We start from the raw sequence: 72,089 nt of genomic DNA, 5'->3' as shown, positions 1-72,089 counted from the left end.
TGTGTCCCACCATGCATAAGGTATATGCCTTGTACTTAATGTGTGGCATCCACATCTAATGGGAGGCATCTATTACCCCATGTTCTCACTTCCACCAGCTTGGGATGGCACTACCTCCTTGTGGGCAGACATCCTGTCAATCAATTTCCACAGGTAGTCATGCCTACCATCTTGGATGGCTTGACTGATCTTTGGACCTTTCCAGTCCATGATGGACATGCGGTATCATACTCCTGTTGCCTAAACTAGGACTTCCCAGAATGTCATAAGCACACCAACCTCCCCGTGCCCCTTTCCTGTGTTCTTTTGCTTAATGTCCACACTGGTGGCCAAGAACTGAGGGTAGGTGGGGCACAGGTCAAACAGACAGCCTCTCCATTGTAGGAATGCATCCATTAAAATGAACTAAGTTCAAGAGAAGTCATGGGTGAAAGCTGGGTTGAATTTTCTAAAGAGAATTATCTATCACTCACATTTGCCTGCACTCTTCAGGTGAGACTTACACATGTGATCATTAGTAGCAAAGCCCAATGACAGCTTGGAGAGTCCTTGAAGTTGATGCTCAGGGCAGCAGTGGCAGAGACTTCAGGAGGGAAAGTGTAGATGGTTGTAGGGCAGGATGGTTGATGTGGTCTCAATGCATACAGGCGCTGAGAAGCCATGACTTCATGTGGCACCTCAACTTTCCTCACAGTGGGAAACATAAGCATCTGTGGGGAACGCAGAGAAATGCATGTTGGACCCCAGCAGGGAGCCATGACTCCTGGTCACTCTGAACACCCTCATAAGCACTGATTAGACAAAAACAAACATGGAAGTTATTATAAATCTTCATCAATAAATTATATGTTCCATGTAGATTCGATGGTACAGTTTTAGTCAAATATGTCTCTGGGGCCTCATTCCCAGCATGGAGTTAAGGGAACTTTATCTGATTTCCTTGCTGCCCTCTGTGAGCTGGTTCTAGCACCATCTTCATTTCCTGTGGAATCTGAGATTCTTGCAAATAAACTAACTCCACTAAGGCCACACATCTGAGGACTTCACTATTCTCTGAGTGATCACTGTCACCTTCCCTGGCCCTCCATTCTGTTCCATTCCAGAAGACACTCTTCTCCAGCTCCTGAAACCCATCCTGGAGAAGTGACTAAATGGTCAAACTTCTTCATGGGCGTCTTTATGGCTTTTGGGTGATCCTGAAATCTTCTCTTGATCAAGATTGTCTTCTCCCTTTTGTATATGTGTGCTGTGTGGATTAGGGTGGGGGAGTCCTGGGGCTTTGGGGTATTGTCTGTCCCTGAGCTTGTGTGTGTGTGCGCGTGCGTGCGTGCGTGTGTGTGTGTGTGTAGCACGGGGGTGCCAGTCCTGAGTCTTTGAGGCTTGTCCCTGAATATTTTTTGCCCAAGGCTAGCATTCTACTATTTGAACCAAAGTTCTAGTTTTGGCTTTTTAGTAGCTTATTAGTGATAAAGATCCCACCGACTTTCTAGCATAGGCTGGCTTCACACTGCAATCCTCAGATCTCAGCCTTCTAAGTAGCTAGGATTCCAGGTGCAAGCGAAAGCAGCTTGGCTATTCCCAGTTAACTGTGCATGCCAAAGGTTCCTGCTGAGGAATTTCCTCCAGTCTAGGTCAGCCAGGACAGGTCACCTGGGCTGGAAAAGAGTGCACCTCAAGGGATGGAGAACACCAGAGGGGGAAATAGCTGGGGCTATAGTAGCAGGACAGAGTCCAGTATGGAGAAAGGAGCTAGATACTGGGAAGAAGGGTGGGTATTTACTAAGGGCCTCCACAGCCCAGACACTGGTTCACAGGAACACTGCAGAAAGTGGGTGTGGGGGCCTCCACCTGGCACAGAGGACCCTCAGGCCTATGGTACAATGTGAGTGGCAGAGCCAGGCCTAAGTTCATCGTGTCATTGCTCTCCAGGACTTGAGGAGATTAGGGGTAGGTGTGACACAGAAATGTGGGACTGCCAAGGGAGAGGATGAGCTGGGACAGAGAAAGCCCAGTCAGTGGATGCTGTGGCTGGGTGTGCCCAGCAGCCTAGTTTGAGCCCATCAGTAATTGTTGAGCACCAGCTCCATGTCCAGTACAAGAACGCAGTCAGAGAGCGTTAAGATAAGACACTGTCACTCAAGCCAGGATGGATCCTCAGCATCCTCATTGATAAAATGGTGCTAGTGGGACCCAGGGGGGCTTTGTGAAAACTGTTCCTTAAGAGATGTCAAATGCATAATAGATGCTCACCAGATATTAGTTTCTTGCATTTCATTTTAATATCACCTATTTCCCCATGGCCCCTGGATGTCTGAGCTCTCTGCTTCCCATGTTGAACGAGTGCTTTAGGGTGAGCTGTCCCTCACTCTGAAGGTGCTCAGCAAGGCTGTGCTGGGGGCACAGGCGGGAGGCAGGGGCAGCCCAAGCTCCGCGGCCCACACAGGCTGGGTCTGCGCTCTGCTCTGCTCAAAGCAGAGAAAGTAGAGAGGTGTCCGCATTTGAAATATATATATATAGTTTTTTTTTTTACTGCTATTTCAGTCAGTCCGCCTATAGAATAAAATTTGCATAGCCATGTGGAAGAGAGCTGAACTGTTTGTGATTTAGTGATGCAAAATGCTTTTTTAATTTGGGTTCTACCAACAGTTCAGGGTTCTGTCTAAGCAGGCTTAGACATACAGTTCAGTATGGTGAATTACTCTTCCCTTCCATCTGCAGGGCATGGGTCAAAGCCCCACAACTCCGTAAGGTCTGTAATTCCCTCTGGCCAGAGTGCCAAAATCAATTTTCATTTAGCAAATATGCTCAGGATTTATGATTACCTTTTAGACTTTCTTCAACTTTAAGTTTCCCCCTTTTATAAAGTCTTTCTGCTTTCAGACATGCCCTGGGGCCATCCCAAGTCTGCCCATGCCTCCTGGAGGAACGGGGGGGGGGGGGGGAGGTGGTGGTGGTGGTGAGGCCCAGATAAGAACAACCATCACTGGATCCAACCATCACTGGATCTCTATTACCATCTCTCTGTTCAGCACTGTGTGTGGGGAAAACCTGTGCATAAGCATTGCATGTGTCTAAGTATTGGGTGCCTGTTTATATTATGTGTGTGCACCTGCATATATGTGTTTTAAATCTCTATACACAAGTAAGTAGTAAACAAATATCTATATACATTTACAAAATATGCTATATATTACATACATACAAACAAACAGATTTATAAACATGTATATATGTACATAACCATAATTTATGTGTATGTGCCCTGTAAGTTAGTAAGTAGAAGTAGATGTGATTGCCCATTTGACAGATAGGGAAATCGAGATTCACAGACACTAAGGTAATTCTTGGGTGTAGTGGTACAGGATATCAAAGCCAGGGCCTCCCCTGTGCTTAATTAAGCACATGCTCTGTCACTGAGCTATATAGCTTTGCCCCTAGTCTTTGTTTTGACCTGCCCAAGTGACCAAGCCAATATTAAGTATAAAAAATTCTTCTGAGTCAAATATGACTAAATGCCAGTGGCTCCCAGTGGTAATTCAAGCTACTCAGGAGAATGAGATCTGAGAATTGCAGTTCCAAGCCAGCCAGACCAAGAAACTCCAAGAGACTCTTAAGTCAAATGAACTAGCAGAAAGCCATTAGTAGAGGTATGGCTAAAGAGGTAGGGCACCAGCCTGGAGCAAAAAGGCCAAGTGAGAGCTTGTGGCTTTGATTTCAAACCCAGTACCAGCACAAAAGTAAAAGTCAAATAGAGTGCTTTTGACCACCATCCTCCTTACTGAGCCTTGCTGACATCTGTCCTTGTGGTAGCCCCACGGCGACCCTTCTAGGATATACATGCCTGCCCCATACATTCCCCTGGAATGCCTCAGAGGCCCATCACAGAGCCCCCACTGCCAGGCACCCCATGGGTGCTGGTCCAGGGGAGCAGAAAACTGGGAACAGCTTGGAAGGCATTCAGAACCCCCTGATCATCCACCCTCTTAAAACCAGGCAGTGTAAGCTGGGCACCAGTGGCTCATGCTTGTAATCTTAGCTACTCAGGAGGCTGAGATCTGAGGATGGCAGTTCAAAACCAGATCTGGCAGGGAAATCCATGATATTCTTAACTCCAATTAAATACCAAAAAGTTAGAAGTGGTTCAAGTGGTAGAGTGCTAGCCTTGAGCAAAAGAAAAAGCTTAGGAGCAAGTGTCCAGGCCCTGAGTTCAAGCCCTAGAAACAGCACCAAACAACAACCACAAAACAAATCCAAGCAGTGTATGGAAGCACAACCTTCCTTCCTGAGCCCTCTGTAGCGACCTGCCTTCCCATTAGGTTCCATAAATAGACTAGTCAATAACCCATCTTAGAGTTTTCCCCAAGAATGACTGTTAGGGTCAATGGTCTTGGGCTTCCAGTTTGGAAACAGACTTTGTTTTACTTACAGTGGGTTGAACCTCAGGTCTACATGGTTCTCTGATCACCCATTCAGAGCCTCTGATTGGCCAACAGTAAGTTCTTTCAGGTCCTGTAGGTGAGCTCTTTTTAGCCTTCAAAGACAATCTGGGATGATGTTACTGACAATCACCCCATTGACACCCCACAGTAGCATGTCCTGTGATGAAGGTCCATAGTCCCCCTCAAGAACTTGGGGTTATGAAGTGAGGTCTTCCTTGGCTTCTTTTGTCTCCTTCTGTCCCCCACCTCAGCCTCCCAGTTTCTACCATGAGCTGATACAGCACAAGATCCTCACCAGACGTAGGAACTCAATCTTGGATTTTCAGCCTCTAGCTACTGGTAGTCAAAACACTCCTCTTTTCTTTATAATATTCTGGTCCTAAGCATTCTGTTACAGCAATAAAAAAATGCAGTGACTCTCATGGGTAAGCGGGGGGAATACTCAGAAGAAAGTGGGTGGTCTGTATTTTCCTTCCTCTCTACCAACAGTTCAGATCAATTCAACTCACCCAGAGACATGGGTCACTCATGTGAGTGGGTGACTTACATGAGGCTTCCAAAGGTATCCATGTGAAGTCACCAGCCCCGGGAGGAACTTGTCTGTAAACATGTGGCCACCCTTAGGGATAGGCCACCCCTCCTCTCATGCCAGGTGCCTGCTAAGGAGGCATGTCATCCTGCTTGGGCAGCTGGGAGAACAGCTGGCTGAAATGTTAGTTAAACTCAGCCATGACATTGACAGACTCTAGTGATACACTTAATAACAACTCACCAATACTTTCTTTTCTCTTATGTAGTAGTTGATCTTTTTAAGTGTTTTGTTTCTGGGTCACTTTTGGGAATTTGCTAGGAAATTACCCTTTTCTTCCAGAACTTAAAATGACTGCTAAAAGTTGCATGTGAGTATTTTAATTTCCTTTGTATCTATGGCTCTGACTGCTTTCAAATCTCTATCTCTGAGAGTGAATAGTAAAATAGGGCACCTCTTTGTAATCAAGAGCAGTGTGCATGCACAAAAGCTTCTCTGAGGGGAAAGTGTGGGCTTCTCATTTCCACAGTAGGGGAAGAGAGGGGAAGGGTAGCTGCTGTTAGACCCTTATTAGCATCCTGAGAGGTAAATTGGAATGCTCTATGCCAGCGCACAGAGCAAAACCAAAAGGAGCTGAAAATCATGAAGAAAAATGTAAGAGCTAGAAGACAGCCACGAGTGTGGTGTAAATACTGTGGTTTTGGAAAGGGGGAAAAAGACATGGCAAAAAGATAATAAACAGTTGGGTGCTAATGACTCAACCTACAATCTTAGCTATTTGGGAGATTAAAATCTGAGGGTCCCAGTTCAAAAGTGGCCCAAGCCAAAAGGTCTATGAGACTCATCTCCAATTAATCAAATGTGGGCGGGGGAGAGGAAAAGGGGGAGGAGGGAGGGGCAATGAGGGGGGAGGTAACAAACAGTACAAGAAATGTATCCAATGCCTAACATATGAAACTGTAACCTCTCTGTACATCACTTTGACAATAAATAAGAAAAAAAAAAGAACTAAAGGAAAAAAAAAGCCAATTTTGCACACTGATAAAGATGCTTTGCACTTACAAAGTGGTTCATTGAGTGGAAACCTCTTTGTACAAATACTTAAAGCTAATGCAGTCACTATCTTCAATTTACACTATGTAAAACATGAACTATGCAACTTGAAGGGTAGAGACTGAAGGGAGAAAATTGAGAAGGAAAGGGTGACATTGTCAAGAAGATTGTATTCATAACCTGACTTATAGAATTGTAACCCTTTATACAACTACTTAATAATATAATTAAAAAATTAAATTTTATTAAATTACTAAATATTTTTATATTTAAATACAATAATTTTTAAATTGTTTAATATAATGATTTTTTTAAACTTGCTGTTAGCCTAACACTTGCTGAACTATGGAGGATTTTAGCCAAGAAAGAAAAGTCCTCAAGACTCCATATCCAATTAAACATTAAAAAAAAAAAAAAAAAAAAAAAACAGAGCTAGAGGCTCTGCCTAACTGGTAAGCACCAACTGTGAGAACTCAAAGCCCTGAGCTCAAGCTGTAGCAAAAAGAGAAAGAATACCTTTGTGTTCTGAAGAAATACTCTCACTCTAGAACATATGTTTGTGTTGGATCTATAAAAAGAAATCTAAATGAGGTTATTAATACCTAAAACTATAAGATGAGTGCACTGGTCATACATTTTTGGAAGAAGAAAATTAAAATTGTGACAGTTTAAAATCTTTTTCTAATTCATTGAGAATGTAAATAAATATTTTTTTTCTTATGGAACAATGATTGGAAGTCATTTTTCCATTGTAGCTAGCAGTTGCCTTGAGGAAGATACAATTTTGTTTTATTAAGAATCTGCTTTCAAGTAATACTCACTAGACACTGTGTTGGAAATTAACTTTACAACTTGGGGAAGGGGCCTGATAGGGGGAAAACTGAGAGAAAATGAGGGAGAGGGTAACATTGCTCAAAAAGAAATGTACTCATTACTTGACTTATGTAATTGTAACTCCATCACCTTTTGAATAAAATTTAAATAAAAATAAAAGAATCTGCTTTCAGTGCAGTTGTTAAGGGTGGGCTGTGTCTGTCAGTCTTTCCTACAGAGTGCTGATTTCTTGCATACATGCCCACAGTTTGCTGAATTTCTGTGTTTCTGTAGCAGTGGTCTAAAAATACTAAAATTCTCTTAATGATGGTGCTTTCTCTTTGTTCTGAATGATTTTGTTATTAAAAAACATATATTAAGAAGAACCTAGTTTTCAAAATATGGGGAAATTTTTAATAACTTCAGAATATTTTACATCTAACAGACAAATAAAATTCAGTATGAACATATACAAATATTTAAAAAATCAATCATGACTTCATATATACATATGTATGATCTGTAATTATTTTACATATAGACTATACTTGTTTTATTTCCATGAGTCATATAAAACATTGATTGTGTTCTTTCCCTCTAAAGGAAGTGTTCTGTTTTGTAAACTAGAGATTTTATAGATATGAAACAGAAGCCATAGTCTCTGATCATAAAATTAGAAGTAAGGAAAACATGGCCAAAATGTTAGAAATGTTAGAAATTAAGACTTAAAACTTCAGAAAATCCTTGGATGGAGGAAGAAATATGTGTAAGTATGTGTGTGGGTGTGTATGCACATGTAGGCATGCACATATGTTTTTGCATGCACGTACGAATGTGTATACAATGTATACAAATACACACACACACATAACACCCCAGTTACCCAGAGAAATGCCAAGGCCCAGGCTGAGGGGTTTTGTCTCAGTAGACATTTGAGGAGACAAGAGGGAAGCAAGACAGAGATTGCTCTCAAAATGGGTGTACAACAGCCACGTGCCTGCAAAGTTCTAAAGAGGTGGTTATATAAAATTAAATTTAAATAAATATTCTAAAATAAAGCTGTGTAGGGACAGCTGAGAGAGAGATGGCTTTCAGACTGGCTGAACAACCTTAGGGTTGGAACTTTGCTCTTGCCTGGCTCTCTCCACCCCCAGGGGATTATGTTGATGGACCTTGGACATGAAGGAAAGAAGGTGGGATTACTAGCCCATCTATGATAGAAGTGGAATCCAAACAAACCAGAAGACTTAGTCCAATGCTGTGACGTGAATGCTAGTCACAGTTCACAGTTCAGCACCCACACTTTCACATTGCCCACAGTTTCCCCTCCTGTCGATTTAGTCACCCATAGTCGGCCTTGACACCAAACTATTAAGTAGAATATTTTAGTAATAATACATGATTTTCCAATTTTGTGCAAGAAGGAATCTCAAGATGTGAATCATCTTTTTGTACAGTTTCCACACTTTTAGGTTACCTGCCCATTAGTCACCCACTGGCTATCTGGGCCAGAAGATAGCCTATCATCATATCACAGCACCTGTGTTCAGGTAATTATTGTTTTGCTTTATAATGGCCACAAACACAAGAGGCACCAGGATATAAAACATCATGAAAAAAGTAGCTTGTGCACTAGTCAACTGGTTAATACAGATTATCAAGGCCCAGCCCAGAGCTGGCGGCTCACATCTGTAATCGTAGCTACTCAGAAGGCAGAGATCTGAGGATCATGGGTTGAAGCCAACCAAGGTTGAAAAGTACATGAGACTCATACCTCCAATTAACTAGCAAAAATCTAGAAGTGGAGCTGTGGCTCAAGGGGGTAGAACACTGACCTTAAGCAAAAAAGCTCAAGGACAATGCCCTGGTCCTGGGTTCCAAACCCCAGGACCAGCACCATAAAAAGAAAAAAGAACTATAAATACCCAATATGATTAACCAAGACATTCTTACCACTTGGAAAATTCTTAAGAATTTAGACACCACCTCTCAGAAGCTAAGGACAAAAGCCAGTCAAATTCTTTATTGATAAGAACATTTTAAAGTTTTCTTCAGATTTCTCAACAGGTCTATGACCACCTTCCTCCCCAAAATAAACAAAAGTCATAGAACAAAAAAGATCATGAAAGAAGAGAGTAACTCTATGTATAGATTACTACGGCATGTTTATATAATGTGTATAAAAACATACATGCATGTGGTTTGGCCTATCTGCAATTTCAGTCATCCAATGGGGTCTGGAAATATAATACCCTCAGAATCAGGGACCAGTGTAACTATGAAACCCTGCCTTGAGGTTTGTAAACACCATTTACTTGAATCCTTTGTATGAAAATTCTGAAAGGTCATTGACCTTGCCTTACATATCTCTAATCCCTACTTCCCACTGGCTGTCACAGTGCCTGCTCCACAGTTGGCTGTTCACAGCCCAGATAGAACTTGGAGGGTTGAGAAAATTTGAGGACATGACATCCAAAAGCAGCCTTACAAAGGGAACAAAGGACAGAGGTGAGGTATGTCACAACACCAGAGGAAGTATGCAAGGGAGCTTTGGCTTCTAAGAACTATGGGAAACTGGTGATATTCCATTCATGTTACAGGTGAGAAATGGAGAGTCCCCAGACCCAAAACATTATGAAGAGCTTCAATTCAGATCCTAGGTTTGCCTGACCCCAAAACTTGCCCCAAGAAACTGATAGAAAAACAAATTTTCACATTTAATTTTAAAGTATTGACACTCAGAGATGGGAAAACTGGAGGGCTGAAAGTTGGTATACTGATCCAAGCTTAAGTTTGGATGTAGCCTGGTTCTTGTCACTGCCACCTACCACAGAGCAGTCTTGCTTTGTTCCTTTTGGCTTCATGCATCATAAGATTTTTTGTGTTTTATTTTTTGTAGTGTTCTAATTGAATAAAGAATTACATGACTAACAGGAAATATCTTAAAACCAATGCTATCCTCCATTCGGTCTCAATGTCCATTGTATGAATCAGGACTCCTAGAAGTGAATGAATTGCACTGATTCACACCGTTGCCAGCTGAGGCTGGTTCCAAGCCATTTGGGTTTCTCCACTAGCCTCAGGGCCCCAGCAAGGAAAAGTTCTGGGAGAGCTCCCATAGAGCCAGTGTGTGTGGGATGGCTATTCCTTTAAGACCTGGGGTGGCTCTAGCCACTCCCACCCCCTTCCGGTTTCTAAAGGTGGGGAGCACATGTGTCAGGATGGCGCTGGCTGAGCCAGAGGCGGAGCCAAGAGGTCTCCGCCTCTGCGGGAAGTTCAGTGACATCACTGTGATGGACATGCTGGTTAGCCTATTGTTGGCTCCTAGCCAGTCTCTCTCCTTTGAGTGTCATTACTGGTATAAGACTGTTAGCCCCTCCCTTACTAAAACTCAGAACACCCCTTGAGGTTTCTCCAGGACCCCATACAACCATGTCTTCCTTGGGATGGGGAAGGGGGCAGGGCGTCCCTCGACCACACACTAACCGAGGCTGCACGTGGCCTTCGCTCCTGCAGTTAATCCCTGCTGGCCAGGGGTTGCATTGAGGGCGATAGAGGACCACACAGAAGAGGCAGAGAAGCCCAGGACCTCCACGCAGATGGAGGTAGAGCAAAGCCTGGCACCAGTGCCTCTCCCCTTCTTGGCCCAGGCTTTCCAAAGCTCTCCCTTAAGCCTACACCCCTGCTTGTGCTTGCTGAACACTCAAGGAGGCCCAGAAACTTGAAGAAAGCTCCTGGGGCCTGCCAATCTTTTGTAAGTGCATTTGTTTTTCCAGAGTAGAGCACTACCCCTTAAATGCTTAAAAGCCCATTTGGGGCCCCCTGCAGGGTGCCAGAAGCTGCCCCTCATTAGGAAGCCAGTGAGTTGCTTGCTTGGCTGGTTTTTGCCTATGCTTTCTTGACTCAGAGATGCTGTTCCCTACTTTCCCTCCCAACAGGGAGCCAACTTGAGGACTGGGACAGGGAGAGGAACAGGTCTCTTCCTCTCAGGCTGCTCTAACTCAACAAGTGCACTGCTTCCTACCCTGCTGGAGCTGGGCAGGTGGATATGGGACACCCAGTTGGGGAGTTTTGGCAAAGGTGGGCAAAAGCAGGAAGGGCAAATAGGAAATTAGAGAAGGCGAGGTGGAACAGCACTAGATTGGTTTGCCCACTAGATGAGCCATGCTGTAGCCCTGGCTGGGGATGGGGATCCTATTAAAGGGACAGCCTGAAGGATCCGTGGCTGAATATTACATGAGAGTGAGCCTCATCATGGACAGGAGCTGGAAGAAAGATTGAGAGCTTGAGATTCAATTGTCTTGGAGTGATGAAAGGAGGGAAAAAGCAAATAGAGAAGAAAATACTCTTTGTGGCATAAGGGACAGTACTCAGAAATGGTCCTGCAGTCACAGAAAGGGAGAGTCTGTGGTAACCTGAGCTGTTGGAAAACTCTAGAATTCGAAATGACTGGAGAAAGACAAGCAAGATTTCTCATATCCTATTTTAGTTTAGTTTAATTCATTCTGTTTTTATTTTATTTATTTTTTGTTTATTTACTTATGTACTTTTGTGGAGCTGAGGGTAACCCTGTGTCTCATATACTCCAGGCAATTGTTCTGCCACTGAGCCACATCCTAGCCCCATTATCTAATTTTAGTTAGGAATTTACCTGTGGAACATTCCGTCGTAATGGAAGTGCTCTGCTTAATACAGTAGCTACTGGTTGCTTAAGGTTCTAAGCACTTGAGACCAAACTTGTTACTTTATTTTCATTAACTTAAATGTAGTTGATGGCTTATCATTTGGAGTAACACAGAAATAAATGGATTTGTTTCACAGATATAAAGTAATTTCATCTCTTCTATTGAAATCAAGTGCCCAAGTAAAAACTTGTACATGATTGTTCATAGCAACAATATTTATAACAGCCAAAAGGTGGGAACAAGCAGAGGTTAGGAGGATTATGGTTTGATGCCAGCCCAGGCAAAAAAGTTAGTAAGACTCCATCTCAATCAACAAGTTGATTGTATCTGTGTTCTCAGCTATATGAGAAACAGCAAGTACATCATAGACTGAGGCCAGCCTCAGTGAATATAGAATAACCTTCCAAAAAACTAATTAGATAAAAAAGAGCTGGTGGCATGGTTCAAGTGGTATAATATCTGTTAAACAAGCTCCACACCACTAGTTTAAACCCATGTCATATAAAAAAAAATTAACAAATGGAAAGAAAAGTGGAAATAACCCATCACTCTTCAAAGACTGAATCTGAAGGAATAAACAAACTATAGTATTCACACAGTAAAATGAAAGAGAACAAATACTGAAACAGTACAACGTGCATGGCCCCAGACAAAACTGGATGATCCCATTAATATGAAACACTCCAGGCTAGGTAAATCCACAGAGACAGAGTGGTTTCATGGTTGCCAGAGGTAGGCAGGGAGGATTAATGGAGACTGATAGTTCTTGATTATGGTGTCTCTTTTAGGGGACATTAAGAATGTCTTGGGGGGCTGGGGATATAGCCTAGTGGCAAGAGTGCCTGCCTCGGATACACGAGGCCCTAGGTTCGATTCCCCAGCACCACATATGCAGAAAACGGCCAGAAGCGGTGCTGTGGCTCAAGTGGCAGAGTGCTAGCCTTGAGCGGGAAGAAGCCAGGGACAGTGCTCAGGCCCTGAGTCCAAGGCCCAGGACTGGCCAAAAAAAAAAAAAGAATGTCTTGGGACTCTGTGTAGAAAATGAACTGGACATCTTATGGGAGACTCAGGTGGGAAGGAAAGATTGGGAGATAGCAACAGAAAGGGGAAAATGGTTCAAAAAGAATTATACTGATGGTACTGAATTATACTGATTCTTTTAACTGTAACCCCTCTGTATGTTAACTTCACAAAAACAATTTAAAAAATAAAAATAAAATGTCTTGGGAGCTAGGCACAAGCTAGTGATCCAAGAATCCCAGCCCAAGCAAGAAAGTCCATGAGACTCTTACATACAATTACCTATCCAAAAAGCCAGAAGTAGAGTTGTGGCTCAGTGATAGAGTACCAGCTTTGAGCAAAAATGTTCAAGCAAGGACATGAGGCCCCAAGTTCAAGCCTCAGTACTAGTACAAATAAATAAACAAATAAATCTTGAAGCAAAACAAAGTTTGCCACTGCATAACACTATAAAAGTTCTAAATGTCACTAATAGTACATTTTATGTAGTGTCTACTGAGCGCAATAAAACTGACCACACGGGGCTGGGAATATGGCCTAGTGGCAAGAGTGCTTGCCTCTTATACATGAAGCCCTGGGTTTGATTCCTCAGCACCACATATATAGAAAAGGCCAGAGGTGGCGCTATGGCTCAGGTGGCAGAGTGCTAGCCTTGAGCAAAAAGAAGCCAGGGGCAGTGCTCAGGCCCAGGCCCTGAGTCCAAGCCCCAGGACTGGACAAAAAAAAAAAAAAAAAAAGAACACAAAGGACAATAGAAGCAAAGTGCTTGCCTCTGATTCCCTTGGGAAAGGGAACAAAGACCTGTGGTTCATTGGAATTTTATCCCGTGTCCTGCTTAGCCCCATGCACTTCCTCTTCCACCTGCAGAGTAGAGGACTCAGCGTGGCTGCTCAGCTGCTGCCCACAGAAAGAGCCATATGGTGGTAGGGCTGGAACAAGCCCCCTGTGGCGCCTTCCTGATACTTCCGGGGGCTGGAGGACATTATGAGCAGAGGATCAATGCTTGGCCCTAGCTGAGAGTTGGGGACACAGCATGGGGGTCTACCATGGAAAGCAGGGATCATGGGTCCTCCTGTCTCCAATGCTGGGCACAGGAACCTGTTGGTCAATAGCTCTCAGCAGGCCCCATGGGAGGCAAAATGTGGCCCATTAATCAATAGCAAGTGCCTTTGCTCATATGGCCCTTCCCAGGGAGCCCAGCCAGCTTGATCCAGGATGCTGTGTGCAGCTCTAACCTTTTCCTGGCAGTCTGCAGGGAGCCCCACCTCCTTCATGCTCAGCCTGCCAGCCAAAGGACAAGGCACCATCCTTCAGTGGGGATGCCACTCGAGTTGAAGTCATTACACATGAGACCACTTTCCTGGCTCCCCAAATTGACATTCGATGTTCTGGAGGCTAGGGGGCCACCCCAGAAGATACCCCTTCCCGCCTGTCAGATGCAGCTATGACACCATCCGTTCAAAGGACAAAACTGATGCCTAGGCTAGCACATGTTGGAAGCAGGAAGATGGTGTTTGAGGGAATCTCAGAGCTGAGGCTTCCTAAACTACATCCTCTATGAAACCACACCTGTGTCCCCAGGCTGACAATAATCTCAAGCTACTACTGCTGTGTCTGGTGAGCCTGTCCATCGCCCTCAGTAGCTTATAAGAGGAAGGACTTTCATCACGCATCCACAAATTTAATAACACTTAGAGAGCAAGCTACCCAACGATGGCTTTCATGAGGAGACATCTCATCCTGGTTGTCTTTGCTGCAACCTTTCCTGAGATTCCTAAATTAGACTTCTGCTAATATTTGGCCCTTGTGTTTTCAACCTCCTTGGTAAGTTTGTTTCTACTGGATTGGAGTCCATCAAGCTATAAATAACCATAAAAAAAAGTAGCCTTGTATCAACTGTCCTCTGGAGTTTTACCATGGTCTATCCGAACAGTTCACAAACCATGCCCCATCTGCCTAACAGACTCTTCCCTGGAGGATCCCAGACTGCTGTATCCCACTCTGCCCTCTCTCATCAGGAAGCAGCCTGGGGGAGTCATCACCTCTGTTTCCATCGCAGTTAGGGTTTCCTTGCAAGAGGCAGGAATGAAGGAAAGAAAGGGAAATTGTTAAGTAGATACAAATAAAAAAATGGCAAACATGATACATGGCAGATAACATGTGGCCTATCATGGTGCTTCTTGTTCCCAGAGAGTCTCAAGGTCCCACTCACATGCTTCTTCCCATGATGCCCTGGTACGAGTCCAATGAAAAAAGCAGGGGGGGGGGGTGCATGGACAAGCCATCAAGCAATCAACACAAAGCCTAGAGGAGGAGGCATGAGAGGATCCCTAAATTATAAAAAGTGCCCTTTAAGAGGACTCAACTGGTATCTTTTTGATTGCATGGACTGTCTCCTTACTTTTCCTTCCATGCTTTTCTTTCACTTTCAAATAAACTTAATCTGTTTACCTTTAGAAACAACAAGACCAGGAAGGACTTTCAAAGCAGACAAATCTGAGATCAAATTTCAGTTCTGCCACCTGCCAGCTGTGTAACCTGGGATACATTGCTTAGTCTTGCTAGTTTGTTTGTACATCTGTAAAATGAGAAGAACTCTACTTGACAGAATTGCCATGGGTATCATATGATGTGACGGCCTATGAAACCATCAGCACACTGACCCGTGGTGAAAAATGCCCAGTGGATTGTAGCTCTGATGATGATTGTGGTAAGAAGGCAGTTTCCAAATATGTGGCCTGCTCACCAGGGCCAAGTGAGTGGGGCCTAGCACTGCCACTGGCGGAGAGGGGGCATTGCCACTGTGTTAACCCTGTCTCCCATCTGGTATCGATAAAAAAAAAAAGTTCCAGGCTGCTTGTGAAACCCATCACCAGAAGCACAGAAAGGTCCTCCCTTGGGGTCTCCAGGGGAACTTGAGAATTGTCCACAAGGTGGTCCCTCCTTCCCAGGTGCCCTAGCTGACCTTGTCTTCCAGTACTCTGTCCATTTGGACCCTGAAACTCTGTTCTCTACCCTGGATCAGCTGGTCAACTCTGGATGGACTTCTATGGGTTTGGCCTGGCTCAGCCCCCTTAGTCTAATGGGACTCACCCCCTGACCCTATCAGCTCAATTAAAGACAGAAAATATGCTTCTGTCCATGCATCATCCTGAAGGGCCAACCTAGGGAGAGCCAGCCTCCCAGCTTGCCACTTGCCATGGTTTGAATGTTTGTATCCTAAATCTATGTTGGTATTTAATCCTTGCATTAAATGCAGGATCTTAGGAGGTGTAGGCCATAAGAGCTCCCCCATCCATGAATAGGGGCTGAGAGAGACTAGCTATGTGGAACTTCCATCCCTTCCACCATGTGAGGACACAAATTTCCCTTCCCAAAGATGCAGCAATGGGCACCATCTTGAAGCAAAAACTGGACCCTGAACAGACACCAAGCTTGCTGGTACCTTGATCTTGGACTTCCTCCACAACTATGAGAAATGCATTACTACCCTTTATATAAAGTATCCAGCCTCTGATAATCTATTACAGCAGCAGGCATGAACTAAGAAGCCCACCTGACCTCAGTTTCCCCAGACCCATGAAGTAAAAGATATTGAGTTGGGTGCTGTTGAGGTCTCCTTTGCTTTCGTATTTCCTATCTACCAACCAACTTTTTCGGCATATTTGTGGGTGAAGAGGAATTCTTGTTGTGCTTTTGTAAAGTGAAACCTATAAAAGAAACAGGTGGCTCTATAAGAATGAGCCACACAGGGAACCCACACTCTCGATTAATGAATTCTTCTCTATCCCACCTCCATTCACTTTTGGGTCTGTTCGTTGGAAAGAAGCTGAGGCAGGCTGGCTCCATCCTGGGCATCTACCTTCTGCTCCTCTGAAGTGGATACAGGAGTGCAGGACTGTTCATGGCAGTGCCAGGGAACTGTCTAGGGCTACCTCCAAGGAATGGAGAGTGTGACACCTCCACAGAGCCCTTCTCTCAAGCACCATGAGGCTACCTGGACCACAAATGTCAATTGGAGCATCTTAGGCATGTTCTATAACATCAAGATCTCTCTACCTGTGCTGGCACTATAGTAGGCACTAGCCATGATGGCAATTCAAATTTCAGTGATTAAAATCAAAATAGATCATACATTCAGTAAACTTTACCACCTTCCACATTGCCAGCAGCCATGAATAGCTATTGGTGATCATGTTGGGGGACATCAATAGAAAATGCTTCCACTGTAGTGCTGGAATGTGCCCTGCTTTGTGCAGAACATTCCAAAAGTGCCAGGAATGGAGGTCAACAGTCATCCCAATGTCCTAGCAGATCTGGACCCAACTGCAGGTCCAGATCCTGGACGTGCCCTGTGGAGCCTGACCTAGGCCAGCAGAGCTCAGCTACCCACAAAAGGGATGGAGGACAGCTTATCTACAGAGCCTGGTTCCTCTCTTTGGACCCTGGGGATCAGAGACTTCTGGGGGTGCCTTTGGAGCAAGTTGTACATAACGTCTGTTTCAGAAGCCTAGCATGGTGTTGGAAGCCCCAGAATCTTTGTCTCTTGTGGACTTCTCTGAAGGACAGGATTGAGGATGGCTGAGGGATGGTAACGTGCATTTATTAGGTCTTTGCTGCACATCAATGGTTTTGTTAGACTTCTTTGTGTGTTTATTTAATCTTTACAACCAAGCTCTGAGATCAGGTAAGTTGCCACCCTCCATAATCGCTCCTCGAAGCCTGATTGCTGAGTTAATATTTGCCAAGTTCTTGGAGCAGGGTTTAAACACAGTAAGTGGTGTTCAGGGGATTGCTGGAAACCAGTCTCATCAGGTTCTGTACTTTAAGCAAATGACGTGCAGAAGGGAGTGTGGATTCTAGTCTCCATGTTCTCTCCAGGGCTCTTTCTGAGACATCTGTGGCAGTGAGCCTGATACAAAGGTCATGATCGTTTCCCGGGCATCCGTCCCTTTCTCTCATCCCACTGACTTCAACTTTTCTCTGGATAATCTACTATTCCTTTTTGTGGGTGAGCTGAGAACTGATGATCAGCCCTGCTTTGCTCAATAGATGAGTATTAAGCCAATGGGTCTCCCCAATTTCAAATCAACCCCCAGATCAAAAATCCAGCAATGGAAATACCTTTCTCTCAGCCTCAGTGTCTTGAAGAGTCATTCGGTTTCTGCAGCCTAGCTCCTAGAACTGTCTAGTTCTCCATTCTCTGGCTTTACTACTTTCAGTCTAAGTTTATGCCTAATAGCTCTACCTTGGGCTCCCTTCTGAATGAAACAAGCCTGGATTGTTTTCTGTAGGTTTCAATCAAAGACACTTGATCAGCTTCTTCAAATGAACACAGTGTCACAGCCCTGAGGAAAAAAATGGCTGAGAGAAAGAAAGTCAGATGGAAACAAAACTTGAGTAGAAAGGAGGTGTATCCCACTACCACCATTTTTCTGTCTCTGGATGATCCCCAGTGATTCCTTTTTGGAAAGGTAGAAAATGTTCGAGGGTATGAAATTAGTGTAAGAGACTTGTCCTAATTCTTTACCCTGCCTGTGTCCACACTTTTTGTCATGTGATTTTACAGTTCATGCCAATAGACATGAAATATGTTCCCACTCCTTGAATTTGCACTTTATCGTGTGACTTGCTTCCCAAGAAGTTGGAGACTGTGATATGGACAGTGTGAAATACCCTGGCATAGGGGCTGGGAATATGGACTAGTGGTAAAGTGTTCCCCTCATATACATGAAGCCCTGGGTTCGATTCCTCAGTACACATATATAGAAAAAGCCGGAAGTGGCACTGTAGCTCAAGTGATAGAATGCTAGCCTTGAGCAAAAAAGAAGCCAGGGACAGTGCTCAAGCCCTGAGTTCAAGCCCCAGAACTGGCAAAAAACAAAACAAATAAATACTCTGGCATATATGGGTCCCCTATTGTGTAATTACAGCCATGTTGGGAATAACATGCCCTACATCTTAGGTAAAATCTGGCCCCAGCTTTCTTTTGACATTGGAGCCCAGCAGAGCTCAGCCACCCCACAGAAGAGAGGGGGAACAGATAGTTATTGTCTTAAAGCACTGGTTATGGGTAGTTGACTTATAGTATTGATACTGCAATTGTTAACAGACACAAATAGACCATAAATCAGAGTGTTAGCATGCTTGGATGGACAGGGGCATACTTTTGACATAACAACATCATCTTTATTGAACCTCGAATTCAATCTGCATGCGCTGTCTCACTTAACCACCAAGGACCCAGAACCCAAGTTCTGTTCTCTTCATTTCATAGATGAGAATACTAAGACTCAGGCTGGATGAGGGATTCACAGTTATAGGTGGCAGTTCAAAAGCCTCAGAGCCAGTCTGTGTGTCTGAAATATTGCCACCCTCCCCTCCCCAAATTCTACTGCTTCCCAGGGCTCTGGGTTAGGTGACATGATCCACAACACCAAGTACTATGAATGATAGAATTCAAGGCCTAGAGATTTTATTCCAGGAACCAGTGGAAGAACATGGGTGTTTAGAAGAAATGTGCTTTTTTTTCTCATAGAGAATTTGCAGCCAATCAGTTAATAGCTATGGATTTCCTTTCCTTCATTCTGTGTATATTCATGTTTACAACATGACCCTTCTCTCTCCCATTGCCATCCCCCATGGCAGTCTATTGAAAAGAGCTGCTGAGTCCCATCCTTCTTTGTTGGCCTGTGAGCTTCTGACCCTTTACCATCACCTCTTTCCCATGCAGTTGTTCTTCCTAGGCCTCCCTATACCAGTCTAGTCCTCTCTAATCCATCCTCCCCTCTGCAGCCAGAGTCATCTTTCCCATCTGACTAGCTCCCCGCTCTGTTTGCATCACTTTAACCAAATCTCATTGCTTTTAAAATAATGACAAATGATCTGCATGTGACCTGAAAGCCCTGTGTGACTTCCCCTCCACACACACACCCCTCATCTCAACCTCTCCAGCATCTTCTCTCACCATGCTCTCTCTCTCCTGCTATTCCAAATAGTCACCGTGTTCTATTCTTCCTTAAATGTCTAGGGCGCCATCCTTTGACCACAGGACCTTAGTACATGTTCTTCTCTTGTCAGGACACTCTTTCCCTTTTACATGGTTAACTCTTATTAGTCCTTCTGATTGGCAATCCTGTTGATTGGCACTTCCTATAACCAGCATCTTCCTTCCCAGGTTAGGCTATATTAGCTATCATATACCTCCCCAACTCATATTCCTTTCCTGGGTAGATGTGGGTGTAGAGGGGTGTGTGTGTGTGTGTGTGTATGTGTGTGTGTGTGTGTGTGTGTGTGTGTGTGTGTTGTGTGCATTAAGGCTGTGAGATGGTAGCTGTCACTCCCAGCTGCCTCCAGTCCCAGCACACAAGTGCTGAGCTGATAAATAAATGAACAATCAGACCTCTACTATTCCTTTTGTAGCCTTCACACCAGCCAAGGGTACCTTCACTTCTCTGATTCTCAGATAGCCCCTCCATCCTGAAATCACTCTGAACGCTTTCTTTCCAGAAGATTCTATCAGGTCTACCTTTACCTTAAGTCTGGAATCTACATGTTCTTCACACACACACTCACAACCACCCTGGCCCAAGGTGTCACTATCCACCACTTGGACTACTGCAGCAGCCTATAGCCCTTGGCCCTATACAGTCTCTTCTTTCTCTTCTTTCTTTGTTTTCTTTATTGTTGCTCATGGAGCTTCAACTCATGGTCTGGGTGCTGTCTCTCAGCTTCTTTTGCTTGAGGCTAGTACTCTGCCACTCTGAGCCACAGTTCTTCTGGATTTCTGGTGATTCATTGGAGGCAAGAGTCTCATGAACTTTCCTGCCCTGGCTGGCTTTGAACCATAATCTTCAAATCTCAGTCTACTAAGTAGCTAGAATTACAGGCGTGAGCCATCAGCACCCAGCCTACTCTCTTCTTAACACAGCATACAGTTGTACCCTGCTAAAATATTAGTCATTCCTCTCCAGCCCTCCCAGAGTCCTAGCTCAGAATAAAAGCCGGGCCCTGCTTTGCTCTCATCTCCTGTTGCTCTTCCCTCAAACCTGTGCTAGCATTATGAGATGGTGTCAGCAGGCCCATGACAAGGTCAAGGAGAATGGCCCAGCCAAGGCTTACTTGGGGAGTGGAAAAGCTGGTTTAAAACAAACCCCTTTTCTCCTACAACTTCCAAGCTCAGCCCATGCACTTGTGATCCTGGATCTGCAGGAGACAGCTGACCTGGTGACTTATGAGGACAAGAGGCAGGACATAGGGCTCAAGTGGAGTTCCATCTTTCTCTGTCCCTAAGTTGGAGGACCTTTGCCATTCTCTGTTCCATACAGCACTCCAATTCCTGACCAAAGTCAGAGCAAACACAGTCCCGCTCTTGGACTGTTCTGTTTGTTCACAGAATGTGGAGGAAGCAGGAAGGCTGAGCTGGGAAAGGGCAATCAGGGCAGAAAAAGGTACAGAATCTTGGGCTCAAGAAACTGGTTCCTGCTGCTTTGGAAGAATCTCTTCTAAGGGAGAGAGGCAGAAGCACAGCTCTCATAAGGAGGCGCTGAACATACATGGGAACTCCGGGGACCACTTGGTGGGTTAACCAGCAGAAAAGCCCTGCACCCTTATTATTTTTGCAGAACAGGCTGAGGTGAGCTTGGGTCAGTTTGTTTGAGGACTGGGATCCCCAAGGCCCCTGTCACAGGGAAGGCAGGCCAGGAAGCTTTCTGGGAAAGGAGGACAGGCTCCTACCTGGAAACAGGTCAGGTTCCTGGGGTGATGGCCATCTTTCCCCAGGGTAAATTACTTCCCACTTACTCAGTCTCTTACATCTTTAAGTATTTATAAACTGGAATCCTATAGGACTATGGGAGCTCATAGACATTTTATGTGACTTGTGAAGCACTTTTAAAATATGGTCATTTCCCCTACAAATTTGGATTTGTGTTTGTTTATTAAAATCAGAAGTCTGAGTGGCAGGGGTTCTCATCATTCCTGGCAGTGCTTGGCTGCCAAGTGCTGGCATTGCTTGGTTGGTGACGTCACCTGCCATGAAGGATGCCCTGCTATTCCCCACTGCACCTAGACAACGGTTTTCTCACCTGGCCCCTGCAGCTCCCAGCTTCACAGGCTTAGCTTCCAGGCTGCCAGATCCTAATGAGCTCTGTGACCTTGGCAAGGTCTGCATTCAGACTCCTCATTTGTAAAAGAGAAGCCACCGTTTAGTAGTATTGTGAGGGTGACTGAGTTCATACACATGAACTACTAAGAAGAGACTGTATGTGTCCAATGCCCTATCGGCTTTGCTATGCTATCCTGTGCCTCCTCATCTCCTGCAGTCCCAGCCTCAAGCCTGCAATGCTCATGATTTACTACAGAACCTGGCTCAACCCTATCCACCTTCCTCCAAACATGGGCAGGGCATGGTAGCATTGTACTTTGGGATTTATGTGTGCACATGTGCACTCTTTATTTCTTTTTAATATCTTTAAGTAGTTGTACCAAGGTGTTTTAATTAGGCATGCCAGTTTATGAGTACAATGCATCTTAATCAACATCACCCTTTTCATCATTCTTCCCCATCTTTCCCAACACTACCCATCCCCTCAAGTTCACATATGTACCTTGAATATTATGACTGCTTTTGCCACCCTTCCTCTGTCATTTATCTGTTCCCATCCCCTTGACCTCTCCCCTCTTGACAACACACATATGCATTCTTCCTTACGTGTACAGGCGTAGATACATGTATGTGCATACAGTGACACACAGGCACAGACTCATGAACACCAGAAGATCCAAGCCTGTTCCTAGGATTAATCGGCAGGGACTGGCATTTCTGCCTCACAGGACAAATGAAGTTTTCAAGGCAGATGATTCAGTTCCAAACAGGAAAGATGTGGCCCCTGTCTAGGACACCTCCATGTCCTTAATGCATGTGGGGCTTCTCAGCTGACCCAAGCTGCCAGCAGCCTAGGCAGCCCTGCAAGAGTGCTTAAAGGAGAACCTGTTTCTCCTTCTCCAAGATGGGCCAGCATGGAAAGAAAAGACAGGGAAAGCCCAGGATGGAGTCCTGGGACTCAAATAAAACTCACCTATTTTTTTCAACTCTAATTTTCAGACCTATAGCTATTGAAGAAGTGATATTGTATGTAAATATGTGTATGCTGGGTACTAGCTACATTAACAAGATGCTTATATGCACATAATGCTTCTGAATGTACATATGCCAGTGCATGTCTTTATGTATATGTATCAAGAAGATCCTACCAGGTGCCCTTGTGAGAGTAAGTGCTGGAGATTCATCTGCATTTGTCCCTTCTTCCTTGTTCCAGAAGCCTGAGGCTTGGACTTAGTTAAGTCTAGAAGCCCAGCTCAGAGACACAGACCTAAGCATCTAGGACCAGCTTATATAACTGAGTCAGGATTTCCTTACCACACTAAAGTAAATACAGAGTACTGAAAATCAAAACCATCCCAACAGGAGAGGCCAGGGCTAAATCAAGAGTGACAGTGGACCATGTCGCCCAGCAAGTTAGTGGCATACCCTGTGAATGAGGCACAAACCCACAGAAGGCACCTACCCAAGTCCCAGAGAGATGTGGACAGTGAAGCTTAAAAATGAGGCTTGTGGTGGTGTTCTTGGGAGGAGGGGGGAGTTGAGCCTTAAAAGTAATTTAGACACCTTACAATTAGGTTTGCCAGTTTGCATTTTATCCTTGTTGCTAGATGGTACCCTTGCCAGAGGAAGGGATCTTGTGTCCCCATTTCCTCACAACCGGAATAACCTAGGACTCAAAGGCACAGACTGCGCTGGAATGCGAATGCCTGCTCAGTGTGCTCATCTGAATAATCTTTGTGCATTTGGATCTCACATTTTCTTTCAAATTGGAGATGCAAGTTAGTCTCCCAGCTAACAAAACACTTTCTTCATCCTGCACCGAATCCCTCAGCAAATCCCCAAATATCTTTGCAAATCTCAAAGATATTAAGGCATTTAACTTTTTTTTTCATTTAGACCTTTGAAGTATGGTGTGACTAGAATAATTTCAGAGTTAAAAACCTGTCAACTGCATGGAAAATTAAGGGAAATGCTTGTCACCTCCGTAGCCAGGCTGATAACTAATTACTTATAGATTTTAAGTCAAAATTGAGAAAGATAAATATGTAAATAAAACATATAATCATTTAGAAAAACCACTAAGTGTTTTGTAATTGTTGTGTTGGGAGAAATCATTGCTCTGGGTGGTGTTTCTGTCATCTGTAATGGGATGGGAAAGAGATGCCATGAGGAGATGGGGTGATCCGTGTATTTCCCTATGTATGTGTGTATGTCCATGCACATGTATGTGTACACACGTGTGTGTGTGTAAGAGAGAGAGAGAGAGAGAGAGCTCTGATTGGAAGGTCCAAATTTATCACAGCAGCTTTAGCTCTCGTCCACCACAAGTTCTACTGGGCTGTAGGCTGCTCCTCACAGCCACAAGTGGGGGCTCAGCAAGACTAGAGTTGAGAAAGGGGGAAGCTTGCAGGTGATTCTTTCCATTCAGCCTGTTGGGAAAGGCCCCACTTTTCTTTCCCAGCCTTTCTCTTGACTTTCTGCATCTCTTCCTCCCACTGCCCTCCCATTACTTGCCCTTTTTACTTTTAATGTTTTAAAAATCCTTCACCTAGATTCATTCTCTGTCTCTCTGAACCATCTGAAATTAAGTTGCAGACACCATGACAGTTCATCCTCCCGCGTGCACCTGGTGATGCGAGGGGAATAAAAATATTCAGCCGCAGAGTGCTCACATCTGAGAGAGCCAGTGCAATAGTGTCTCCATTTCCTCAGCTCTTCCCAAGACATCTTATGTGGCTTTTTGACCCCTTTCCATCGATCCAGGATCCAGATCATGCTGGCCCATGAACTAGTAGTTAGGTCCCTTTGGAGTCTTTCATTGTGCCTCTGTGTGTGTGTGTGTGTGTGTGTGTGTGTGTGTGTGTGTGTGTGTGTTTCATGACAGCGATATCTGTAAAGGTTTGAGGCCAGCTGTCCTGTAAATTTTCCCATACTCTGAATTTGTCTAATTGTGTCCTCATAACTAGTTTTTGCTGAAGCATTTTCACCAGGTATATTACAAAGTTATTGCCCATGTTTCTTATTCCTTGCCACCTGGAGACCCATCAGCTCAGGTTCCATCATAAATGATGTCTCATTATGTAGTTAGGGTCAGACTTCTAAAGTTCCAGTTATTTATGATCAGCTGTGGTCTAAAAATATGAAGTGAGAAATTCCACAAATAAACAACTGCAGACCCTCCTAAATGTTGTGGGGCAGTCTTTACTATCTGGCTCCTTTCTCTCTGGGATGTAACTTGTTCCACTATGCTATGTATCCACACTTTATATGCTAGCTGCTTGTTACATGCAATGACCATCGCAATTGTCAGATCACCTATTGAGCTATCACAGCACTCATGCCCAGGCAAGCCAGGGCTGACTTGGTAATGGCACCAAAGATCCAAGAGTGGTAATGACAAAAATTTGGATATGCCAAAGAGAAACTGGAAAATATCTCACATAACTTTTTTATTGTAATATATTGGGGTGGGGTGCCAGTACTGGAACTTGAACACAAAGCCAGACATTGCCCGCTAGGTTTTCCTGTTCAAGGCTGGCACTCTACCACCTAAGCCAGAGCTTAGGTGTGTGGGGTTAATTGGAGATAGGAGTTGCACAAAATTTCCTGCCCAGGCTTGCTTAGAAGTTTTGATGATCAGGCTTCAGCCTCCTGAGAGCTAGGATTACAGGTGTGAGCCACTAGTGCCCAGTTTGAAGTATATAGTTTAATCAGTCTATGACTTATTGTTTACTGTACCTACTGCTGTTCTCTAATGGCCTTTTACAAAATTCCTTGATTATTCTTGCTTAAATCAATTATTACATTATTGGTTACAACATGGTGATATTGTCACTGCTCATGTTATTTATTTATAGACAGTTTCTCTGGCTATGTAACCCCTACTGGCCTTGAACTGGTAAACCTCATGTCTCAGCCTCCCAACTGCTGAGATTATAGGCATGCACTAGAGGCCCACTCCTTTTTCAATTTTTATTCGGTGGCATATTTTCAAAAATACTAAACTTTTATCCTTTCATTCTCTCCTCTCCTGTTCCCTCTGCCCCTGCTCATCACTACAACTCATTAATTTTTTTCCATTACTAATATTATTCTTTTGATGCTCAAATTGTCTCATGTTTGTTCACTGAAGCCTCCTCCAGCTGGGTCCTGTGTCCTTTACAAGTTGTTGGGCACAAGTGACCCAATTAATCTTCAGTCTCTCACTTGTTTTTCTGACAAAATGGGATGTTCTGGGCAGCCCCTGAGCTTTCTGGCCACATTCCCATGTTACCTTTGGAGAGGAATGATGGGTGGAAATCACAATGCTGCTGCATCTCCAGATGGGAGACCATGGAGGGAAGAAGCCGGAAGTGACCAACCCTTGTCCACCTTTGTAATGACTGCAGAATGATCTTGAACTTGAGGAAATGTTGCCACCTGCTCCTGGTTCACAATTGGAGGAGCTTGTAACCCGTGTGCTTGAACTTGGCTTTAACCTCTCCACACCTCCTTCTCTATCTGGAAGGGAGAGCTTGCGATGGCATCTTTGAAGCAGCCTATGCAGGATGAAGATGCTGGCTCAGTGTTATGCACACAGGCATAACACGGGCTCAAGCCACAGTCACTCTATAGTGCCATTATCAGGTGTTATTTTTTTACCTGGAGTGTTATGTAATATGGCAGTAGGCCTAATTTGCAAGTATACACAATGAGCTCCAGATGTGGAGTAGATCATTGGACTTCATGTGGACAGTCACTTGATATGTGTTCTCTTGGGTTGGACTTCATGTGGACAGTCACTTAATATGTGTTCTCTTGGGTTGGACTTTGTGTGGACAGTCACGTGTCATGTGTTCTTTTGTGTTGGACTTCCTTGGCTCAGCACTGGGTCTGTACTGGTGTCCTTGCCATCACAATGCATTTCCTGCACTCTGATCCCAAGCTGGACTGTCCAGGCACTTTCAAAGACAGGAATCCAGAATCTCCACCTTGGTCCACGTACTGAATCTACCTTGTTCATGTCCCTTCAAGCCACCTCAAAGCAGTTTTTGTAGGCATCCATCTACTTACAACCACTAATGCATCTTTTGTACCAAAATATTATATCTTCCATGGATGGAACCAGGAGAGCCATGATGAAACAATTAGTGAGACACTCCAGAAGGACATAATTAAGGCCTCAACTGCTAGGTCCCAGGAGCCCTGAGCTGGGAGGGAAGGGAGCATGGTGGAGCATCAAGGAGCAGCTGGCCAGAGCAAGAGACGCTGACAGATGATGTGACTTAGGTGGGTAAAGGAGGCCACCAAGGGGCTGGGTGGCATGGCAGAGGAAGACAAGAATTAATGAGAAATAGGAAATAATTTAGCAGGACAGCAAGCCCCAAGAGGCAAACTTCTCCAAACGTCTCATTTGTCCAAAGGAGATGAGGAAGGTGCACAGCAGAAAGGCCGGCCTCAAGAATTTTATTTCCCTGATGGTATTCAGATTCCCGACACGATCGATGAAAGTACAATTAGTGCACCAGATCGCATCAGATGTTTTTAACCTTTAGGTGGTGGCTGCATGCATATTAAGACTGCTTCTGCCAAGCTGTCTCACACAGGCAGGGTAAGTTGTTGCCACATTTGACATTTGATGTTATAATTTTAACATACCTTAAAAATTCAGATAAAGATTATTTCCTTTTTTTTCAAGCTGGGAGCCAGATGTAATTGCTTTGCTCTGGACTTCAGATCTAAATCATTCTGCCAACTCATCCTGTGGTTATTAAGGACTTTATCATTGGGATGTGTACTGCATACATCATCGTTTGGAATGCCCCATTGGATTAGAAGTAAACTTTTCAATTCTTCTAAGGTGTGAAGGTTTAGTTTAGCAAGTTGTTCAATCAACTAGTGAGCTCATAAGGAAACTTCTGTATATCCAGAGCATTTTTTAGTCACCCAAATAAAAAAGACAAGAAACAGGCATAGAACTTGGATGGAGGGTATACAGTGGTATTCAATAAATGCTTGTGGGATAAACATAGAGTCAAAAATACAATGTTACTAGGATTGAGCAGGGTCTGTGCTGCTCATGGTTTGGTCCTGAGTCAACTTCCCTCAGCTCCCCTCTGATCTTAGCAGAAGTGGGGTCCTGTCCTGGGAAATCCCATGCTGACAACATGCCACCTCCAGCAGCTTCTGTCCCTACCTCCCAGCCTGCTCTGAAGGGGTGTCCAGACCCAGAGGTGCTGGGCACTAATGTTTCAGAGGTGGAAAAATGCACCAGGTTCTATTCTTAGAAAGCTCTGGAAAGCTTTTTGGATAGGCTTTTTGTTTGTTTTGGTTTCTTTCTTTCTTTCTTTCCTTTTTTGTTTCGTGTGTGTGTGTGTGTGTGTGTGTGTGTGTGTGTGTGTGTGTGTGCTGATACTGGGGTTTGAACTCAGGGCTTGGGTACTCTTTCGCTCACCACTGGTGCCTTACTACTTGAGCTACAGCTCCACTTTCAGCTTTTTGGTGGTCAATTGAAGATAAGAGTCTCATGTACATTCCTGCTTGGACTGGCTTTAATCACAATCATATTTCATCCTTTTGAGTAGCTAGGATTATGGGTTCCTAGCACCTGGCTCTTTGGAAGTTGTAAGACCCCAACTGACTGAGACTCTGTTGCCTTAATTGTTCCCCTTCATGTAAACTTTTTCTTTATCCTACCCTACTCTCCAACTTTCTGACTTGTGTTTCCAGGGGGACCACCTCTCCAATCAGCTTCCTGCCCTCAAGTTCTGCCTTGGCTGTTGTGCCAGGGCAATCACGATACTGGATGAAGTCAGTTCCCAGCAGCCACGCAGGCCACTCTCAGTCACCACAGCGCCCAGGGTGGCAGGACCGAGGGAGTCTGCACAGTTCACGTGATGGGGTGGGCTCATGCAGGGAGGAGGAAGCAGGGAAGAGGAAGGAGATTCCTTCAGGTGGGAGGATAGGGACAGAAGGTACAGAAGTAGGAATGAGAGACTGTCACAGGCCAGTGAGGAGAGGTCAGGGCTACCCAGAGTGAGAAGGGAGCTTAGATGGAGGCGTGAGACCTGGTATGGTTGGAGGGGGGCTTGCTGTGGACTCCACGTCCCCATGAGCCCCAGACCTATCACCATGAACACACATACGTGAACACACACAAACATACATATTCATTACACACTTATGTGGGTTGTATACATTGCATGTGGATGTACAGACAAGGACCAAAAAGAATTTTCTGGGTTATAGAAAGGTGATTGTAGACTCATAGAGCAATAAGGAATCGTGGCCAACAAATGGCACTCATATGATCACAAGCCACCCGGCACCTGAAAACCTCTTCCCGATGTGCTGAGTCCACACATGGCTGCTACATGTTCCACATGTTAGATGATCACAGCCAGGTGACTTCTCAGGTCAATGTCACCTCCACCCAGCACAGCAGACCCAGTGATGAGGAGCTCCCTCTCCAAAGCAGCTTGTGCTGCTGGTAACTCCCACCGCACAAAGCTCCTAAGCCACTGGACAGTGGTTCTTCCATATGAAGCCCCATAAGGCCTCATTCCCACCCCAAAACAAAGCACCTCCTCTCCAGCATAAAGTCTTAGGGCAAGCACTCTTGCCACTAGGGCATATTCCCAGTCCATCAGGATAAAGCCTTGGTTCTTTCTAACTGCCCCTAAACCTAAGGACAATCCTTCAGATGGTTACTCAGTGGTCAGGGTCTGGGTGACCCCAGACAGTCCAGACCTGCTCTTACTAGGGAGCTTGGTAAACTGTGACCACAGACACAGAGAGCCTTTATACATGAGTGCTGATTGCTTACAATGGCTGGATAAGTGTCCTTCAAAGGCGAATGTGTCAAGGGCTTGGTGCCCTTGATAAAATGTGATTTTTAAAAATACCACATCCCCCTACATCAACTTAGTTCATCTACAAAATAGTTTCCTGAACATCACACAAGGGCACTTTTGGGGGTGGTATAAAGTAGGGATCTGGAGGAACATGAGAGGTGGTAGACCCTCCAAGAAGTAGGGCCCTGTACATATCCCAAAGAGGATTGTGGAATACCAATCCTTTCCTTCCTTCCTTCCTTCCTTCCTTCCTTCCTTCCTTCCTTCCTTCCTTCCTTCCTTCGTTCTTTCCTTCCTCCCTTTCTTTCTCTCTCTGTCTATTCTCCCCACCCCTCCCAACTTCCTTGTTCATGATGTAAAATGGTTAGCTCTGACAAATACTCCCAAGGATATGCTGTGTAAAGCAATGGGATCAGATCATCATGAACTAAAATAAATGTTTTAACCATTTTTGCAAGGGATAAATAAAAAAGGTCATGCAAAACAAGTACAGTGTCCATACATAGAAGGTAATGACCAATGACGTCACCTTTAAAATTATGGCTCTTACTTGCTCTGTCTTTGGGGGCCTAAAGTGGCATGTTTCCTAAATAAACCAACCAATGAGCAAATAAAGACAACCCAAAAGCAATCTGTTTTGTGACAAAGATTAAAAAAAAAAAAAAGAAAACAAGGTGGGAGGTGGGGGGGGGGGGCTAATCTATCTTTAGCCAGACATAGCTGAGAGGATGAAGGAACATTCCAGGGGTCCATTATGACTACAGATTGAGCCTCTCAGGAATGGTACTTATGCTAGTGGAGATAACATTTTAACTTCAATCCAGGGATGATGATGGTGATGAAAAATAATTAAAGCGTTTGTGTTCAGGAGAAAAAAAAAACTCGCTTTTTAATCTGCCTTTTGGAAAACGAAATCTATATAAAGAAATCAAACTTTGAGCGCAACAGCTTCATTTGTAAGTTTTGTGTGGCTGTTGAAGGTCACTCATACCTGGGACTTCATCCCACTTCGCAAACAGAAGACAAATCTGCAGTCCCTTTGCTGGAGCAGGTTAGACAAGGAAACAATAAATGTGAGCGCAGCGCACTCCTTAAGAGGCCTAAATTGAATTGCATTGACTTTTTACAAAGCCACAAATTGCTCATCTTATTCAAGTGCCTGAGTGTTTGCTTTTTGATGAGCTTCACAGAAGATACCTGCAGCTGACAGTCGTGCGAGTTGCCCAATTTGAGCTGTCACTGGAAGGGCTGAGACAATGTCGTAGGGACAGGTTTGTGGAGACTCCCAGCTTCCAAGCTCTCACCAAGGTCAATTTATTCTGAGATGAGACTGCTTGTGGAAGTGGGACCCCTCCCCAAAGACACAGCCACACCTCAGCTCCCTTCTGCAGTCAAACAAGGCAGTAAATGGAACATACAGGCATCTAGATTTGGGGAAGTGAAGAAAGAGGAAAGAAATAGAGAGAGGAACAGTAATTTCAGCCCAACCAGGTGTGTGGTTGAACCCCTGCTCAGTGTAGTGCTGTGTGTGTTGACACCACATATGCATGAAGATGATCAAATCTGGGGATGGGCATGGTCATACCAGTGACAGGCCTCAACAACGTCATTTCTGATCAATCAAAAGACAACCAGAGAGGTTTAGGTTATAGTTGAGTGGTAAGTACTTCCCTAGCATGCACAGCAAGAGAGAAAAAGAAAACTCAAAGAAGCAGAACTAGAGAAACAACTTCTGAGCAAGAAGTATACTCTTAACTTGAACTTGAGGGAGTCAGGTCAGGTGAGGGAGTTCAGATGTCCTCTGGTACCAGGGCTGGATTGTCCAGGATCCTGAGATTTGCATTGGCCAGAGGTGAAGACCAAATTGCTGGGTCCATTTCCAGATGCTTCTCCAAGAAATTAGTGTATATATATACATACCTCCTCTCATTCAAGACACACCTCTACCTGGTTTATTCAGGCTCATTGGCCTATAGTTAATCTTCTGCCCTCCCCTCTGAAGGATCAAGTTAAATTTCTTCTTAGAATTCTTTTAGAATCCAAAGTGGGGAATGGCTTGTGAAGAACCCAGCAAGTGAAGACACTCACAGAAGTAGAACATATCTCTATGTTTTGGCTGACATTGCTGCTTCTTCCTCTTTAAATCTCTTTAAACAACATCAACAGCTTAACTCACCAAAGCAAAGTTATTTTGCAGGATGAATGGAGTCATACTATTTTTTAGAGTTAAATATGCTTCTTTTAAAATTTTTACCCTATTATTATTATAAAGGTGGTATACAGGGGAATTGCAATTACATGGGTCAAGTAATGAGTACATTTTCTTTCATACAGTGTCTTTCATTCCCTCACTCTCTCCCAGTCATTCTTATCAGACCTTTTGTTTTTCTTCCTTCGTTCCTTCATTTCTTGTTTTCTTTTTGTGCTGATATTGGAGCTAGAACTCAGGACCTGGGCATTGTTCCTTAGCTTTTTTATTCAAGGCTGGTGCTCAACCACTTGCTAGCCACACCTCTGCTTCCAGCTTCATACTGGTCAACTGTATGTAAGAGTTTCATGAACCTCTCTGCCCAGGCAACTGTGATCCTCAGATCTCAGCTTCTTAGTAGCTAGGATTGCAAACATGAGCCACCAGGGCCTGGCATGACCTTGCTCTTTTAGCTGTCAGCAACTTTTCCTTCTGTCCTCTCCTCCTTTTCTACACACACACACACACACACACACACACACACACACACACACACACACACACGCACATGCACATTTTGGCTTATAAAATCCAAGGCACAGCCCACCAACAGGAAGTTTGCATCTATTGCATCTAACAGACAAATATTTTTAAGAGTTATGCCTGAATTGCAGGGCATTCCATGCTCTTTTAATTCCCTGAAATAAACATAGATTTACTCCAAGTAGGAGTAGTAGAAATGAGCTACAGCAGAACTCCAGAGGCCTCTGACACATGCTGGAATGTTCTTGTGCTGCTTTTGGCTCACATCAATCACATCTACATGGCAAAAATGAAACAATCACCAATGTTAGTGCATTGTTCTATAGTTTCGAGGTACCTCAGAATCATCTGATCCTACAAATACACCATTGGTTCCTTTTTACAGGAAAGGCAAGTGAGCCCTAGAGAAGCTTTATAGCTTGCCCAAATCACACAGCTGCTAAATAGGTCAGATTTTATGCAAGTCCAGACCTGCACAGCCTAATAGATCAGTAAGGTCTGAACACTAAGTGGCATCTGCTAAGTGCAAGCAAGCCTGGCACAAGGGTACACACTAGATGTGTCAATGACTTTTCTCCTGCTCAAAAGTTTCAAAAGCATTCATCCATTCCAAGGCATTTTATTAAGTCCAAATATGTGTCTCACTATGATAGATGGACAAGATGAATGGGTCTTGCCTTGACCTCCTTGGAGCTTAGAGTCAGCAGAAAGCTGGCTCCAGGGTCAGAGACATAGCCACATCCCTAACAAATGTTCAGGAATGGGTGCATTTGTCAGCTTTCTACTACTGCAAGGAAAACTTGAGATAATCAGCCTGAAAAAGGAGGAACGGTTTTCTACCTAGTGGCCCCATAGCTTTTTTGGCCTTATGTCTAGCTAGGCAGAACATCATAGTGATAGAACAAGCTGCTCAACTCTTGTGACCAAGAAGCAGACTAGTCACTATTAAGGCCACAACCCCAATGATATAAAACCTCCCAATAGGCCCCACCTCTTAAAGGTCCCACCATTTCCCAATAACAGCAAGTTGAGGACCAACCCTTTAAAACATAGCCTTTGGGGGGACATTCCTTTGAAAAGTCAGGCACTATGTGAGTCAGGAAAACTTGGGAGAGTGCTTTGCAATATTATATTAAGGCTTCTAGAGATGGATGGGTGGATGGGTAGATGGATGGAGAGTAAAAGGAAATACTTGGATGAGTAACAAAGAAGCCAGGCAAATCCATGAAGAGAGAATAAGACAAGTAGATAATAATGGTCAGAGGCTAACTGTATAATGCTCTAGCTAGGCCAACCTTCCTGCATTTTCTTCAACTCACCTGGGCACTTGCATAGGCTTCTGCCTTAAGTTGATGTCTCTTCTTCTCCAGCCTAAGGCCCTACTCCTGACCTTGGCAGGCTGGGCTATCCTCACCCTTGTGAATCCCAGAGGCCTTTTGTTACCCGGCCTTTTGTGACCTTGCCTTGGTGGGTAAGAGGAGACCCCACTGTAGCAAAGCTGTGCACATGCCTCTGTTTCAGCCCTCAGTGCTGGAAATCACTGTGGACTTGTCAACTAGGCTGAGGGTCAGACTGAATTTCCAGTGCTTGGCATAGCCAGTGTTCATGAAGTGAGCTCATTCCATAGTGTGTGTGCCGTTCAGGATACATATGGGGAAATAGTAGGGTAGGCTTCTGATGGTGGTGAGGGTCCTCTGGGTTTTCCTCCAGGGTGCTCCTACCAAACTTCCTCTCTGTAGCCATGCCCTGAGCTCTGCTGAGCTGACTTAAAGTGCCAGGTGAGAATCTGTGGAGTGTCTTGCAAGGTAATTGTGGAGAGCCTGAGTGATTGCCTAGCAGGCCCCAGGTGCCATGCCTGCAGGGAGGCAGGAAGGGGGCACAATGAAATCTCCACACCCATCTCCTGTTAGTGCTAACAAAGACAAATTGGAGGCCTCTGCTGGAGTGCTTTGCCTGTTAAGTGTAAAGGAGCAGACTGATTGCTCCAGAGTTGACAAGTGACAAGGAATGAGGCAGCAGGTGCTTCCAACTGCCCTCCCGGGGGCAGCAAGAACAGGGCTCCCACTGGGCAGGAGGCCTCTCTGACTGAGGGGCCTCCCAGCTCAGAAGAGGGAAGAGTACTGTTCTGCTCAGGGCTGGCCCTTCGTTCAGTTCCTCTTTTACCTTGAACACCTTCTTAAAACTGAGGTTCCTCGGATCTTTGAACCATGTCCATGCATTACCCCAAACCCCAGGTCTCACCACCCCCTCCCCCAAGACTGCCACAAAAGAAGGCCTTGGGTGGAGACAATTAAGACTTTGTTAGGAGGTTGACAGTGAAATGCTCTTGGAACTCATTTAGCTCCAATCCCTCCTGGGGACCACGTCCCCTGTATGAGTTTTGCTTTGAAATTCCATGCACACCTGCCAGAGTCCTACAGCCCTACACTGCCTCGTCACCTCCACCCACCAATTACTTCATTCTTTAACAACAGGGCAGGTCTGGATGAAATCTTAGCCCAAGTCTACTATAAGAGACAGCTACCAGTGAAGCCGGTCTGCTTGAAAGCAGGAAAGAGGGGCTTTTCTCCTACCCCTGCCTGACTCCCCACAACAACCCCAGGTCTCTGCAGAGGCCCAGGGCTCCCAGCACACAACCAAGGAAACCTAGGCTCATACTTTGTGCTCAGCATCCGATCACATTCGCCTGCTATCCTGATCTGTGTCTACTGCTCAGTTGGTTCATCTGCCAGGCTACTGCCATCACATCCAGGTTATGGTCTAAGACTTCATGAGATTTTTATGAGCGAAGTGCCAGGTCACCTCAGGTCACCTGATTGATGGAGAGTTCTGGACTCAGACATGCACAGCTTTCCCTAGGCCAACACCAGATGGGCAACAGCCATTCTGTACCACCCAGCACTCTTTCTCCTGTAAATTCAAACAAATGGATGCTGCCTGACAGGCCAATATACTGACCAATTTATATCAATGAGCAAAACGAGGGCTAAGGAAGTATGTGTTTCTGGGCTTTCTCTAGCATCACAGGCCAATTTCATTCTGTGCATCTACAGGTATGCATGGGTCAGCACTACTGGCTACTGCCTTGGGCAACTATAGGGGGCTAAGGGTGAATTGCGATGGTTGGGAAATAGCTTGGTCGTGCTCTCTAGAGGTTCATGCACTGGAACTTTGGCCCCAGTGTAATGATGCTAACATGGTGGGACCTCTAAGAGATGGGTAGAGTCTAGAGGAAGGTGGTTAGGTCACTGGAGGCCCTACTCTCTGAAGTGACTAATGTAGTTCTCACAGGACTCTCCACAGTTCTCAGAGAAGGCTATTATAAAAAGAGCACAAATGAATCCCTCTGGCTTTCTGTCCCATCATGTGGCTGCCTTCTCCCTCTTGTACTTGCCCCACCATGGCATCATGCCCTATGCTATGAGACAGCCAGAGGCGCTCACCAGAGGCTGAATGAATGACATACCTGATCTTGGACTTTTAGCCTCCAAAACTGAAAGCTAAATAAAACCTATTCTTTCTATAGTTCCCAGCATCAGGTATTTTGTTATAGCAGCAATACAATAAACAAAAATATTCTTATGCCCTTCCTGAAATTGTAATAAGAGCATACATGTGTTTATCAATAGGAAAAATGCTAGTACTCATCTAATATCAGTAATAACTTGTTACTGTTAACATTATATCTTCCATGATTGTCCTTCCATCCAAAACCTCCATTACTCCTCCTTTAACACTTACTTCTCCAGGAAGCCCTCCTGGCTATTTCCACATTCTTTGACTGTGATTTAGCACTGCTCCTCTAAACTGGATTGGGAATGCAGGCCTTACTTCCTGGGCTGGGCAGAGGATATCTGAGGTTGCATAGCAAGTGGAAAATCTTGAGTTTAAACTCCCACTCCCACCTTTAAAAAGTAAAGGGAAAGAAAAAAGAAATATATCAGTGTAGTTTTTGATCTTTGGGTCTTTGAGCCACCTCAGCTTACTTTTTGTGTATGGTGTAGTAAGAGGCCTGGAGCTTTTTAACTCTATTGTTTTATACTTGGCATTCTCTCTCACCCCAGATTTATTTATCCCAAAGACTTTCCTTCCATTCCTTTGGTTATCTTGGTGCTTTTATTGAAAATCAAGGGACCATATATCTGTGGGTCTGATTCTGGACACTCATTTCTGTGTCACTGATTTTAGAATATGTTAATGCAATACTATTTTGTCTTGATAATGCAGTTATAGCATGTCTTAAGATAAATTAGTGAAGTCCTCCAACTCTGTTCCTTTTGTGTTTTGTCACTCCTTTTTGGTTATATAAATTTTTTGCATTTCCTTTTACATTTTGAACCTACTTACCAGTTTCTACAAGAAAACTTGCTGGGAATTTATTTGGATAGCTTTCAATCTACTCAAAACTTGGCGTCTTAACAATATTGATTCTTCTGATGCATGACCACAGTATAACTTTTTGTTTATCTCTCACAGGATTTTGTAGCTTTTATTTTATAGATTTGCATATATTTTGTTACTTATTCCAAATCCTTCATCTCTTTTATGTTATTATAAATCATGTTTTTTCCAATGTTCAGTCTCTTAGACATAGGTAAGAAGACTTTTGTATTTTTTCCACATTTTTATTAGCATTAATTAGCTGTACAAGGGAGTTGCATTTTGGCAGTCCCATATGTGTACAATGAGCACTGTCTAGAGTGATGGGCCGTCCCTTTGTTGTCACTCCTCATCCCTCATACTCTCTTCACAAACCAGGTGCAGCAAGATTTGTTGCTCCATTTCACAGGTGTACAGGAAATACTTTAACTATATTTCTCTCCCTTGCTCTCTCTATTCTTCTTTTCTCTCACTACTACCTTGACTTAAGCTCAGACCTGTTTTATGTTCTCATCATTTATTATTTTTCATGTTTATTAATTGTTTAAAGAACTTTCACTGTAGTGTTTCATATACCATATACAGTATTTTAAGTAAATAGAGCCCTAAACTTCACTTTCCTTGTTTCTATTACCTCCTATCAGCAAATTTCAGCGAGGTTTATTTTGCCATCTTCATACAGATTCAATGTATTTCTGTATTTTTCATTCTCTAACATTTCCTTTTCCTCTCCTATCCCCTCATAATTACAAACATCATAGAAAGGAAGAGGGGGTGAGAGAGAAAGAAAATTATTCTATATGTATTAACATGTTGTTATTTTAAATCTAACATTTACATATAAGAAAATATTCAATGTTTGTCTTGCTGAATCTGGCTTAATTCATTTAACATGATGATCCCCTGTTTAATACTTGTTTATTTTTTTCTTTTAGTTTTTTAAATAATTTTCCTCTACATATAACACATTTTTCTATGAATGATATGTGTGTGTGTGCATGCCCATTCTGGTGTTTAAACTCAGAGGCTAGACACTGGCCCTGAGGTTTGAGTTTTTTTGTTATTTTTATTTCTCTCAAGGCTATCGCTCTACCACTTGAGCCATCGCTCTACTTCTGGCTTTTTGATAGTTAATTGGAGATAAGTCTTATGGACTTTCCTGCCCAGGCTGGCTTTGAACCGGAATTCTTAGATCCTAGCCTCCTGAGTAGCTAGAATAATAATTGTGAACCACTGGCACCCCAGCAAGCTGTCTTTTTTCTGTCTTGGCTTAAGCTAATTTTTCATTCATTTTCTTCAAGATCACTGCCCCTGCTTTATTGCAGTAACTGATCCTTAAGTATTTTATTCTAGATATTATACCTCATAGTTATAAACTTACCTCTGGGGTCTCTAATTTTTTTATTGTTGATAATTTCAATCCATTTGCTTACTGTGTCCATATTTACCTAAGTACTCTGTGTGTGGTGGGGGTGGGGGGTGGTGATACCAGGGTTTAAGCACTGAAAAGGCCTAAGTGACTCCATCTTAAAAATCTAAGCTTGCTCTCCCCTAAATCAGGAGGTTACACAGAAAGCATGCACAAAACATTTTTTGAGAAAAACTGCTGAATGTCTCAAATGGAGGATGTATGTGTTAGATATAAACAGAGATTGAAGTTTAACTTTAGGAATGCGGTTTAGCCCTCTGCTAACAAAGTTCTACTATAGCCCTCTGCTAACAGAGTTAACTATGACCCTCTGCTAACAAAGTTAACTATAGATAAGATTAGCCTATTTCCCTCTGCTTGCTTAGTGTGATGTATTGTTAAACAAACATATGCCTGACTGTGTGGAAGTTTCCCCAGATTGCTTGAGAGTTGTTTGTTTCATGATATAAAAAGACTGCTAGATTGTGACTCAGGACCTCTGAGTATCATCAGCGGAGGTCCGAGCTAGCTTGCAATAAACGCCTCTTTGCTGTTTACATCGGTCTTGTTCTCTGGTGGTCTTTTCGGGGGTCCTGAACGCGAGCATAACAGATGATGGCCAATGAGGAGCCTGAGCAGCCGGTGTACCTCTATATCATAGCTTGGGCCTGACCAGGCCCTGAAGCTTCCTGGAATAACTGCAGAACATGTCAGTATGAAGCCTGAATAAAATGCAGTCTAAAATAATCAAGGTAGCCAGAGAGACTTCATTTGACCAGAGGTCAGTTAAAGTTAGGATGCTTTAGCCATTGTTTGTAAAACACTTCACTGCCTTGTTTGATAATTGTGCTGTGCACTGGAATATCAGCAGATAAATACTTGAAGTGCCAGGTGCTCCACCAGGCAATCAAGTCCCTGACAAGTTAGTGCTCCAATAAGTAACTAATGTATACATAGCAGGAGGGGACTGACACCAAAAGTCCCTTGCAGCACCACCCACTAACAGTCCCGAGGTTGATAATAGGTGAAGGCTGACCCCAGATGTCTTTCACAAACTTTGACTGTCTTGCTCTTAAGCGACAATGCCCCAGCTAATCAGGAATAGATGACACACTAAAGGTTAACCAATTACATGTCTTTTTAACTGAGAAGCCCCTAGACTTGTTTACTATAAAAACCCAGTGTAATCTGTGCTTGGGGCCTTCATCCATCTTGGCTGTGTCCTTGTGGGCATAGGTCTGAGCTCGAACTTGCTAATAAATGACTCTTTGCTTTTGCATCGGAATCAGCTTCTCAGTGGTCTTTAGGGGGGTCTTGAATTTGGGGCATTTCACCAATGCCACCAAAATAGTTGCTTTAAATATTTCATAATATTTTATGCTTACTGATTGTGGGAGAGTACATCCAAACCTACCTGATCCCATAGAGAGAATATTTCTCAAAGTAGAAATCTGGGAGATGAGTTCTGAAAACAAAGAGGACATGCAGAAGAGCAGGGCTGCAGTTGGAATGTTGCTGAAGACTTTAGATTAGAAGGGAAGACGCTTCCACACATGCTTGCAATATAGAAGCATCCTCTGGGCAAAGCAATTGACAAGATGCCTATTCCTGTGGATGTTGTTTAGTGTCAGATTACAGGTGGAAAAAAAAACCTGGCATTTACTTAGAACTCCTGGGCCTAGAACACTTTTGCATTTTGCAACCCAGACAACAAAAGGTGTTGACAGCCTCAAGGGAAAAACCATTTGATCATTGTCTTTGCCCAAAAACATAGTCTATGAAAGAATTCCATGGTGCCTTGGTTTCTTAGTGATGGAGTCATTGTTATTTATCAGTTAGGTATGTAGAACACAAATCACATTTCCAAGTTGGAAATACTCTGGAGAAAGAATCCCCAAGGAAAGAACTATAAGAGAGACTCTGAGGCCGAGGGCAGAACTGAAAACAGGCTTGGAAGCCTGAGCCCTCATCTCACTCAGAACAGGGTTGTTGCTTGTGTTCTGGCAGACTTTTCAATTGCCTGAAGAACAAGGCTAGAGGAAGGAGCTATGGCATACAACTCCAATGCAATGCTGCCCAGGATCCCAGGGCACAGACAAGAAACTAGGCCCTCAGGTATTTCCATGGGTGAGGCCTTTCTGATACCACATTTTAACTTCCCAAGTCTGTGGCAGAAAAAAAAATTGTCCTCACTGCTGAACACAATATTATGCCATAATTTGCCTTCATTATAGAAAGAACACAGCCCTTAGAGACTGAATAAATGGGTTCCTTGTTCTGCCTCTTACTAGCTTCGTGATTCTGCATACATCATTTAACCTCTCCCAGCCCTAGCTTTTTATCTACAAAGTTGGGGATTAATAATGCTTTCTTTTCAGTGTGTTTATAGATTGCACAAGACACTGTGCAAAAGCACTTGGCACTGTGTCAAGCACATACAAATATCCTATGAGTGCTTCCTGATCCTGGACAATGCCAGAATTGCTTGCAGCTAGTTGGAAAAGAAAGGGGGACTGGATGGCACCATGCATACTACTCACCTCATGAGCCACAGGTCAAATGTCAGATACAGAGGCACTGAAGCTCCACACTTCCTTCTCTGTAGAGCAGGGCTGCTGCCTATGGCAAGCAATCAACTGACCAAATGTGTCTGCAAATTTCAGCTTACTAGCTTCCTGCCATTTCTACAAAAGGACAATTCTTTTCATTTTCCAAGCATGAACAAGACTCAGAGGTCAGTGGCAGATGGCAGTTCTTTTCAGGAAGGCAGGACTAGGGGGGAGGGGATGTGGGCGTGGCTTATTGGAAAAAGAGCATGGTTGCCTGTAGAAAGGACTCAGGGTTTCATTGAACTGGTATGATTTTAGTTTCACGGTTTTATAGTAGATTAACTAGATTCCCACCTTTTCTCTCCCTGACCTTCCTGGACCTCAAGATCTGTGAAAGGGATAGAGCAAGGGCTCAGGGCCATTTAGAGAGATGAGCTGTCAGCCCACTGACTCATAGCACTTGAAACATCTTTGTCACTTGTTTCTGTCTGTACCCTAGTCTCCCTTTCTCTCCCCACCTCTCTATACAACATCCCATATCCATTCCCAGCTTTTAATCGTCTCTTCCATTACTCATAACATTTGCCCTTTCCTCTCTTCCTCTGATCCATCGCCTACTTCCTTCTTCCTTCCACTGTCTATGCTCGCTGTCTCCAAGCTTGTCCCTCCCTCCTCATTCTCTCCCCGCTCCCCCTTTCATTTTCCCCTTTGTCCTGTCCTTTCTCTGGAACACTGCACTCTCCTCCCCCATTCTTCTCTCCCAACTTTTTTTTTGCCAGTCTTAGGGCTTGGACTCAAGGCCTGAGCACTGTCCCTGGCTTCTTTTTGCTCAAGGCTAGCACTCTTCCATTCTACCACAGTGCCCACTTCCATATTTTCTGTGTATGTGGTACTGAGGAATCAAACCCAGGGCTTCATGCACGGTAGACAAGCACTCTACCACTAAACCACATTCCCAGCCCTCTCCTAACTTTTTGATTCCCTTTCTTCTCTTCCATTTTATCTATCTTCTTTTATTCTTCCACCCCCAATTATGCAGAATGAGGCAAAAATGGAGTATTAGGAGGGAATCTCAGTGGGACAGGAAGAGAAGATCTAGACCAGACACACAGAGGTAGAGTGCCACCTGGCTGGGGTCTTGCCTCCAAGCCCCTGTCAAAGTAGGGAGCAGTGCTGGAGAGTGAGTTGTAAAGCAGAGAAGAAGACTATCCTACCAGCCCCACTGCCCTACCCCAGAACCTGGTCATCCTGAAGGACTGACTCAACATGATCTATCTAGCCACAGAGAGAAGGTAAAGGCCTTTAATATGCATAAAATTTCCAGCACAGAAATCCTGACCATCAGCTACTATGACTTTTTATATTCTGAAAGATTAACTTCAATAAAATATATTGCATTTTTATTAGTATGTGTAAAATATACTAAGAATTTCATTGTATTTCCACACGTTTGCAATGTATCCTAATCAAATTCACTCCTCTCTGTCACTCCCTCTCATCCCCTTCTCTCTTCTTCAAGAATCCCAATAAATTTCATTATTCTGTTTTCATACAAATGTTACCAGGGATTTTTGACTCCTTGGCACTGTCCCTGGTGCTAATGGACTAAGACTCAGAAAGCTTGGTTTGTGGAAATAGAGGCAAACTCAGTATCTCACTGGACCAAGGATCACTCTGAGTACACCAGCTATTTCATGTCACCTTTCCTTATTACCTGGAAGGGAATCATTGTTATCTCCATTGTATAGACACAAGAATTATTAGAGCAGGAAATTAGAGTTTAAACCTAATTCTTGCTGCTTCCAGAGCTGTGCTCTTTCTAAACAAGGTGCCACCCTTAGTAGCCTCATCCTACCTCTGACAACCTAACTAACTCCTCCATGGTAGTATTGTCTTCATAATGATCTGCTTACCCCAACCAACAAGGAAGGCAAGCCAGAAAAGAACCCCCACCCCCACCCCGCTTTTGGTGTTTACTGCTCCTATGGCCCTCCATCATGTTATCAGGTATTTCATTGTGTTGTGTTTGGATACATGTGAATTCCTCTCTTTACTGAAACTTTGTGCTCCTTTGGTAGCAGGAGTTGGCTGTAATTTATGCAAATTATGTAACAGATGCTCATTAAGTGCATGCTGAATGGAATTTAATTTCTCTTCTCCTTTTAATAACATTCTAAAGCTAGAATCTTGCCTAGCCTTGCTTTTACTTGATTTCCACAGGTGTTTCCTTCCCCCTACTAGGTCCCTGTTATCCAAGCACTCTAGCTGGAGTACTGACTCTTTTAACTGATTTTGTTGGTCTGTAAATTTTTTCAGTAAATTTTGTTGGTCTATATATTTTGTATGTAAACAGCCATTCTCTTCTTTTATTTTGGTCAGCCATGGAACTCAGGATTTGGGCGCTGTCTCTGAGCTTTCTTGCTCAAGGCTAGTACTCTACCACTTTGAGCCACAGTACTTCCTGGAGATTAGAGTCTCACATACTTTTCTTTCCAGACTGGCTTCAAATCACCATCCTCATATCTCAGCCTCCTGATTAGCTAGGATTACAGGTATAAGACACCAGTTCCTGGCAACTAGTGACTGATTTTGCCAACTCTTTGAGTTTCCCATAGGTCTTGTATATCAGTTAGCTTCCTATAACTTTTAAAAAAAGTATAAATGCAACAGTCTTATTTCACAATTTTGAAATTTCAATCTATAATTGACTGAGTCCATTGCTTTTGGTCCTGTGGCAAAGTAACACATAATAATAGGAATATAAAGCAGGGAAAATTTACTCACCTCATGACCAATAGGCAAAGAGAGAGAAGAAGAGGAAGAGTGGGGGTCCCACAATGCCCCTCAAGGACATACTTCCAATAACCTGAAGACCTCCCACTAGGCTCCACCTTGTAAAGGTTACACCACTTCCTAATAATACCACCGGAGGACAAAATCTTTAAAACTCATGGGCCTTAAGGAGTCACTCAAGAGTTAAACTATAGCACTTAGCTTTATACTAAGGATCAGATCCAGAGAGACTTTCATGGTCCCTTACTGAATATAGGCAGAGTCTGATGTGAAGACATGATTAGCATATATGATACAGATAATGAGTAAGTGATACTAAACTCTATTGGGGAAAGAAAATATAACTTTGAAGAATAAACAGGTTTTGAAGAAAGTGGTGGTGATGAAAATATTCCAAGTAGAACATTGATGTTCTCTCTGCCCCAAGTTATAGGTGATTGTGTCTGAACATACACATACTGGTAATTATATCTGAATACACACATATGTACACATGTGTTCCTGTACATGTGTTTTGTTGAAGATAGACTGTATGAAAGAAATGAGAGAAATGACAGTCTGAGTCATAAAAACATTTTTTAAGTAGGTAGGGCTAAGGCTTTAGGGAGAGAAAGAGAGAGAGAAAAAGATGGTGGAGGGTTTGGGATACAAACAGAATGGCTCCAATTTGATGTGGTAGGGAGGAGAGAACTATGAAGCTGCTCTGAACTGGAGAATGATGAGATCAGCCATAGAAAGCCAGGGAGGGAAAAGTCATGAAAGTCAAAAGGTAGGTGTTAAGAATCAGAGAAGAGGGGCTGGGGATATAGTCTAGTGGCAAGAGTGCCTGCCTCTGATACACGAGGCCCTAGGTTCGATTCCCCAGCACCACATATACAGAAAACGGCCAGAAGCGGCGCTGTGGCTCAAGAGGCAGAGTGCTAGCCTTGAGCGGGAAGAAGCCAGGGATAGTGCTCAGGCCCTGAGTCCAAGGCCCAGGACTGGCCAAAAAAAAAAAAAAAAAAAAAAAAAATCAGAGAAGGCAGAGTCTTAGATTCAGAAGCAGCTTTGGATAAGATGAGAAATATCCACAGTGAGCAAGCAAGCACATGCAATAGTTCAGGCAAATTGGACCACATTGGGAATAAAAAAAAAAAGCTGCCAGAAACCTCCTGTATTTTTTCTCACCTCATTTCTCCTGCAGTAATCATGGTGTCCAGACTGGCATCATGGCCCCTAGGACATGAAATGTTAGGGGCCTGAAAGGTGAAGACACAGCAAGAGTTTACCTTTTCTACCTGCACAGTAACAGGGCTCACCTGTCATCCACATGTTCCTCTCTGGCTCACACACAGTGCTGAAGAACTGTGTCATCCCAAGGGAAGTGATCAATAGAGGTACAGCATAAAGCCAACTCCACTGGAAACCACACTCTGCTAAAGGCCTCTGTGAGGAGGGGAGGGGGATGATGATATGGACAGCATTAGGGCAAAGTCAAAGCTTGGAACAAAACCCTAAACCATCCAGAACAGCATGTGGTGCTGTTGGCTAAGGCATTGCTGACATATCTGCCTGTCATGTGGATGCCTTCTGTCCCAATACAGCCTCCACATGTGACATCCCTTCAGACCTGTATGCAATTTGTCACAGCTTCCCATTGTCCTGTGTGACACTCATTACACTCTTCTGAAGGAGAAAGTGAAGACCTCGTTACCTCCAGCCCTCTGATTGGCACTTTCCTTATCATTACATGGATCATACTCTCATATTTACTAGGTTACTTGTCTTCATTCACTGTGATCCATTGAGCTCCATGAGAGCAAGAATCAGCCTGCCTGTTCATTACTATTTCTCTAGAACCAGTACAATAATTGACATTCAACAGATAACTTGTATGAAGAAATGAATGAATTGCCTAAAGGCATACAGAAAGTTCCTGCCAAAACTGGAACTGGGGCTTATTTCACTCTCCTCCATGACCCTGATTCCCTAAGTGTATTAAAAGAAAAGGTGCAATTAGAGGTCAACTAAGCATATTTCCTTCCCTGAGATGCCCTCTTTCACATGGACCATGTCTTCCCAAAGTCTCATCCTTTCCACACAGCCAGAAAAGAACGTTTGACTAACCTGGAATTACTTGGAAACCTTCAAAAAAAAACACTAATGTTTATGTTGTTTCCAACCCTAGAATTTCTGACTTACCTGGTGTGAAGTCTGGCCTGGGCAGTGATACACAAGTACATAGCCAAGGTTGATGACACAATCCAGAGCACCAGTGCTCAAGGTGTGGTCCCATGGCCAGGAGCAGGGGCAGCACCAGGCTCTTGTTAGAAATGTTCTCAAAGGTTCTCACACAAACAAAATCACAACTATGTGAGGTGATGATGGCTATGTCAATTAGACTCTGATAATTATTTCACAATGTATATGTACATCAGAACATTATGTTGTATGCCTGAAATACTTTTGTTTGTCAAATATACAATCATGCATTGTCTAATGATGGGATAAAGCCTGATAAGTGCATCCTTACGCAATCTCTGTGCAACATCATAGACTGAATCTGCACAAACCTAACTGGTACAAACAGTCAGTACTCAGCTACAAACGTGCATAGCAGGCCATTGTATTGAATATTGCAATGATGACACAGTGATGATCATGATGTATTGAAACAAAGAAAATATACAATAAGCAAACAAGGTGGGTAGTAGGAATATTGTAATTGCTTTATAATCTTGTCGAACCAATATCATCTATGTCATTCATCATTGACTGAAAATAACATTTGGCTCTGCATAACTGTACTCCAATGAAGCTCGAAACAGAATTTTTCAAAATGCAGAGTCTCGGGTACCTATTCAGACCTGCTGAATTAGATTTTGCATTTTAATAAGGTCCCCAAAAGATTCAGACGACCACAGTATAGCGATGACTTCCAGGCCTGGCTACCAGTAGAATCACTCCACATTTTCTTTCTTTCTTTTTTTTCTTAGGATGGAAACCTTTGACAAACTTATTTATTTGAAAATACAAATATAAAATTATACTTTCCACATCTGTGATGTGAGAGACTACCATCCACATTGTATTTTTTTTTTTACAACAGGGCTGTAAGTAAGCCACACAGAAAGACCTGAAAGTTGCTTTACATATATTTACATATATATGCATATATACACATATATATTTACACACACATACACACACACACACACACATATATATATACTCACTACCGAAGTTCTCATCAGTTTCATACTAAAGTATAAAAGTAAGGGTGAGGTCAGCCACAGTGCTAGGGAAAGTTTTATTTAGATACATTGATGTCCACATGAAACGCTTAGACTTGCATCTTATTACATATGGAATTCTGAGTTCACAACATACCATGAATGGCAGATTGGCTAGCCCACACTACTCAGAGCACGCTCACAGACTCTACACAGGGTGCTACAGTATGTACAGGATACAGTAGTAGGAGCCTTCTAGAAGGCTCTGGAACTTTTGTCTCTCAATCCCTTTCCCCCTCCTATCTCATGCTCCTGCCTTCTGGAAATGAAATCCTATCAGATGATACATTCTGATTATTAGATAGTCAAGATTAAGGTTGTTCCCCAGGAGGGGTGGGTTTAATTGAAATATTTCTTTTGTTTCTGAGTTCACTTGCTTTTAAAAAGTATGGAACGCTCCACAAATTTGTGTATAATCCTTGCACAGTGATCATACTAATCTTCTCTGTATCATTCGAATTTTAGTATATGTGCTGCCGAAGTGAGCACTCGCTCCACATTTTCTAACTTACCAGTGACTGAGCTCCACACAAGACCAAATAAACCAGACTCCAAGGCTAGCACCTAGGCATCCACGTTTTTAAAAAGCTCCCAAAGTGACTCATTTGCAATGGTGGCTGAAACCACAAAATAGAATAGATAATCTGTACCTCTGGTAGCACTTAACACTTTGGCCTTGCATTGTAATGATAATTATCTTTGAGCATGACTTTCTCTCCTCCCTCAAACCGTCAGTTCCCCAAGGGCAGACTATTGCATTTATTCATGGGGAATTTTTTATTTTTAAAATATTATTATTAAGTAGTTGTATAAGGGGTTTCAACTCTGTAAGTCAGTGTATAAGATCAATGAATCTTGATCAACATCACCCTTTCCACCATTGTTCTCCCCCATCTTGCCCCATTCCATCTTTACCCTCAGATTACATAGTTCAATATTTTACATGATGTTCATGGACTATAATGACTTTATTTGCTCACCCTTTCTCTCTCCATTTGTGTGCACCCTCTTTTTGCCCCGGCCCACCAACATGTTTCAGCTTCCTGCTGTTCATTTTGTTAAAAGGTTTGTTAGTTGCTCTGAGGAATTATACCATTGGCCTCCACTCCTAAGTATACCATTCTTTAGTCAATCTGTTCATATGTATTTGCATATAGCCCTCTATATGTTATTATGTATGTCTGTATCATGTTGCAAAATGTTTTAAAATGAAGTATCTACTAAGTGAAAGACATCAGACTAGATGCTGGGGGTCCATTTGCAACCTCTGAGTCAGGAAAACAGTCCTGTTGTCCAATCAGAAGAGAAACCACACAATGATGGATGTGCCAGAGGAGTGTGCATGGAGATGAGCAGCCATCCAGCAGGCCAGCAGAGCCACAGGTGTCCTGAAGTGGCAGAAGGGTTTCCTCAGAGTCACAAGGGCTACGCAGAGGAGGAGGATGCCCTCTGCGATGAGAGAAAATTCCCAAAGAAAGAAGCAGCTGACTCAGTAGCATGTGGACAAAGCAGATGAGGCACACGCATGCGCACATGCACACACATACACACACAAACACAGCAGTTTTCCAGCCTTGTTTATTGTAGCAGTATTGTCAACACCCTAAATGTCTATCAGAAGAAGACTGCTAAATAAATTATGGCCCTATAGTTACATAAAGAAAAACAGGCAGGTATAAAAATAGAGATGAAGCTCTTCAGGTACATGAAGTAGTCTAAGATCAAGGGTTATAATGGCAAAAACAAGGAGCAGAATCATTGCCAGTTGTCAAGCTACACTTTAAAACACATTGCAATTATATTTTTAATATCATTAAGTAGTTATACAAAGGGGTTAACAGCCAACCAGACAATTTTAAATACAATGCCTTGTGATTGAAATCACCTTTTTCATTACTCTCCCCTATCCTTCCTAACTCAACCTCTTCCCTCAATTTAAAATACATTCTATGCAGAGCACCAGTGGTTCACATCTGTAACCCTAGCTATCTAGGAGGCTGAGATGTAAAGATCATGGTTGGAAGCCAGCCAAGGAAGGAAGAGTCTATGAGACTCTTACCTCTAATTAACCACCAAGGAAAAAAAAACCTTCAGAAATGAAGCTGTGGCTCAAGCGGTGGACCACCAGCCTTGAGTGAAAAAGCTAAAGGACAATGCCCATTCCCTGAGTTCAAGCCCCAGTACATTTAATAAAATGAAATAACTGAAATAATAAAATACATTAAAGAGTGCATCATTGGGCAATTTCACCATTGCATGAACACCATAGGGTGTGCATACTCACACACACCTAGATGATTCACCATGTTGTTCCTGGGCTACATATATAAATCAGAATCCAGATTTGACCTCATCTGGGTCTAGCTGACTGCAAAACTAGAATTGGTCCTGCTGGCCCAGGCTGGCCAGGATATCTTGGGTCCCATTGTATGTGAAGCTGACGAGTCATGGGCAGGTGATAGACAGGTAAGAGAGCAGGTGAGCTGGAGGATAGATGAGAGCCAGATTCCTGGGGAAATAGTGTGGGCCGCAAAGCCAGGTAGGAGAAGGAGCAACCCATGAAGCACAACCTTCTGAGCCTAGCTTTGCCACTTCTTTAAGGTAGAGGAGACTAAAATACTGGAGCTTGTACTTAAGGGGCAGTCCTACAGGTAAGGGAGTCCTCATGTAGCCACAGCCACAGGCTGTGACATTTGAGCCAAAATAGCCACCAAAAAAAAACCTGAGCTAGAGATGTGGCTCAAGTGGTAGAGCACCAGCCACAAAAGCAATCCAATCAAACACAAGGGCCTTATTTCAAGCTCTAGTACCAGAAAAAGAAATCCAATTTCTCTGAATCCTCATCAGCATTTGTCATTGCTAGTCTTACAACCCCACATCCCTGTTCTGTGTTTGAGTTAAAGTCTCACCGGTCAGCTAGGCTGACCTTCAGTCTCAGCCTCCATGTACTGGGAATGCAGAGATGTGTGACCATATCTTGGTATTTCTACTCTTTCTAGTACCTGCCATTCTATCTGGCATGAGATGATATCTTATTGTTGTTTTGATTTGCATTTCCCTGATGATTAATAAAGTTGAGTATTCTTCTTGTATTGTTGGCAGGCCCAACTTTAAAAAGAAAAATATGAGCTGGATGTGGCCCCTGTGTCACCCCTTTGAGAGCCCTAAGGGACTCAACAAGAGCCTGCTGAGGAAGTGGTAGAGACAGTGAAAACAGAGACCAGTGGAGCTCCCTCTCCCCCCACCTCACAGCCTGGGGTCCATTCCTGAGGGCTGAGCCTGCTGGGTACCGGAGGCAGGAGTGGAGCAGGAGAATGGCGACTGGGGGAGGAGGAGGGTATGCTCTGAGACCCTTGGGAAAGGCCCCTCTAAGCCCTGTCCCTGACAGAATCTGAAATGCCAGCATTAAATATTCATTCCTTTGGGTTAAGTGTTTCCTCACTGGGGTCCTCTTTTAAAATTCAAATGCTTCTTTGGAGAGGAACAAGCCACTTGTGGCTCTGAATCAAATGTACTGGAATTGAGTGAAGAGAATGGCAGTGGTGCTTAAGGAGGGAGGGCGAGGGCCACCCTATCCTGTTATCCCTCCACACTTCCTCCCACACCCTGCTGTGCTCTGTCTATAGTTCACCATATGGGGACCAGGTATTTGGGGAGGGGCACTGGGATGAATTAGTTCTAAGTTTCTGTTAAGGAGAGAAAACAGGAGCACTGGGAGCTGCTATGAGTGGCTTTAACTCTGAGCTCTTTCCAGGGCAGAGAGAGTCCAGACAGGCTGACTCCAAGATGAGGAACAGCCTCTGTCCCAGGTAGCTGAGGATGTGGGCAGAGCAGTTTCCCAAGGATCCTGGCAGGCATAGTGACTGGAGTTGCCTTGGAAGCCTGGATTGTCATTCCACACAGCCTCTGTGTGATTGAGATGCAGAGAACACCAGTACTGCATCTTTCTAACAAGCAAGGCCCCATTAGCCCATTAACTAACTAGACTGCAGGGGACCCACTGTGTGCCTGGTCCCATGCCAGGCTCAACCATTACCCAGAAGCTTCTCTTGAACTGATTTTACCCTGTCCATCCATCCCCCAAATTTCCCTAATTGTTTCTGGAAGTCCCCATGGGACTCATGTCTGTACTCTCAAGTTCCATACACCTCTTGTAGGGTCATCATTTGTCCCCCATGGCTGCTGGCCCTGCCTTTACTGTGATTGTTGCCCCAGCCCCTTGAAACAACATAGCAGGTCCTCAAGTAGCTAAAACCTCGTAAGTTGGAAGAATGCTGCTCACTCTTGGACAACCGCTGTCTGTCCTCTCCTGGGACCTTAGGTGGAGGTCACACCATGTCTTCTGCTTGCTGGAGTCAAACAGAAATGGACTAGATGGGTCCTTCCTTATCACCACTGCCCTCATTTTACCCTATTAATTTCCTGTTATCTTTACATACTTTTACTAAAGCGTTTCAATTCAACATATCAGTTTATAAATACAATACATGTTGATCCATGTCACCTCTTTCATCATTTCCCCCATCTCTCCCAATCCCATCTATCCTCCTAATTTACGTCGTCCCATTTTCACATTGAATGTTATGATTGCATTCACTCATCCTTTTCTCTCCACTTATCTGCCCACCCTCCCCTAGCCCTCACCCCCACCCCCACACACAACACATCTTACAGCTTCATAGTATTCATTTTGTTGTTACACCATTGAAAACCTTCCCAGCATTTATTATACTTTAGGTAACATAATATATCTGTGTATATGTGCATATGAGTCTGTATATGTTTACATAAATATTTATAACTTAGATCTAACTTCTACATATGAGAGAAAACATGAGTCCTTTGTCTCTCTGGACCTGACTTCCTTCAAACAACTATTTTTTTCAGGCCCACCCATTTCTCTGGAAATGACATAATATCATCTTCCTGCTGGATGAGTAAAATCCCATTGTGTATATGGAGAGAAATATAACATTTTTTTCTTGATCCATTTGCCCACTGAAAGGCATCTGGGCTGTTCCCATAACTTGGCGCTATTCACTCTCATTTTATAGACCAGAAAATGTAGGCTTCAAATGAAAACACTGGGCTGGGGATATGGCCTAGTGGCAAGAGTGCTTGCCTCATATAGATGAAGCCCTGGGTTCGATTCCCCAGCACCACATATACAGAAAATGGCCAGAAGTGGTGCTGTGGCTCAAGTAGCAGAGTGCTAGTCCTGAAGAAAAAAAAAAAAAAAGAAGAAGCCAGGGACAGTGCTCAGGCCCTGAGTCCAAGCTCCAGGACTGGCAAAAAAAAAAAAAAAAATCAAATGAAACACTGGACCCAGTGCTTGGTGGGAAAGAATGTACTTAGTATCACTGTTGTACAAAAACTTTTATCAAACTTTTATCAATAAAATTTTATGACACTGGGAATAACAAGATGGAGCAGCCTGTGCATATGGTGATGCTTTTTGGTCTTAGTAGTTTGGAGGAGGCCTGCCTTCCCCTCTCTCCCCTCTCCCCTCAGCCCACTGCTGCTAGTGTTCCTCCCTGGAGGTCCTAGGGCTAAAGCAGAACCCACTTTGAGTAGATGTCAAGGCCCTGCCTAAGAGCTCTCCAGTTCAATCATTGCCTTTCCACTCTGTAGCTCCTCTTTGCCCTCAGCAACCTGAGTTTCAGAGCTCTGAAGGTTTGCTCTCCTCCTCTGCATTGTACCCCTAAGGCCATGAGCTGAATATTGCTATTCTCTCTTACCCCTACAAAGACAATTTCCATCTGCACACTGTAGACACTAAGAATATCACCATTTATTATTTCAGGGAATATCTCAGTTCTCAATTTAAGAACCCCTTTAAGAGTGAGGACCATGCCTCCAAAGACAGATACCTTGGGAGGAAAATAGGAAGATGAAGATTGTACCATTCCCAAGCTGTTTGACCTAGAACCTCGGACTCCAATGCTATGAAATAATAATCCCAATGCTCCCTCCGTGTGAGGTGGGAGACTTAGATGCACTACTTGAAATGGTTAATACCCAAGAATTCATCTGCCACTGTATAGTGCAAAGTGTGCAATACAGTGCAAAGTGGCTTACTAATAGTTTGCTGTAGCCCATCACAATATTGCTCTGAATACATGTGAAAAGGGAATGAACAAGAACAGAGATGTCTCCAGGCTAGCTCCAGCAGGGGAGCAGAGGAGAGAGGAAGGAATGCCTTCCAGCAGAGGGAGCTATGTGAGCAAAGCAAGCAGTGGGGATGAAATAAGAGATCTGAAAGCAGTCAGCAGACTGCCATGGACTCTGGAGATTCTTGGGAGGGATATGACATGCTAAGCTCTCTCCTGTTACTTGGGTCATATTTGGCTATGAGTTTTTTATTCTGTTGTCTATCTGCCACATGAGAACAGGAAAGAACTTATGGGCTTAGGTGGCTAGGACAGATGGGAGTACTTCTGATGTGAAATACAGCTGCATCTGGATGCTTAAGTTGCTGGTGAGGGGTCTCTATGTTGTCTTCCATGTTGGTTGGGATCCTAAGTTGCAGTCAACTGATCCCCTTCAGCCAGCTCAAACATAAAAGTGTCTGCTGAAAATGCTAAAATTCATAGGTAGCCCACAGCAAGGGGGCCTCAAAGGGACAGAAGGGGCAGAGTATACACACCAGCCACACAAGACTAGCCTAGGACTGGGTGCTGGTGACTAATGTCTGCAATCCTAGCTACTCAGGAGCCTGAGATATGGGGATTGAGGCTCATAGTAAGACCAAGCAGATAAATCCAAGAGACTCTTTCTCTCCAAGTAACCAGTAAAAATCTTAAAGCAGACATGTGTCTGAAGCAGTAGAGCACCAGCCTTGAGTGGCAAAATGAAAGAACATGAGACCTTGAGTTCAAGCCATCCACCAACACTAAATGAAGACTGGCCTAAGGGCCACATCTGTTTGTCACTTAGCATCATGACACTAAGTCAGAAGATTGGAGAACTGCAGTGTTGGGCCAGAAGAGAAGATGACTCTGCTGCCTGCTTCACCTTCCTTATGGCTGTAGTTTCATGGGAAAGTCCTGCCTAGCCCATCCAAGAATTAGCACCATGGACAGAGGGATAGGGGCTGCCTTAAATTGGACCCAGTGCCTACTCCAGAAGAGATGATGGTAATGAACTACCCTGCCCATTTCTTCTGCAATATGGGGGGGAGGGGGGAAGCCCTCAAGAAAGAGCTTGGTGCTAACCAGGTGGGAAGGGACATCCTACAGAGGCAAACTAGACACCCCCTCCCCAAGACCGGCTGCAGGGAGGTTACTCTGGAGAAGTGTAGGGAAGGCAGGGGAAGCCACTGCAGAAATCCTTCAGGGTGGGCTGGGCCTTGGGGCTGCAAAAAACTGGATGTATTGCAGATGCATTGAGCAGGAATACAAACAGGATCCAATGCCCAAGAGGAAAAAATGCAAGAGTACAGGCACACTTAGCAAAAGAGACTTCCTCTTGTCAGAAAAAAAAAATGCACTAAGTAAGGGTTAATTGTCCTTGCTTGATCTGACAGCTGGAAAAAGCATTTTGCTCGATGTTCTCCGTGTGTGTGCCCTTGCTGCAACGGAGGGGAAGAAAACAGTTGTGGATTTGAGCAGAGGAGAGCATTGTTATGATTTAAAATCTTTTTAAAGTTCCTTCCCCAGGGGGGCCCATTGAACTAGAAAGCAGGTGGCCCTCCTGGTGATTTGACTCAAACACTGGGGCTGGCTGGCATGCTCTTATGACAGCCTGATGGAGGCCTCCCTCAGGCACCTGCAGGCTGGTCTTTCATGTAAGCCAATGTGGGGGGGGGGGGAGGGGTGTGCCTCATGGGACCCCATAGGCAACCCCATAGAAGAAAACCCTCCCCCAGTCAGAGCCTACCACAGTGCCTGGCACTCCTCAGAAGCTGTTCCACCTCTGCCCAGTCCCTTGTTGAAGTGACATCTCAGCTTGGGAAGTGCTTGTCAGGGCTGAGATCTACCCTTGAGACCATGTGGTCAAGACTAGAAAATTCCAGCTTCCCCTCAGCCAGGAGGTTCTGGCCTTCATCTTCTCACTTCATCGCTGCCAGCTCCTGTGTGACATTTAATGTTGGTTTCACCTGGTCCTGACTTTATCTTCTTCGGGGGCATTTGTTTCTATTTTCTCATTCCCCCTCTTCCTATGGACCTAGTGCGCAGGGCACTGAAAAACCAGGAGGTCTGGAGTGAGAGGATGGGCATTGGAGGAGGTGGAGCAGGAGGTCATGGTAATTCCCTTCCCAGGATGGTGATCTTGGATGAGCCACTGCAGCCCTAGGACCCCTGGCTCACTCACCTGTGTGTATCAGTGCCAACCTCCACAGGTCATGGCCCATCTGAGGAATCGGCACATGAAAATCCTGGGAACAGGGTCCAGTGCATTGACAGTATTCCCTAAGAAGAAAGGCTCACCTGGGGGAACCCTAAAACTTTCCTGCTCTGAGACTTGACCCACCCTTACTTCCTGAGCATCCACACCATACACAGAACCTCCCATTATCTAACTTTCCCCATCCTATCTTGCTCCAAGATTAGACCCTCACAGAGAGAAGTCAGCACTCACGACAGAGAGGCTAGTCCACATCCTGCCCTTGAAACACAGATGCTTGAATGTTATTCTATTCCCACCATTGCCAACCCTATAGCCAGACTGTAAGTCCCAGCTCCTGGCCTCATGCATCATCTAGATGAGTGACTGAGTATGAGTAAAAGCCACTCCTGACTCTGAGCTTCCTGTTCCTCTGCTGATGAATGGGAATTTGGTAGCCCACAGAAGATGCCCTTGCTCTAAGAGTGCTCCCCTAAATGCCCCTAAAACAGATGTCAAAGTCATCAACAATCAAGGGCAAGCAGGTTCTAAGGAAGTTCACTTTCAAGTCAGGGCAGAGCCTCGGCTAAAATCAACAAGATTAAAACCTCTCAAAATGGTAGTTTCTTTAAAGGCAGGAAGGTCTCGGGCAGGGGAACCCTTGGGCAGGACAGCCAGGGTGCTGCCCAGCTCAGTAGCAAGGAAGTGCTCCTGCCCTTCCACAGAGATGCTTTCTCTGGAAGTCATGCTCATGTGACTTTCACTCTGACTGCCAGCCAAGGCCCCATTTATTTAAGCAGGGAAGGAGGAGGCAATTTAGGCTAGGGAGCCATCATCCCTGCTCCTTACCTGGATGTGAGGACTGAAAGACTGCTCACAGCATCAATTATTTACTGTGTAAGTTATTGTTGTTCTGAAGAAAATAACATAACAGCATCTATTCTTTTTTAAATGAAGCACCTCCCTGACACTGGCAGCTCAGCATTCTTCAGCAAAAAATCATTTATCCACAATGATAACCAGGCCCTTCATTTGTCTTACATCTATGGATCCCACAGACACATACTTCATCGTCAACCTCCGCATCAGACGCTGTAAGAATGGCATTAATGGCCCTATTTCCAGATAAGAACATTGAGACTGGACGTTTTGTAAATCCCCCCCCCAAAGACCCTGTGAGTTGGAGACCCGCGCAGTCTTCCTACAGGCTGGGCAAGATGCTGTGGTGTGGGAGCTTCCCAAATGCAGCCCAGACACACTTTAGGCCAGAGGCCTTACAGTGAAAAGCAGCAAAGCAGAATAGTGAGGATTTCTCAGAATGAAACTTTCCTAGGAAAACAAAACAAATTTAGAAAAATGAAACTTTCCTAGGAAAACAAAACAAACTTAGAAAAGATCCAAAGTGGATATAGTATATAGAGAGCTCTTTCCTGGAAGATGGGCTCTGACCAACTTTGCCCCAGCACTCCTCTTTGACTGAGCACCAGGCCAGTAATTGACATGTGTTGACAAGCTCCTTAGACAAAGAATAAATCTCTAAACACTAGAAAAAGAGATTTGGCTGAACGAGCCAGTAGCTCATGCCTGTAATCCTAGCTATTAGAAGGCTGAGATCTGAGCATGGCAGTTTGAAGCCAGCCTAGGGCAGGAAAATCTGAGACTCTTCTCTCCAGTTAACCAACAGAAAGCCAGAAGTGGAGGTGTGCTGCAAGTGGTAGATTACTAGATTTGATCAAAAAAGCTAAATGACAGCACCCAGGCCCTGATTTCAAGCCCTGGGACCAGTACATAAGAGAAAAGAAGGAAAGGGGAAGAAAGAGATTCTAAGGAAGGGAGGAATGGAGGGAGGGAAGGAAGGAAAAGAGGAAAGGAGGGAGGGAGGGAGGGAGGGAGGGAGGGAGGGAGGGAGGGAGGGAGGGAGGGAGGGAAGGGAAGAAGAAAGGAAGGAAATTCTGGCACCAGAGAGGCATGCTGGACCCAGGACCTAGGACATAGCCAACACACACCTGTAAACTAATCCTTACTCTCCATCTGGGCTGGTGTGGGACCAAGGGGCACAATTCCTGCACTTGAACAGCCAGTATTTCCCCACAACTATTGATGAGTTGATTGACAGGGCTGCACGCATGCACTTACGTTAGCACATTGGTTGCACCTCATTATGGTAGAGCATCACTGTACAGACACCTCATGCCCAAGCCCTCCCCTCCAGCCCTCACAGATCCTTCATATAGCCCCAAGGGAAACCTACCAGCAGGGCCCCAATTGGAAGAGACAAATTAATTACAGTGTGGTAGTACTGCAATAAAGCAGGCAGCCTATTTCTTCTTCCATGTTTCCTCCCTTCAGCCCAGGCATCCCTCACCTGTACAGGAGAGTTTAACAAAGGAACAGGGCTCACGCTGCAGTTCACAGCAGGAGAAGTGTCAGGGGAGAGCAGAAGGCAGGGCAAGACCAACATTGAAGGAGAGGTTTTAAAACACATAATGATTTCATGTCAAAACACAATTTCCTAGTGTCAGTGCACTGTTCTGTGAGCACCAGGGAAAAGGGAAGTGATTGAAAACTCCTGGAATGAGAATTCGGCTGTGGATTGTGGAACATGATGGATGATCTTGAAAGGAGAGATTGATGGATTATGATTTTCAGGAGGGATCATTACGTGCTGAGTCCATGAACAGAGCAGCTTGGCATTTGGACAGTGCTAGAGGAACCATTTGGATGATCCTGATTCATTAGCCCATTATCTAAATCCAATCCCTGCAGGCACGGCTAGTCAGATCAGAGGCCATGGCAGGTTTGGACTTGGTGCTCAGCAACTATTTGTCGGATGGATGGAAAGAACAGCTGGCCCGGGCTAGCAGTCTCTGATTTAAATAGCTGCAGTATGCCTGCAATAGATCACCTTCACTGTCAGTGTCACTCTGATGGCAGCAATCAGAGACCCAGAGCCAGTCTTCCTGCCCAGTGGTGAAGTCTGGGGAATCAGAGTGGCTGACATTTGTACCAGTGACCAAGGGGTAGTCAGGGCTGGGGAGAGGTGACTTAGAGAGAGGCCAGAGCTGGAGGGAGAAGGGGCTACAGGCCACCGAGGCAAAGCCAAGGCTAGGAAGATCCAGAACAGGCTGGGGACAAAGGTTAGCTGAGCAGTGCAGACTAGAGACTGAGAGAGCTGCAAGAATATCAGAAACATGCTCTCACGTGGTCCAGCTGGATAGCTGGGAGACTGGCCTTACCGATAACAGGAACCAAGTAAAAGCTATGTCTACATCCAGGCTTGCCTGCCTCTCAAGCCAGGAGCTGGGTCCCTAAGTGATGTACTGTCCTGTCTGCTGGATTTCTTTCTCTTTTGTCCTCTCTCTTTTTCTTTTTTCCTTTTCTTCCTTCCTTCCTTCTTTTTTTTTTTGTGCCAGTTACTGGGCCTTGGACTCTGGACCTGCCTGGGCACAATTCTTTAGGTTTTTTTGTTTGTTTGTTTTTTGTTTTAATCAGAGCTGATGCTCTCCCACTTGACCCGCAGCTTCACTTCTGGCTTTTTGGTGAATAATTGGAAATAAAGTCTCATGGGATTTTCTGCCTGGGCTGGCTTCAAAACACAATCCTCAGATCTCAGCCTCCTGAGTTTACAGGTTACAGGTGTCAGCCAATGTCACCTGGCTTTGCCTGCTGGATTTCTAAGGAAACCAAAAGCCTGAGGCCTGAAAATCAGAATACAGAAAACTTTATACACCCCCTGGATCCACAGATGGCATTCATATACACCCATCTCTCACTAGCCAACATCACACACCAGGGTCTTGTGAATAACAATGCTCAGATGGGGCCCACCATCAGGTGAACCTGGCTTCTGGCAGGATCCATCCTCCTACCCTCAGAGCTTCGCTCTCTGGCCCAGCCCTGGAGCTCTTATGGCTTCTGAGGCCCCCTGCCAGTCCTAATTGCCCACCACTGTCTCCTTTCCTCCCAGACAGAGTCTGTGCTCCCGGATTCTCATCCCATATTCTCTCATCAATTGAGCTGTCATCTGTCCTATTTGTTCCTGGCCTATAAATCAATACTGTATGACTAAATCAATGCATATTAAGGTGCAAATGTCAGGTATGAGGTGGCTGCGTAAACTTTCCCCGATGACACACTTACCTAATTTATTTGGCAATGCATTTACCATATTCTTTCAGGGTGATGGTGCATAAATGTTTTAGCATATGAGGTAGATGTTAGTGGAAAGCTCCAGGCTCATGACCCCCAAGGGAGAAAGCTTCCTGCACTACTCAAGTTAGTCAAGGGACACAATCTAACCCGACAGGTGAGTTGAGGAAGGGGTTTCCAGGGACAGAAGGAGAATGACATAGAACAGGCTCTCTGTCCCCAAGGGATGAGTACTAATGGCACCTGCTCAGAACTGGAAAAGACAGTAATCCAGGTTCTAGAGTGATCTCCATGCCCTGTCAGCCTATAGTCTTGGACAGTCTGAGGATTTTAAGGTCTCAGTAAGAGGCCTCAAGAAGAACCAGAAGTTGCAAATAAAAGCACCTAGCACCCAGTGGAGGCAGAGGAATGTATTTCTTCCAAGAGCATTATGTTCCTTTGTAAAGGTTTTACATATCCAGGGGTGTGCAAACCCTTTTCCCAGTGCCCATGCTGTGCAGGGCATATGTATTGGACACTTGGAAGGAATAGGTCCCAATTTTGATGTCTAAAAGTATAAAACATAATCCAGGCTTTGGAAACAATGTACAAAAATGTGAGGTAAGAGGCAAAAGAGCTTATTAATTTATTTCATATGGATTATATGCTTATATACATATTTGAATACAGATGATCAAATAAAATATATAATTGTACATAAATTCACACGTTCCCTTTTACTTGCACACATGAGGCCAACAGAAAAAAATCAGTACATACATATATGACTTGCCTTATTTTCTACTGGGTAGCTCTTTCTTACAGAAAAAATCTTTCTACTAGAACAGAATTTTCCCTGTGCTGTCCAATGGGGTAGCCACTAGCTACATGTGGCCACTGAATATTTGAGCAATGGTGTGTGTGACTGAGAAAAATAATTCTAAATTTCATCCCATGTAAGTCAGTGTTTAGTCACTGTGACCAGTTAGCTGAGAATGACAACTTAAAGGAAGACTTACTTTGGCTCACAGTTTCAGAGAGTCATGGTGGGCTGTCCTCATTGCTGTGGGCCTGACTAGAAGCTGAAACATAGTGGCTGAAGGATATGGACGAAAGCTGCCTACCTGAAGGCAGCTAGGAAGCAAAGACTCAGGAAGAGGCCAGGGATAAAATGGATTCTTGAAAGCCCACCCCAAAGTATCCACTTCATCCAATCAGGGCCCACCTTTCACAGTTTCACCACCTTCCAATATGCCATTCAATTATAAATCCATCAGTGGATTGATCCATTGCTGAGGTCAGAGCCCTCATCCACCCAACCATTTCCTAAAAAACTCCACTTCTGAATATTTCAGGGTGGACCAAAACTTCACATGTGAGTCTTCAGGGAACAGCTCATATCCAAACCACACATGTGCTATTTTAATTAATTTAGGTTTAAATCATCATATGTGGCTGGTGAGGAGGTGTGGGGTCTGGATAGATGTGGATTTCTGTACTATATCCAGAAATGCACTCTGGAGCTTTAAAATTGAACAGAAACAAATCCTACCCTCAAGACTCCTTGGCCATTGACCTGGCATGGCATCTGAGGATTGACTGGCATATTGAAAATGCTCTCAGAAAATCTTAATAGCAGAATGGAGACCTATATGTTCTGAAAAGAGGGAAAAGAGAAAGGATAGGAAGCCAGATGTCAGTGGCACATGCCTGTAATCCTAACTGCTCAGCTGACATCCCAGGATCATGGTTCAAAGCTAACCTAGACAGAAAAGTGAGACTCTTATCTCCAATTAACCCCAAAATGCTGAATGTAGAGCTGTGGTTCAAGTTGTAGAGCACCAGCCTTGAGTGAAAGAACTAAGGAACACTGTTCTGAATTCAAGCCTCAGTACTGGGGGTGCCGGGGAGGAGGGAGGGAGGGAGGGAGGGAGGGAGGGAGGGAGGAAGGGAGGAAGGAAGGAAGGAAGAAAGGAAGGAAGGAAGGAAGGAAGGAAGGAAGGAAGGAAGGAAGGAAGGAAGGAAGGAAGGAAGGAAGGAAGAAAGGAAGGGAAGGAAGGGAGGGAAAGAAGGGAGGAAGCAGTAAGAAAAGAAAGGCAGGACTGAGCAGCACAGATCAGACCAAGGGCTCAGCCTGGGTTACTGAGATCTGAGACAACCTTGGGCAAAGCAGGGCTCTCACAGCCCTAAGCTGACCCAAAATCTGTCTCTTCCCTGTGCACATATACACAGCTGGGCTGGGCTGGCCCAGCACTCTGCATATCCCCAAGGAAAGCCAGACAGCAGCAGCTCTGACAACAAAGACATCCACGTGGAGCTGAGACAAAATACTTCAGACGGCCAGAAATGCTGACAGCCAGGCAGCTGCCCCTACTGGGTGTCTGCAGGGAGCCATCGGCACTACCATGAAGCAGCCTCCGAAGCCTACGTGATGCTCGGCTTTGTCATTTAGGAAATCAAAGGGTTCCTTTGAGCTAAAACATTGGAGGGTCTTTGGAGGATTCCAAGAGCCAGAGGAGCCCCACATGCCTGGAATAATGATGGCAGTGACTGGCAGTAGCAAGCCTGGGACTGGAAGGCTCCTTCTCAGAAGTGACCAATGGAGGTCCCCGTCCTCCCTCGAAAGCTTAAACAGACAAGGGGTCCAGAAGTCCTTACTGTGCAAGGTGTACACTGCTGCTGCTGGGAGGAGGGGGATGGGTGGGTATCAGTGGAGGGGATAGAGATTCTCAATATGGCTTCTCAAATCTGAACCTTTGTCTCTGACAGTTGGCTGTTTAGGTGTGTGGGTCTCAGTTTCTCTCTACTTTAGTAAAGGATGCAATGGGTGGTACTGGTACTGGGTACATGTAGCACAGTTCTTCTGTGTCCCAGACAGTAGCACAGCTTGGACTTTAAATCTGCCCGTATCCACAGCTGACACCTTCCTTCCAGGAAATCCCTCCAGTGAGGTGAGGAACTGAGGTGGGCAGAGGCTAGTCCAGTAATCCTCAGAGTGTGATCCCCTGTATGAGAACTTTGGAGGTAGGGTCCAGAAATCTGCATTTTCACTTGTCCCCAGGTATTTGGATGCTTATTGAAGCAGGTGGTTTGCTGGGCTCAAACACATTCACTTTCAGGAAGGACCAGAATGAGCATGAGACCTGCTTAGATCATTCCAGCTGTGGGCTGGTGGAAGATGACAAACACTCCCCAGGGCCCTCTTGGCTCTCTTTTGACTAAACCACCTCCCTGAGTCTTGTCTTTGACCAGCCTTCTCTAGTTGTAGCAAGAATCTCTGAGTCTGTTTAGAGAGAATTCTCCACCTTTGGCCTTTAATGCCACCAGGATATCTGACCCTTCCTGCCTGTCAGCAAGCATACTGGTAAATCAGTTTAGCAAAAAGCCCCCTACCCTTGGTAGGAATTTTCCATCCGTTGGCTGTCCCTTTCTCTGCGTATTGCCCATAAACCCCCAGTTGAACTCCCATCTCTCCCTCCTGTGGTGCTAACCTTGATACTTGAGGAAATTGTCCTAAGTGAGGAGAGCTACCATAACATTAAAAGCAGTGTTGGAATGATTTTCCTTTAGCAGAAGCAAGCAGACCCTTATTCTTTCCAGTCCTAATCCTGAATAATCCTGAAAAAGCTGACTAAGCATAGAGGGCCTTTTTCCCAGTCACTCTGCAGATGCTGTCAGGTCTGATGTTTGGTGGGTACAAAACCCCATCCTGTGAGGGCATTTCAGGTGGCAGTGGGAAATTGCCAAAGGCACATGGGGTTGGTGCAATGACATGCTCTGACTCTTAACTCCACCCTAACCTCTACTCCTGCTCTTGACCTTGAAACCTAGGACATAAGATTACCATCTGTTGTCCAGGACCATGCAGGGAGGCCTCCCTGGGGTTTCTGGGCAATTCACTGTGACCTTCAGCTAAAAATGAACCTACCTCAGATGCCACATGGGTGGCCAGCTACAGACAAGGGCACCCTGGAACTGGAGGTGTGGCCAGGCTAGGGACCCTCAGGGGACAGAGGCAGCCAGACAGGTGGCATCTACAAAGCCTGGACACATTTAGTGACAAGAGGAAATGAGTCAATTAGGTCATGCCCAGAGTGAGATGAGGCTATTTCAGAGTAGATGCCTGTCTTCTGACACAAATCAATTTCCCTCCTAAACAAGATTTCCCCACATGTTGGCTAGATGACTTCAGACTAGTCTCATCAGCTCTGAGACTCACTTACCCTATCTGTGAAGTGGAACTGTGGTAGTCATCTCTGTCTACCCCTCAGAGCCACAGAGCCTACTACTGTCAGCTATTAGCAAAGCTGCTGCTTTATTAGGATTTAGGTCTAACTGGATTCCTGCTCTGCTTCCTCATCTATCTGAAAATAAAATCAGGGTTCAGTAGGTTTACTAACAATCATCTAACATTTGGGAATGAGGGAGGAGGTAACAAAAAGTACAAGAAATGTACCCAAGGCCTAATGTATGAAACTGTAACCTTTCTGTACATCACTTTGACAATAAATAAGAAAAAAAGTTAGGTTTCTTTTAATGCCAGTACTGGGACTTAAACTCAGCCTGGGTACCATCTGCTAGCTTTTTCACCCAAAGCTGGTGCTTTACCACTTGAGCCACAGTTCCACTTCTGGCTTTTTGCTGGTTAATTGGAGATAAGACTATTACAAGCTTTCCTGCCTTGGATGGCTTTGAATCCACAATCCTCAGACCTCGGCCTCCTAAGTAACTAGGATTACAGTCATGAGCCACTGTCTCCCAGCTCCTCTTACATTTTACCATGCCTAGGAGTTGGGGAAAATGATTTGGGCCTTCAAAGATCAGTCCTGCTACTGAGAAGGGCAGTTGGGGTCACCTAATCCACTACAGACATGTGTGCTGAGGACCAAGCCAATGCAGTGGGCTTTGGGACCCATGGATGGGCAATCTTGGGCAGCATGGGGGAAGAAGAGTCATGTGTGTTCTTGGCTATGAGAACAGAAGACCTATCAAGCAGCCCACGAGATGGGAAGATCGCTCTTTCCAAAGCTTCTACCTGTCTCTCTCGGAAGGAAGTTTTGCCTGAGCAAACAGCCATGACTGCTCCTCCTGCAGACCCTGGGCCTGTCAGCAGCACTGTGGCAGCTGCCAGATGAGCCTCTCACTCCCACCCATGACTTCACTGAATGGCAATCCTTTTCATCTTCCCAGTCCTCTGAAACAGTAGGGAGTCTATTCCTGCACTTGCTCATCTTGTCCATTCTTGCTCCACAGTTGAAGACATATATGACCAGGGACATGCTACCCCAGAGCCATGCTGGCTTTCTGACACTATCTGTCCCCTCCAGATACAGGAGATCTTTGCCTTGTCTGTGCCTCAGGATGCACAGTTAGGGTTAGTAATACCATTAGGGTTAGACTTTAAGAGGACAGGTGCCCAGACTCTGCTCCTGACTAATGAAATCAGACCTTCTGAGGGTTGAGCTCCAGCACCCATAGCTTCAAATGGTCTCCTGGGGGGTTGGATAAGCAGCCAGGGTTGGGATAGCTGATTTGAACCCTAGCAGGTAAGGACTAGATGCGCCCACAGATGTGATCATGTGCATGTGCTTTATTTTTTCCAAACCAGGATTTGAACTTAGAGCTTTGAGCTCTCTCTCAGTTTTTTTCATTTATGGCTGGTTTTCTACCATAGAGCCCCAGCCAGCCAGATTTTTGCTAATCATTGGAAGTGGAATCTCTTGGACATTTCTGCCCAGGCTAGCTTTGAACCATGATCCTCAGATCTCATTCGCCTGAGTACCAAATTACCATTACCGATGTGTGCTACCAGCTCATATGCATTTTTTCAGATAAGGAAATAGGCTCAAGGGTTTGCTAAAAGTGTCTAACAGCTTTACTGTATGCATATTTAGGTTCCTTATTCAAGATTTGCCACTTGCTGCAGAGACGTTATCCTGCCTTACTACTGTGTACCAGATATTTGCACTTTCCAGTTATGTTAACGACCCACTGGAATCTTACCACCTTCACCCCCTGTAATCCACCCACAGCCCATACCTGAAGTCTCTATATCAACTTGACAGCTCAGAAAAGCTTGCATGTCCCCCAAGACCAGATTATGTGTCTCCTCATCCTAAATCTGACAGTGAAGAAAAGAAGAAAGTTATCTCTCTAGAGGAAAAGTATAAAGGAAAACCGAAGGTCCTGGGACAAGCTGTTCTCACTACCAGATCCAGTGCTCACTAATGTCGACCCAGGCAAAGGAAGACTGAGTTTATTTCTCCCTGGACAGGCTTCCCGCCTTCTTCCCACAGTGCTTCCAAGAGGGTTGAAGGCTAGTATCTCTACTTAGGACTTACAAGGGCTCTGCCTCCAGCCTGATCCCTGTCATCCTTGTATCAATCCTCCCCCCCCACCCCCACTGCCTCCTGTCTCCTCCATCCTGCTGTGTCAGTATGAGGTACTGTACCCCAGCTCCCATGTGGCCAGACTCCTCAGTGCCCTGAGCATACCCCCACTTCCCGGGAAAGTGTGCCTGGAACCTGAGAAGACTTGGGGTTACAGATATAACCTGCAGCCCAGAAATGTTCCCTGTTCTAATCACTTTTTTAAACTCCACAAACACAATCTCTGCACCATGATCAATTATTTAGCACAAAATGATGCATCGTGTTAGCAACTAGATGGCATTTAATATGTCCCCAGAATTCTAATGACGCACTGCCACCATCAGCCTAATACAAAGTTTCCCTTGCCCGTGTTTTTGAAGTCTTCTCGGAATGGAGAGGAGCCAAGATCTATATGCTTTCGGTTGATGTCGGACTTAGGTGGCCCCCAGAATGTAATCAGCTTGGCCGCTGCTACCGGAGGGTGTCCTTGCGACTTATTTGTTTTCTTTCTGCCTCGCAAATTACTCCTTTTGCAAGGTTGTTTGTTTAGTGTCAGGAGGTTATTAAACAAACTTAAAGCTTAGGACCTTAGTCAAATCTTCCAGGAGTGGGGCTGGGGATGGGTGATTCAATATTTAAGAGGCCAATCCTTCTGTCATAGTACCCCAAATCTAGAGGACCTCCCACTCAGTGACCCCAGCTCCTATTCCAGCATCTGAGTCCTGAAATGCTGCAGCAGGACCAAGGTGTAGAGGTGACTGGGGTGGGACACAGGGGATTTGGCATCTGGGTTCCTTTCCTCCAGCTGTCCCAGGCCCTGATCTCCTGGCCATGTTCACGGCCCTTTGGCAAACACTTCTCCAGAGTATCTGCCCTAAAGAGCCACAGCAGCCCTGGAACTCAGACTCCAAATGATGAACTACAGCTACCTCCATGCAATCCAACCAGGTGGATTCCATGCCTTGGCTGTGCTCAGGACTCTAAATTTAGGTAGCTCCCAAGTGGTCTCTATGCTGAGCCCTTTCTGCCTGCCTGCCACTGCGCTGCATAGGGTGTTGAATCCTCCAAATTCACAGTGCCATGTCCATTTCCGGAAGAGAACCCAGGAAAGCTGGCATCAACACATGCCCTCAGCTTGTATGTGGCAGGACATTCTAGTCAAACCTGAGACTCTGGACCCACACCTGGCTGGTAACAAGTGGGCTCAGATCAGCTGCTCTGTGAGGAAGGTGTGTGGCCCTTCTGATTCACTGAGGAAGGAAGATGAGGTCTGCCTATACTGGGTTCTTGCAGGAGGGTAGGGGATCAGGCAAGTAGCCTTGATTTGGGGTCTATCAGTACTTACACAGACCTCCATGTATATTAAATGTCACAGGGCTAGCTACTTCCCAAAATTATCTTTATTCTATGACTACTTAAAATATGATTAGCTCTGTGTGTGTGTTTGTGTGTATATGCACGTGCATGTGCCTGCATGCATGCCCCAATACTTTCACTTGAACTCAAGGCTTTACACTCTCACTTGGCTTTTGTGAGCCACAGCTCCACTTCTGGCTTTTTGCTAGTTAATTGGACTTAAGAGTTTCTTAAATTTTTATGCCCAGTCTGGCTTTTAACCTTGATCCTCAGATCTCAGCTTCCTGAGTAATTAGGATTACAAATGTGAGCCACCAGTGCCCAGCAGATTATTAACTTTAAAAAGAGCAATATGAGCCAGGTGTCAGTGACTTACTCCTGTAATCCCAGTTACTCAGAAGGCTGAGATCTTAGGAACATGATTCAAAACCAGCCTGGGCAGCAAAGTCCTCTTATTTCCAATTAACCACAAAAATCCAGAAATGAAGTTGTGGTTCAAGTGGTAGAGCACTATCCTTGAGCAAAAATGCTCAGAGATAGTGCCCAGGACTTGAGGTTAAGCCCCAAAACTGGCATCCTCATCTTCTTCCTCCTCATCATAAAAGAGCAATATGTCTGGCATTAGAAACATTTTCAGTAGGACATTCAACTAACTTTTAGAAAATGATTCTGCTTACGTTTTCAGAAAGCTTTGATGCGTACCAGTTTATATTACATAAATAGTTTGTGATGCAGAGGAAGAGTGGGCAAAAAAGGTAGCCATAGTTATCAACTGTGATCACCTCTGGAGCTCAAAATGAGAGGAAAGTAAAGAAGTTTGCATGTTTTATTTGGTTAGCATCTTGTTTCAATGTTTTATACTGGATATGGATTAATAGCACTCATTTTTAAAAAATTCAGAATTAAAGAGCTAGGATCTGGAGTCTCACACTGGTAATCTAGTACTCAGGTCACTGAGATCTGAGGCTCATGGTTCAAAGCCAGCCCAGGCAGGAAAGTCCAAGAGACTCTTATCCTAAATTAACCACCAGAAAACTGGAAATGGAGCTGTGGCTCAAGGGCCAAAGAGCCTCTAGCCTTGAGAAAAAAAGCTCTGCAACAACACCCAGGCCTGAGTTCAAGTCCCTCAACCACCACCACCACTACCACCACCACCACGAACAACAACAACAACAAAAATTCAAGAGTCTTTTATGTCCAATTAACCACCAAAGGCCAGAAGTAGAGCTATGGCTCAAGTGGCAGAGTGCCAGCCTTAAGAGAAAAAGTTAAGAGAGTGCCATCACCCTGAGTTCAAGCCCTAGTACCAGTGCACACGTGTGCATGAGCGCATGCATGTGCATGTACACACGCATGCACACACACACCCCTCAAACCTCTAAAGAAAAACAGAGAAAAAGTGAAATGTGTCATTCATTAATTTTTAAAAATATTTTCAAGCTAAAGAGTATTCTTAGAACTACATATCCTTATAGTTCTCTGTGTTCTTCTATGTTCCTGTAAAGATCAGCTATACATTTTTAGAAGTAGGACATACAATATTTGTCAACACAAAACAGAGGGCTAAGCTCAGCATGCTGGGGAAGGGACCCCTTGAGCAGAGTCAAAGATGACTGAGGAAGTATCAGAAAGAACCCCACTATGTTATCTACAAGGTCCATGGCCCATTCCTGCTGGCAGGTAGGACCTGAGATTCTGTTTCCAGTGAATGGGTAGGAAAAGATAGAAGACTGTGGGAACAAGAAAGGCAGGTACTTACTGCCATTGAGATCATCTGTCCTGGCCTCTCCCAGACAGGAGCTTCTGGCCACTTTTGTTACACCCCCTTCACTTACACACACACACACACACACACACACACACACACACACACACACACACACACACACACCAGTCCCAGGAAGTAGCTGAGATTCGCTTTCTCAAGGAGATGGGATCAGAAGGGTTTCATTTCCTGCTCATAGTTACACAGCCTTTCAAGCAAAGGCCTTGAATTCAAATCAGCACTATCTGAAGTCAAAACCCTATGAAGATTTCTCCGGGCACTGCTGTGACTCTTCACAGGTGAATACACACAGTGTTAAAGACTAGCTGAAGCTGTCAATGGGATAATTAAAACAAGAAGACCAAAGTCTCACATCTTCCCCAAAGACAAACCAATCATTGGTCATGAACAAGCATGGCAAAGAGTGATACCTACTTCAAAAAACCTAATTTAAGGAAAAGAACATGCTGGGGCTGGGAATATGCCCCAGTGGCAAGAGTGCTTGGCTCTTATACATGAAACCCTGGGTTCAATTCTTCAGCACCACATATATAGAAAATGGCCAGAACTGGTGCTGTGGCTCAAGTGGTATAGTGCTAGCCTGGAGCAAAAAGAAGCCAGGGACAGTGCTCAGGCCCTGAGTTCAAGCCCCAGGACTGGCAAAAAAAGAAAATACAAGAAAAAGAACATGCTGCAAAGCTCCATGCAGCACTTTGAAGATACCAATGGGACATCCAATTCCTTCTTAATTGAGGAGATTGGGCTCAGAGAGGAAAGCATTTCAGTTTAAGACACACAAACAATGCATTCCAAGCCTGGCACCTGAGGCAAGCCCTCAGACTGCTGGAGCTGTCTGCCCACCACAGGGCTCCCTGCTACCAGGCACAGATATCATCAGCCCAAAGTCAGAGGCCTTACTTGTCTAATAGCATCATCTCAGTGCTTGACATGCTGCGTAATCAGCTCCATAGTGCAGGGCGGGTGCCCAACCAGGGCTTCTGATCTCAAAGATGGCTTCCAGAAAAGATGACATGTTGCATTAATGTAAACTTATTCAGTTAATTTCTCTGGAGATAAAATCCTGATCTTGTGCTATTTATGCCCTGACATGAACCCTGGAACCATTCAGACATATTTCTGCTCACTTTGGACTCTTGATAGCCAGTATATCCGCCATGGTGACGTTCTGTGTTTAGGGAAAGGACTAGATTAAGTTTAATTAATTAGTATTTTAGTTTGTAATCAAGATCATCAAGTTAACATTTAGAAACTAGCAGCACACATAGATGCTCCTCTTGGGGACAATGGAAGTAATGAGGAGGGCTTTGGAAGGGAACGAAGCTCAAGCACTGGTTAAGAACTTGGAGGTTCCCTTCCCTCCCAATCATGGCTACACTGATGCTCCGATCAAGGCAGGAGTACAGAAGCAGAAGGCCACAGGACTGAAGCCTCTGGAGCAAGGGTAGGACCCTGTGGTCCCACATGGGGGTTTGTAGAATCCTGACTTAGGATCTGTGTGGTGCCTGTCCCTGGAAAGGCAGCCACTCCCTGGAGACAGACACCCCTGGAGTGGGTGTTTGGGAGGCTGGTTGGACACAAAAGTTCATAGCACAGAACTTGTCTTAGTTCCAGCTACTATAACAAGGTACCACACACTGGGAGCTGACAACAAATATGTACTTCTTATGGTTCTGAAGGCTGGAGGGCTAAACCAAAGTGCTGGCCACTTCTGTCTGGTGAGGGTTCTCTTCATTTGAAGGAATGGTGTTTTCTCACTATATCCTCAAAAGGGGAGGACAAGGAAAGACAGATAGCGATAGATAGATGATAGATAGATAGATAGATAGATAGATAGATAGATAGATAGATAGATAGATCGATAGATAGATAGATGAGGAGAGAGATAAAGAACATGAGAGAGAATGCTTATCTTTTCTTATAAGGGCACTAATCTACAGAATTGAAGCCTCACTCCTGTGACCTCATTTAACCTTAATTACTTCTGTACAAGCCCCTTCCCCAAACACAGCCACTGAGAAAATTGAGAACATAGTACTTTGGAAGGCAATTCTGTCCACAGCACTGGAGTCTTGTCTGGAATCTCAGTTTCCAAAGGATTGGCATCATCCTCCAGAGGTAGCCAGAAGCCTTCTGAGCCCTCCTGGTATCATTCCTACTTCTTTATGGTGCCAGACAGAATCTGCTCAGATGTGGTCCACATTTTCACCCTGGGTGTCTTCTCCCATCACCCTACCTCTCAGCTTGGTCCCTGAGTCAAAGCCCTTTGCAGAACCCTGTATTCTGGAACAGAGATCCATCATGTTAGAGGGCCAAGAGCCCAGACCACTGCCCTCCACCTGTGTCCTGAGTCTGCTGTTCTCTCTGCCTGCCCTCCAACTCACAGGCCAGCAGTGAGGCACTTGCAGTGCACAGGAGCTTTCCATGGATCCACCATCTCTGTTCCCTGCCCTTGGCTTGAGCTGACACATCAGGTCTGAGTTGGACAGCCTCCTCTGCATGGGGAAGAAGGGACCCAATGTTCCGGGGAGAGCCCACTCACTCACTCCTGGGGCCTTCACTTCTGTCCTCTTGCCCTCCATCGGAGCATCGGTGTAGCCACAATTGGGAGGGAAGGAGACCTCCAAGTTCTTAACCAGTGCTTGAGCTTCATTTTCTGCCCAAACCCTCCTCGTTACTTCCATCGTCCCCAAGAGGAGTGTCTATGTGTGCTGCCAATTTCTAAATGTTTACTTGATGGCCTTAATTAAAAACTAAAACCACTCAAAGCCAAGTAATTAAGATCTCCCTACCTGGATTTGCAGGATTAAGAAATTGAGGGGTGATCCAGGCACCGATGGCTTATGTCTGTAATCCTAGTTACTCAGGAGGCTGAGATCTGAGGGTTGAGGTTCAAAGCCAGCCAGTGCAGGAAAGTCCATGAGACTCTTATCATCAATAAACTACTCAAAAAAGCCTGAAGTGAAGTGGAGTTGTGACTCAAGTGGTAGAGTGCTAACCTTGAAAAAGAAGCTCAGGGACAGCACCCAGGCCCTGAGTTCAAGCCCAGGCCTAGCAGGGGGAGGAGGAGGAGGAGGAGGAGGAGGAGGAGGAAGAGGAGGAGAAGGAGGAGGGGGAGGAGGAGGGGAAGGCGGAGGGGGAGGGGGAGGGGGAGGGGAAAGGGGAAAGGGGAGGGGGAGGGGGAGGGGGAGGGGAGGGGGAGAGGGAGAGGGAGAGGAAAAAGAAAAAGGAGAAGGAGAAGGAGAAGGAGAAGAAGAAGAAGAAGGAGAAGAAGAAGAAGAAGAAGAAGAAGAAGAAGAAGAAGAAGAAGAAGAAGAAGAAGAAGAAGAAGAAGAAGAGGGGGAGGGGGAGGAGAAATAGAGGGAAAATAGTTCCTCTTCCCTCTGTCTACCCTTGGAGTTCAGCATTGTCCCCCCTCCCCCAGGCATAGGCTTTGAGAGGAAACCATGGGTTTTACCACCACCCCCACACACTTCCTATCCAATGCTCCTTCACTAATTCATTCACTCCTCCATT

The 72,089-nt window shown here is 44.7% G+C and overlaps 1 non-coding gene across 1 annotated transcript; it reads right to left on the bottom strand.

Annotated features, from left to right (window-relative positions):
• Positions 1–46,992: 46,992 nt before the first annotated feature.
• LOC125339160 lies at positions 46,993–47,099 on the bottom strand. Its single transcript, XR_007208448.1, has one exon. It is a non-coding gene; the product is annotated as a U6 spliceosomal RNA (small nuclear RNA).
• Positions 47,100–72,089: the final 24,990 nt, after the last annotated feature.

This window comes from Perognathus longimembris, chromosome 20 (genome assembly GCF_023159225.1).
Source record: "Perognathus longimembris pacificus isolate PPM17 chromosome 20, ASM2315922v1, whole genome shotgun sequence".
Classification (NCBI taxonomy): Eukaryota; Metazoa; Chordata; class Mammalia; order Rodentia; family Heteromyidae; genus Perognathus; species Perognathus longimembris.
The sequence above is the reverse complement of the archived record's forward strand: the minus strand, read 5'-3'. Positions and strand labels throughout refer to the sequence as shown.